This window comes from Conger conger, chromosome 8, assembly GCF_963514075.1.
Source record: "Conger conger chromosome 8, fConCon1.1, whole genome shotgun sequence".
NCBI classification, from domain to species: Eukaryota; Metazoa; Chordata; class Actinopteri; order Anguilliformes; family Congridae; genus Conger; species Conger conger.
Window position 1 is genome coordinate 19,888,355 of NC_083767.1, and position 72,089 is coordinate 19,960,443.

The window sequence follows — 72,089 nt, forward strand, 5'->3', positions numbered from 1 at the left end:
ACTTTATTAGTTACTTATTTAGACTTATTAGTTTTCTCTAGCTGTAGCCTACCCACTTAGAGGTTTGACACGTTGTGTGTTCAGAGATCTCATCTGTATACCACAGTTGTAATGTGTGGTTATTTGCGTTACTGCCACCTCCCTGTCAGCTTTGACCAGTCTGGCCCTTCTCCTCTGACCTCACTCATAATGTGTTTTTGCCCACAGAACTGCTGCTCACTGGATAGTTTTTGTTTTCCACACCATTCTCTGCAAACTCTAGAGAATTCTGTACATGAACATCCCAGGAGATCAGCAGTTTCTGATACTCAAACCACCCTGTCTGGCACCAACAATCATGCAACAGTCGAAATCACTGAGATCACATTTTTCCCCCATTCTGATGTTTAATGTAAATATTCACTGAAGCTCCTGATCTTTATCTGCGTGATTTTATGCATTGCACTGCTGCCACATAATTGGCTGATTAGATAATTGCATTAATAAATAGTCATAAATAAAGTGCTCAGTGAGTATATATACACAGCTCCAGAATATTTGGTACCCTTATGTTAAAATATGGGAAAATTACATTCTTTTTTTTTTCTGAAAACCATAGGTGCCATAATTATCGGCACCCCTAACAATTATTGTAAATACAATTAAAAAAAGTGAAATTGCCAAAACGATTTTACTTAATTTAGGGAATCCATTTTCACTTCACCAGTTTCACTACAGAATAAAAATTTTAGTTTGCAAAATTATTTTGTCCTCTATCAGTATGGGACAAGCCTAATAACTGTCCATTCAGAAGAGACAGACGGTAATTTACCATCAAAAGTATGTTAATGGGGACAAAAAAAATACATAAATGGTTAAACATACTAATTAGCACTGTAAGGGCAATAATACAAAGGTGTAAAACATATGGAATAATAGCTAAATTTGCTTGAAAAAGGATACAAATGCATTTTGTTCTCATAGATGGTGAGGAAGATGGTGAGGGAGTAAATAACCAAATGATCACAGTTTAAGAATTGCAGAGATTGGTTGCATCCAAGTCTCGAAAAGAACCATAAAATGGCACCTCCATACAAACAAACTATTTGGAATGGTGGCACAAAGACAGTCCTTACTGAGCACAATAAGCAAAGCATCTGAAGTTGGCCAACACCTCATTAGATTTATGACTGGAAGAAAGTGCTGTGGTCATACGAGACCGAAAGTGAGCGTTTCGGCTATACACACCATCAAGATGTTTGGCGGCAAAAAAGGAATCCATGCAGATGTAACCCAAGGTTCAAATAGAATAATAAATAGTCATATTGAATTAAATAACAATAAATAAATAAATAGATACTTAATTCATGGTAATAAATAATCTTTCTTAAAACACACCAAAATCTTATGCTATTGGGTTCATGCACATTTTCAGTGAGGTTAGGAAAAGGTTTGACAATCCCTTTTAATTGAACTCCCCCCCAGCTGCAGCTAGCGTAGCTCAGAGCAGAACGAGACTAGCAACGGACGAGAGAAGAAGCAGAGAAATATTGGTGGGTACAACCAGAATATTCATATTGATAATTCATAGCTAACAAAGCGAATTGAGGGTCTATCCCAACAAAATCGAAGTTGGCAATTGTTGAAACAGACCACCAGTTTTTTTCCCCCGGGAGAGTTTCCAAGGAGGTTGAATTCTTGGATTCTTTGTCGACGTGTGTGCCCGTGGAAGACAGCGCACATGCACAGGACACCAGATGGCGAGCCTCACCCAAGGAACTCTTACCTACAAGGATTGAAAAGACATCTCAGCCTGCATACGGTTTGACCTACCAAAATAGGCTTCGGCTTCATCACTGTTGCGGTAGGATTGTGGATTTTCCTCACTCTCAGAGTGGGACAAATTGAACTGAGATACTGAACTGAACTTGAACTAAAAGGAATATCCTTCTTGAGTGTGACATTGCATTTAGTTTGGGGAGTTAAATTACCAATGTTGTACTGTATTGATGTTTCAGTTGAATGATGAATCTTGATTGTATTTCTTCTGTGGAGGTAATACTTCAAAGAGCCAATTGACCTAAAAAAGGGTATTTAAAGGATACTCACCTGTTCACCTGAAACCAAGAAAAGAAGGGAAAATAGCTCAAATAAATGGGTCCAACCTGTTAAATTTAGGCTAATAACCAAAGTAAATATAGACCCGTCTTAAGGAACTATCTAGTTGAATTTGAGAACAAAACGTAAAATAACCTTTTTGGAAAGGGATAAACAAGGAGGGTTACAGGGTCACTTACCTGCTTTTTCGTAAATATTTTGTGTATGTGTATTGTGTTATGTCTACTATTTTATTGACTCAACTACTCCTTCAAGCCTTGAACTAATTTAAAGTGAAGTTAAATAACAGATTAACAGAAAATGTGTTAATGCTTTGATTTGGAATTAAATGTTTCCACTACATTTGAAATATGGAACTAATGGCTATTCAAAAACACACTGCTATTTATTTGAACACAACTGTACTGTCATATAGGGAGGTGGTTCATTGATGTTTTGGAGAAATTTTGCTGCCAGTGGCCCAAGGCCACTATTTCAGATCAATGGGACAATGAATGCGTTTGTCTCTGCTATGAAGCTTATACTTGGTCATAGATTGTCCAGCATGTTCTACAATGACCATCTCAGTTTCCAGGATTAAATCCTATTAAAAAAAACCTGTCAACTGAACTGAAGAGGGGGGTCCATAAGCACAAACCCAAGGATATCAATTACTCAGAAAAGTAAAATGTGTTCTCTAACATTAACCTTGAAATAAATTGGTTTCTACCAGTGTCACCACACCAATCATAGTATCAATCCGGAGTATCAGTACTATGACGCAATTTATAATCTGTTCAACCCAAAAGCCAAGTTCTAAAGAAGAGATAATGATTGGCCAAAGCTGAAAAAGACAGGAAATTCACAGAAGCACCAATAACATTACCTTGACCAATGCACTGACAAGGCTTCCAACACACAATACCTGCTATGGTTACTTTAACGATGGTGGTCTACTTGAAACAACATGTACCACTGGGCAGGCAGCTGAGGATTCAATAAAATATTGTCTTTGAACCAACAACCAAATAGATTATTTTCAGAGGAACGCAGGATTTAAAGAGTGGATTCATTTCCAGAAATCAATTAGGTAATTTGTTGCTAAATGTACCAATTATGTGTCTTCTTACTTTCTAGTAATGAATGCTTTCTGAAATAAACTAAAAGAGGTAATAACTGCCAAATGGAGTTGCACTTCAGTCGCACATACACATACACATACATAGACTCCACACTCAACTTGGACTCGTCCAAAAATGACTTGACTCAGACTCGTCAATAAGGACTTGTGAACAGTAAGAGTCTGCCAAATGACATCATGAAAATGATAAAGTGAATAATATCACAGCCAATGATTATTTTTCAATTGTTGTGTTGGTAGGGTTGCTACCCGTCCTGGATTCTCCGGGACTGTCCCAGATTTTTGTTGTCTGTCCTGGAAAAATAATGAAACGAAATGTCCCGGAATCTAAGTATTTTCGAGTGTTGCATACATTAGTATTGCTTAATAAAATGTAGACAGCGTATCCAGTGTTCGTTCCTAAATGTAATGTAACAAATGATGCAGAGACGTTATTAACCTTCACAAATTATATTTTCTTTATTTTTGTAATGAAAGAGGAATTGGCACCAAGCACAACGTAGTTCTGTACCCTTGAGAGTGATTGACAGTCCGGCTTGCTCAGTTTTCCAGCTTCGTATGTGTCCAGGATTTTTACAGGACTGAGGTGGCAACCCTATATGTTGGCCAAATGACGCATGTCAGACTCAGTATGATAGATAGATAGATAGATAGATAGATACTTTATTCATCCCGAGGGAAATTTTAGGCATCCAGTAGCTTATACATACACACATATACACACATATGTCACACACATAAAGATAAAGATCAAAAATAAGGTGCTATGGTAAAAGTAAGGTGCTATGCTAAAAATAAGGTGCTATGTCAAATGTCCGTGTCACCGTTAATCAGCAAAACAAAAGCGCCGTTTTGTTGACTGCCAAGTTGTAGCGATGTTGGCTTGCATTTCAAATGGTTGATCTTGAACAGCTATGCAAGCTTGAGAAGTTAAAACAACCCCCCCCCCTTGTCAAAGTAGTTCACACAAGCAGCTGTGTTTTCAGTAAAACGGCCATGTAATGGGATTTTGATCTAGAGCCTGAAAAAAACCTTTAGTATGGTCTTTAAGATCGATATTCAAGCAGGACTGCGAGTGATTTTGAATATCTTGTTAGGTGACGTTATCTACTAGTTGCGTGGCCATTGTTTGCTATTCCAGTGCCATACAAATATGAACTGTATTTTTGAGAGAGCTTGTTAAAAGACATTAAAATTTACCGTAGAACCTGAGTTTGGCATGTACTGTGGTTGCATGCGGTTTTGAAATGATTTATAATGTAACTATAGCATTCCTTAGGATTCAAGGTTTTCCTATAGCATAATGTAGATGTAGTCCCAAAATCATAGCTCCTGATTTCTTGCATAGACAATATCTAGCCTCATTTGATTTTTTTAAATGATTAAAGTAAATGAATAACAGTTACCTTTCATTTAAAAATGAAAAATTACGAGTATATTAATAAACCAATAATGCAACATTTCAAATTTCAACAGTTTGTAACTTCGTATTATTCTTGAGTCACAGATGTGGATTAAGCCAATCCTAACTTTCATTGGAGATTATCCGTACATTGGAAGAACCTATGCACTTGTAAATCGCTTTGGGTTAAAAGCGTCTGCCAAATGACTAAAATATAAAATGTAAATACAAAGCTGCATTTAGTCCAGGATTAATCTATGTCCATGTTACAGGCCCATATTTTGTTATTGACCATCATCTTATATTACAGCCCATGATAATGCTTACATTATGTCACATGAGTCACACAGTTCTTAAAAAATAGAATGGTTATTTATTTGATTTTACTTATTGATATATCAATTACCTACCACACCAGACCTTGTGTGGTAGGCAGCCATCTTGAGAAAGGCTTTGCCAAAACGTTGGCTCAGGCCTGGTAGTTCATTGATATATTAATAAATAAATTAAATAACCACTATCTTTTTGTGTGCCCCTGATAATACTGCTTCTTCAGTTGTCACACACTCATATACAAAACGTCTTCTACACTTCTGGTTTCTATATCTTCAATTAGCATAGGAATCATGATGAATTTCTATAGCCATTCTGTTGTTTAGGTTGTAGCATTCTGGAGCCTTGAGACTTGAGACTTGACTTGTACTCTAACTCAGAGACTTGACACTTGATTTGGACTCTAGCTCAGAGACTTGACGCTTGACTTGGACTCTAGCTCAGAGAGTAGACACTTGACTCGGACTTGCATTTGATGACTTGTGAACATCTCTGAAACATGTGTATATCTGAACGATTGTAATGTAACCATATCTACATAAATAGTGGTTGCCCTGATCGATGATATCCTGTGTCTTCAGAAATCTATGTTTTACAATATTCAATGCTCTGAATAAACTCTGATAATTTTGCCATAATAACTTTAACTATTAATGACTAATATAATTTGTATTTGACCATTTAAAATTTGTATTTGACTGTGAGTAGACTGTTACCTATAAAATACATAATGGTCCTTACACGTGAACGTCACAGCAGCAAGAGCTTCAATGAAGTAGCCAATAAGCCTTGAACTCCTTGAACCACATTCTTTTTCTGAAATGGTTGAAGTTACGGTAATTGTCCGGAAGCATTGCAATGGCTCAACTTTCAGCTTGCATAGCTGCCAACTCTCACGCTTTTGGCGTGAGACACATGCATTTGCCTGTTTTCACACGCACATGCAAATGCGTGTGTCTCACGCCGAAAGCGTGAGAGTTGGCAGCTATGAGCTTGTGGCATTGCAAGTAAATCCTTTAACGTTTGTTTTAAACTTACTAGTTAGCCAGGTCACTAAGCTAGCGCAAAAAGAAAAGAGATGAAAGAGATGCATGTGCTTTACTTTCTATAAATTGCTACCCAGGACTATGTAAATATTATGACTACAACACATGCTAGATGCTGAATGCTGATTGGCTTACAAACACATTTCCACAGAGTCAGTCTGTGTGTCTGTGTGTGGGTGTGTGTGTGGCAGCAATTATTTCCACAGGGTCAGTCACAGTTGCTGTAGCTTCTCAAATCAGCACCTTTTAATACGACAAATTTAACCTCAAAACGCAAACATGCATTTTATTTTATTTTTTTACTGCATATATAATGGGGGTGGCATGGATGGTGCAGTGGGTAGCACTGCTGCCTCACAGCAAGGAGGTCCTGGGTTCGAATCCCAGTCGGCCGGGGCCTCTCTGTGTGGAGTTTGCATGTTCTCTTTGTGTTCGCGTGGGTTTCCTCTGGGTACTCCGGTTTCCTCCCACAGTCCAAAGACATGCAGGTCAGGCTGATTGGAGTCTAAATTGCCTGTGGGTATGAGTGTGTGAATGAATGGTGTGTGTGCCCTGCGATGGACTGGCAACCTGTCCAGGGTGCATTCCTGCCTTTTGCTCAATGTATGCTGGGATAGGCTCCAGCCCCCCTGCGACCCTGTTCAGGATAAGCGGGTTAGGATAATGAATGAATGAATGAATGAATGCATATATAATGCAGAATACTGCATTAGTGTAATGTTTCTGGGTGACGTCATCATGCTCACTCCCATATAGGCTACTATAAAAACCCAACCCACAAAATCTGGCACTGTCCGGATCCAGAAAGCAGAGATAGCAGGGAACTTGAATTCCCCCAATCGGCAATGCAAAAATATTTTTGTGTCATTATTATCACACATATCATCCTACCCAGATAGCGAAATTTGTTTTTGTGGGTCATATCTGACAAACAAATTTGGCAATTTAAAACAGGGAAGTGGGCTTATGCATTTGGTTGTAGCTTACATAAGACCAGCAGGACTGTTAACAAGCACAGCAGCTACAATTATTTCAGTAGCCTTGGTAAACATGCGTGGATGAATTTATTCAACCGACCATTTCCAAATGACATATTTATTACCCGTACATTTGTTACAGATGTTACAGTGGGAAATAATTGTTTTTCAATGCGAACACTCGTGATAACTGACATATGAAGCGCCATATAGGATAGGCTACGTTTCACGAATCAGAAATGTTTCTGAATTAGCGTATGTGAGATGCAACTGACAATAGCCAAGAACGTAATCTGTTACCTATTAGACGGTGTTCAGATCGGATTCCTGGATTACAGTAGGCTAATTAGTTATGTTTGTTTAGATTTTTAGTTTGATCCAATGTTGCTGGTTACATATTATTTAGTGTCTCAAGGCGAACCGTAATGTCAGGTTCCTGTTTTTACAGGCTACTGTATCCAACTTTTTTGAAACTTAAAAATATAACTTTTTTTTATATTCCAAGACTGAATTTAATGACATGAAACTGTGATGACACGGACCCTAATATGCATGTGCGTGGTTTCATTCTGTGGTGTTGAGTTGCAAAGCTACAACACCACCCACTGGCCTGGCATGCATACTACAGCATTTCAAATATTTTTGCATAACCGTGTAAAGGGGGATCTTTATCAAAATGTCGTTGTATGAACGCAGATTTATTTGGAAAAGCAAGGTAAAAAAATTTCAGTTTTTGAGAAACTGTTGTCGTCTAAACAGGGCCTAAGACTGAACAAACTTAGTCACTGCTTCGCTTAGACTTAACTGAGACTGTGAATCTGTGTGTTTCTATTTGTTTTTATAAATTGAATGCATTCTGTTAGTTGAATACTTCCATGAACCAGTTTGCACGTATGTATGCAGTGCAACAACACTTGTAGCCTCTCTCGATCCTCACAGCTAACTCTGACACTCCCACTCAGCATTCTTAACCAACTTAACCAGTAGGTGTGAATAACCCACTAATTGTTACTTGTATCACTTTGGTTGAAGCTATGCTTCACTCTTTCATGCGTGATAGCTACCTTTACCCTTTCCGTCCTTCGTTCAGACAAAGGACACGTGTGCTTACATGCGTGCATGTACATGCCGGCACAACACGTCTCACCTAGCCTTTCCCCTTTAGTTCAACCCTTTAGTTCAACCTTTTTATTGTCTGTGTTTGTACATTGCTTTAATAAGCTTATTTTATTAAACTGAGTTTAATACATAGTTTAGATGATATTAGTTCATCTATATTTAATAAACCACCCCACTAAAAATATTGTACTTAACTGTACTATGACTTTAACTTAACTTTTAATGCAGTAATAAGTGTTAATTGAAATTAAATGGAATGAGAAAAGAATATTGTGAACATGAGAAAGATTAACCCCAGAGATTAATAGAAAGTAGAAAATTAGTAGAAAGATTAATACTGCCTGGAACCACTGCTGCAATAATTGTTGCTCCTATAATATTAACCTTTGATCAGCTTTTTAAAAGCTTTAATTGCACAAAATCTTAATTGTACAATATGAATTTAATGAATTTATTAATTAATTTAACACACACACGCACATACGCACACAACATTTTAGGTTATAAATATTCTGAAATAACACTAAATGTGACCATCTGCTAAAAACACTTTTTAGGCTTATTTAGGCTTATATTATCATTAGATATAACATAGGTATACCATCAGGAAGGTGAGATAAAATTAAAACATATTTACTCTGGCACACCATAAAATATATTCTACATATTGTTGAAGTCCAATATATTTAGGTGTAACTAAATATTTCATCATGTAACCCACATTACTAAAAATTACATAATGCTCCACAACAGACTGTGAAGGTAACATTCTGCCGCAAAACGATAAAATGTTGAAATGATTTACACAGTTAATGTCCCTCCTGTGGATAATTCTGGTACTTTATGGAGCACCATAACAAATGAAATATTATTCATAATATTTTAGTGTCAGGAGCAGTTGAAGTTTGTTTCTTCCATCCATAACTCTTGACAGGCCAGAAAAATCAATCAGACCTTGAACGAATGAAGGAAGGCTCTTTATTGCTGATGCCAAATTTCAATTCTCAAGTCTTTTGTACAGTACCACTGATATATTTAGAAAATGCTGATGTGCTCACCTGCATTGATGCCCATCCTCCAGCTGTCTGTGCCCCTATTTATTATGCAATTTTTAAGAGAGCAAATGTTTCTAAGAATTTTTATATTACCATATAAAACAGAATGTGGGGACCAAATAAATACAGTAGTTATTGGATAATGCTTAACTGATTTTGTATGTATTGTGACACATCTGTTGTACTTAACACATAACGTGTGCGTGTGTGTGTTTGCTCAAGAAGGGAGCAAATTATTTTTCAGAGTACTGTATATACACTCAGTATACCCCACTTTATTGTGTATGCCTGTACACCAGCTGATTAATGCAAATATCAGCCTAACGTGGCAGCAAATCAATGCAGAAATGCATGCAGATGTGGTCAAGAGGTTCATCTGTCTTTGAGACCATATGTCAGAATAGGGAGAAAATTTGATCTAAGTGAATTTGTTGGTGTCAGACAGGGTGGTTTGAATATCTCTATTATTAGGTTTTAATAAAGTACCAAATAAAGTGTATACAATGAGTGTATAAGCCCTATGGGCAATTTTGGGGAAATATGAATGAATAAATCAATAAATAAATAAGGTACTGTTCAACGCAATGTTTGTACTGAACATGGTATGGAAAGGTATGTTTTGTTCGATGGTTAGGAGGTTCTGTTGTTGTTCAAATCAAACATCAGAATGGGGGAGAAATGTGATCTAACTGACTTTGACTGCGTTGCCAGACAGGCTGATTTGAGTATCTCAGAAACTGCTGATCTCTTTCTGCTTTCACACCCAACAGTCTCACAGAGCATGGTAAGAAAAAACAAAAAATACCCAGTGAGTGGCAGTTCTGTGGGCGAAAACTCCATGTTGAGAGAGGTCTGAGGAGAATGGCCAGACTGGTTCGAGCTGACATGAAGTAATTCAAATATCATTAAAACTTGGTACGAGTCACATACCTGAACCATTTCAGCATGCAGTGACATGGTAATGATGATTCAGTGTGACATTGTGGTGGGGAAGCTGTTGCTAACCAGAGACCATGAACTGGGCCAGTTTTTTAGGTATTCTGTAAAACTGAGAACTGCTCGATGTTACCCCCTTGGCCAAGCTGCGTCACATATTTTTCTTGAAGATACAGGCTGCCACTGACTATATTTAAGAATTATGTCTACAAGTATCGCCTCTATTGTTAGAAGCAGAAGGAAACACTTTAGAAGAATACAATAACTAAGCTCATGTATCTCTTAGAATATTCATGTTTGGTCTACTTAGAAACAGACTAAAATCATGAATCCTTCGATAAAAAATATCCTGCTTCCAACAACATAAGGGAATTTTAATAAGTAGATTTCCAGTAGATTTCCGACGGCAAGGCTTCCCCCCTTTTTGCAAGCACATAAAATGTGGCTCTTCCTTTAACTTGTATGGTTTACTCACACTGACGTCCAGGGAGTCAAAATAGTGGATGTTTGGAGGTTGATCTGCTGCTGACGGTGTGCACAGTGGATTCTGTCTCAGAGCTGCTCTGGTGATTTTCACATTTTCCCATCAGTGATTTCAGGAAGATACAGCTACTTTCTGGTCTTTGGACTTGGAGTTTTGGGGGACTGTTTTTGGAAACACATGCTAGGGTTTGGCAATTCCTTTCCTTCTTTTCTCTTGTGACTGTTACTTGCCTATGTTTGGCCTTTCTTTAAGGTAATTGACCCGCATCTTTAGACTTAGATTTTTATGTTCTAACTCAATAAAATCCAAATTTCCTTGTGAGTTGTGCATTTTGATATACATTGATCCAAAGGTTTGCTCTGCCTATCAATTAATTCTGCGATTTATTTGATAAATTATATATTTTGATAATATTTAACAAATTAAATTGAATGAATGTATTATACATGTTGAATAAATGAAGGGTTTTAACGGTTGATGCATTTGTGTTCGGTATTCAGAGTGCAGAATGGTAAACGAGGGTGTTGATAGTTAAAATTGCTGGATTTGGAAATGGACCATATTTCACCATAGACTTCACTTCCCTGACACATTATACCATTGATTTTAACCAGTGCATCTGGACCTCTGGAATTAAAACAGCTCCAAAACAACACTGATCTACCATCAGATACAGCACCTGTATATCTGGTGTAGAAACAGAGATGCATGAAACGAGAGGCAAATATGGTGGTCGGTGATGTTCATGCCTTTATCCTTGTCAGAGGCAGATGCACAAAGTACTAAACCAGAGGTGCAACTATCATGAAACCTGGATTATAGTGAATTTTTTAAAATTAATTAATCTATGATTTTGGTTGGTTCCATTAAAACATTAATGAAGTATTTTTCACATTGCCATTTTAAGTTAAAAAAAAAAAATGTATATATATATATATATACAGTCAGGTCCATAAATATTGGGACATCGACACAATTCTCCTCTTTTTGGCTCTATACACCATAAAGCTGAAAGTCTGCAGTTAAAGCACATCTTGTTCATTTCATTTCAAATCCATTGTGGTGGTGTATAGAGCCAAAAAGATGAGAATTGTGTCGATGTCCCAATATTTATGGACCTGACTGTATATATATATATTTAAAAAAAAGCATCCCTTTTACAAGCATGGTTTATGAATAACTGAGCCACTCTGCTTCCCATAGTCTAGCACAAGCTAAAATTACAGTTCCACTTTGCCTTTAAGAACTGTTTGACTTAATAACTAAGGCCTGGACACATTTTCCTGAACTTTGACTCAGAATTGAATGTTTGTATTCTTCACAACCATTCAAATAAATAACAAATTGTATAACCACTGAAATAAAGGACCATGGACAAGGTTTGGTAGAATTCACATCAAAATGATGGCCTACGTCCTTAATGCAAAAACCTCAGACTGGAGGATTGAGACATTAAGCGACAGCAGTACACGAACGAGGTGGCTGTGTTTCCTGAAGCTCATACTTGCGGCATTAAATCACGTCTTTGATAGAGCAAAATTTTACACCCCCAGCCCAATATTGATTTTCCTCTCCTCTGGTATGACATAGATCAGTTAAGAAATATCCTGGGCAGTGACACCTCCAGTTGGCTAGCCCATCGCTCATCCGAATTAGCTGCCAGCCGGCTGCTATGCGCACATCCCCATTACAGAATGGCAATCTCACGTCCACCACTTCACATCAGAGCTAAATACCTCTGTGGACGTGATCCAAGGGGAATTATGAAACCAAAAAATCCCAGAGAAACGAGATTTGTATCGATGCCCTGTCGCGCAGAAGGGATGAGAGTGGCCTGCAGATGGTGTCAAATGCCGTTGCAGAAAGACGCATGTGCCGGGTTTACCTAACTTTATTTGCCCCGTAATGTGTTTATCCTCAGGTGTGGAGCCATTGAGATGGTCTGCTTCACCAATTTGCAAGTTATATGGTTGTCATTTTCTTTGTTCAGTAATGGCCCATTCTCAGTCCTCCTGCATTGGAAGTGAGAATCCCTCCTGTGCAATGTTCTTTGCTCAAGAGTATGCAGGTGTCCATATATTCAGCAAGATAAATTCAAGACCAAAGATCATCTCATTCTGGTCTGGTTGCATATGTATACGTGACCTTGCTGGCTAATGGTCCTCCAAACCAGGACACATAAGGAGACTATTATGCAATTAACATTTGTGTTTTTACAGCAGCCCTCATTTCATAAAGTGACATGCGTATTAGATCAGTGCTTGAAATGCTGTTTACATGGATCATAGTACTCGCAGTATTTTACATCTTGCGCAGCCTTCTTGGTAACCTGGCGCTTGTTTCACGAAAGTTGCGACATGCAAGCTGAGATCTGCGACAGATTTCTCCTGCACTTTTTGGAGTGTTTCATGGAGAAAGCGCAATTGCAAACCTCAAACGCATGTCGCAAGCGTACCCACGTAGGCAATCAGTAAATCGTTCTATCGTTCTCATCCGCCTGCTTCCTTTTGGTTTTCTATCAAACTTTTGTATTTGTGCACAGCATTAGCGCGCGTCAGCAAAGTGAGCTGACCATGGGTGTTAGAGGTCGATATTTGAAAGGGTGGAAAATTAAGCCTACAGTCAGATTTTAAAAATATCTAGCTAAGTTGTAAAATATTTATTTATTTTTTAATGGTTTGTATTATTGAAACTATCCCAAATCACAGTCGCTTTTAATGTAACTGTGTGTGCTCCTTGTTTGTTTAACCATAGCATCTCAGCTACAACTTTTGTGATACCAATTTTTACAGAGTGGTAGCCTACCCATTTCTACATACAAACGTGTGTACGTTCTCAGTCTGTGCATTGATGGGAATTTGCCAAAAGGACTTTTAGGAGAGAAATCTCACTTGACTACTGTGTTGGGCTCGGATAACTGAATTAAGTTTACACTTTGCTTTACGGATGCATCTGGATTGAAGGGGCTTACTACCTGAGAACCCGAAGAAAACGGGTACTTTTTCTGAACAAAATCCCAGAGGGTAGTGGCTATTTAAAATCCACTTTCTTTGTAATTTTCAGAAGTAAATGGTTTCAAAATAATTCATGTATAGCCTACCTTAGATCTTAGAATAAATTGTATTCTTTCTGGAGCCTGTCTCTGCAGCCTGTCTGCACTATCAGAGGAAATCGCATATTTGCGTTGGGGAAAATTGGTTTTGCGAGAGGTATATAGTCGTCGCAGGTTTATTAAGTGACAAATTTTTGTGAAACGTATTGCGATCTGCGAGTAAAAAGCTTTCATGAAGCAAGCCCCTGGGCCCACTGAATTGCTTCTTACTGCTGCAGTTTACCTAAGGCAACTGTCTCAATATCAAGTATACCTGAGGTAGGTATAGTTTATTTGGCAAATCATTAACAAACTATTCTTTCGAAATGTTGCCTGACAAGCGAGTGATGCGTTTGTTTTCATGGTGATGAGCTGAGTAAGGACTCCAAAACAAAGAATAATAATTAAATGCAGAAGATGGAGGATGAACAAGTTAGTAAGTTCCTCTGGAAGTGTTTCTGAGGATCTTTACCATTGTTTTTATTAATTCTTTCTACTAATTCTATATTATGGTACCATAGGTTCATCTTTTTTGCTTATCGTAGGCCATTAGCATTATATTAGCAATCAAAATTATTGAGTTGGCCTTGAAGCAAAAGGTAGCCAGCTAATGGCCAGCTGGATAAACAGGTAATGTGTCAACTTTAAACTATGCACAGTAGCTCTAAATGGGGGTGCCTGCCGAGTAAAAAACTGTCATAAAATGGGGGTGAGGACAGTAAGGAATCCAAATGACCCAATTCACAGCATGGCACATTTGTTTAGCAATGTAGGTTATTATTTCACTGTTTAACTTCCTGTGTGGCATGCTTAATTAGACATTAATGACTGCACATATATTAATCGCTCCTTAAATAAACATGACATTACTCGAGTTCCCCATTTTGCCACCTGCCCCTTGGCAATAAAGACCATAGATTTTTCTTCTCCCAGCCACCCACCACCGCCCCCCCCGCCCCTGAATGGAACATCACTGTGTTATGCCAGACACAGAGGGAGAGAGTGGAGAGAGAGAGAAATATATTTAAAAGACAAAAAAAAATGACAAAATGGGACCGCACACGTGCTAAAGTGCACACGACTACTAATCAAAATGGCAGTGTTCAGCAACTGTAATGAACATTGAGTCTCGAAACCTCCCGCTGCCAGATATGAAACGGTCCTCCTTGGCTAGGCACTCAATCTTCATGCTCTCTCATGCATGCCTATGTTTTCTTTAAAGCCTTAAATGGAGTTTCTGGACCGCGGCTGTGGAAAGTAATGCAGTAAAAACCATTTAAGCAACATAAATGCTTTTTCATATACTATAACAGTAAGAGAAAAGATATGTGTTCACAACATGCCATGGACTTCTTTAGTGTACTAAAACCAGGGCAAAAAAACCCTGCCACTAAAAAAAAATTTGACCACCTAAGAAACCAATAATTTCACAATTACACAGGCAGTAAGAGCTCTGCTGAGCTGAAAAGCCTTGATAAATCTATTGCAAATGGTTATTAAATAATGTCCTATTTATTGAGAATTTAAGAATTAAAAATTACAACTACATTTCTGTAGACATGTTATAGTAATTTTTCATCTCTCAAACATCCTACTTTCCAAATGATACAAGTTCTAGGGAGATAATGACATCAGACTCACTAAAGTATTCATGCAAATCAAGTAAACCATGCCCAAATGATGAGCACTTAGTGATGGTACAAATCAAAGGCGACTGAGGCAGTGAACACAATCTCACTGACAAATAGAGTGTAAAGTTTTCTGAACAGGATATGGAGGCTGTGGTGATGGGGTCAATGCTGACTTCCCAATACTATATTTTAGAAATGTAAATGTGAAACTCAAGTGAAACTTGCATGTGAAGTGAGGTAAATGTGTCTGGATGCAATGGAGTTCATGCCAAAAAAAAAAAAAAAGAAGAAAATCTAATAAATGTGAATTATTTCATGGAGGAACAGATATCAACTCAACCTGTTAAACTCAGATATCGGCAATAAGTGGGGAGACACAAGGATAATGTAATATGACTTGGAAGAAATTGTCCAACAACATTATTGGTACCAAACATTATATAGTATGGTACTGAATTGCACTCTGAAGGTAGGCTAATTAAATTAAATTACACATTTTAAATTTCTTGGGGTAACTTAATTGTCTTAAATTCATAGAATTGGTCCATTCTGAATGAACTAATTTTATTAAAGTAATTAAAGTAAATTTGGTGTCCATACAGTGAAATGGCCTATTTGGCCAATAATGGGAAACAAATTTCAGGCGTCCAGTTTTAAATAGACTGTACCTAAATAGGTCCACGTTTTAGGTCACCTTTTTTTTTGTGAAACAACCATGGCCTCTATCAAGCCCCATTTGCATAAAATGTGCCAATTAGTTTGTCCCAGGCACATTGTCCCATTACAAACAAGGAAGAGACAAATGTATTACAAGAAATGAAGACATATGCTCAAAACAACCCTACATACAAAAGGAGGGGCTTGTATCAGGAAAGGAGATCAACTTAGTTAAACCAAGTCCAAGATAGACAGCTCAACAAATCCTAACCATGGCAAGCACAGATAATGGTTATCAGGACATTGGTCATAAACATGTTCTGTCAACACAGGATTTGCCACTCATTTGCACATACTCATTAGCAACAGGCTAAGATGCAGCGGACTTGTGGTTGCAGTTTGTTGCAGTTGCACACCTAGGACCGGGGTTCGATTCCTGGTTGTGCCAAAAGCCAAGTTTGGCCGGCTCTCGTGGAGCAGCATAATTGGCTCGCTGCTCCAGAGGGAGGGATTTGGCAGGGTTAGCGGATCGCCGTGCAAAACAGCAGCCTCGGAATCACGGTCACAAGCATGAGACGAGACGGCTTGAAGAAGGCAAGGGATTGGGTCTGGGCGGTGTATTCCCCAGCTAACACTAATTGGATTAGATGGGATAGAATTGGCTATTAAAGTGGGCGAATAAGGGAAAAATCAAATAACTACATTTAATTTTCTTTCATTTAAGTTCACCTTGTCCCGTGAGAATTTGGTTGGCCTGCAAACATGCTAAATCAGATCGCCAATATATGACCATTTCCTTTTTTATCTTTAATCATGTGGATACGAGAAGATGTTATTTGAAATCTGGTTTCCGTTTGCATTTACATTATGACAGGGTTGTGATACAGGCCACAGGTTACAGGGTGTTGTAGGACAGCACAGTGAACAGGGCAGTGCAGGGCCTGCAGAGACTACTAACCTCAGCGAAAAAATAAAGTGAACTTCATCCCAAACAAGAAAAAAAAAAAATAATAAAATTCTACTCTGACCTTAGCTAGCAAAAAAAATAAACATCGCTTATCCTCCTGCAACTTGCAATACATAAAGAAATAAGTCCATTAAGGCACCATGCTTACAAACAAAGAGCAGAAATCAACAGGTCATGTTTTTAATGCCGAGGAGATGGAATATTGTATCTTCTTGAAGGAGTCGTTATCATGCAGATTTACCAATTAGTATCTACAATTGTAGGAATAGGACAGCCCCCGAACTGAAATACACTGAAACCTATTAATTAGACTTAATGGTTTTTTGTTGCTGTAGCCGATCAACTTAAGAGGTTAGACGTGTTCAGTGATCCTCTTCTGCATTCCACTGTTGTAATGCATTACATTATTGGCATTTGGCAGACGCTCTTATCCAGAGTGACGTACAACAAAGTGCATACCCATAACCAGGGGCAAGTGCGCTGAAAGACCCTAGAGGGAAGTACAATTTCAATTGCTACCCGTACAATAAAGATAAGGACAAGGGCCTATTTTTTTATTTTTATTTTTATTTTATTTTTTTAAATCAACAAATAAACAAACAAACAACAAAGCAAAAGTGACCAAACTTAACTATCCAAATACTGCTTACCTAGCCAAATAAAAATACCAAAACACTACGCAAATCACAAAGACAACAATTAAGGTTCACAGGGAGGTAGGGAGGGATGGGGAGAGGTGCTGCTTGAAGAGGTGCGTCTTCAGTTTGCGCTTGAAGGTTCCTTGCACTGGGTGATGGCGTGAGTGTGGTATCCCCGAGGGAAATGGAGAGATCCAGGTGGGGAGAGGTATTAGCAGGGATGAATATCATTTCAGTCTTACCTGGGTTGAGCTTTAGATAGTGGTTGTCCATCCAGCTCTGGATGTCACTCAGGCAAGCAGAAATACGGGCAGAAACCTGTGTATCAGATAGTGGGAACGAGATGAAGAGTTGGGTATCATCCGCATAGCAGTGGTAGGATAGCCCATGTGCAGTGATCACAGGGCCAAGGGAACGAGTGTAAAGAGGAAAAAGAAGCGGGCCTAGGACTGAGCCCTGGGGAACTCCTGTGGCAAGGGGCCGAGGTGTCGATACTGTACCAGCCCAGGCAACATGGAAGGAGCGACCAAAGAGGTAGGACTCAATCCAGTCCAGGGCTGTGCCACAGATGCCCGTTGCTGACAGGGCGGACAGGAGGATGGAGTGATCCACAGTGTGGAAGGTAGCAGAGAGATCTAGAAGAATGAGGACAGAGGAGAGGGAGGCTGCTCGTGTGGCATGGATTGACTCACTGACGGAGAGGAGCGCGGGCTCTGTCGAGTGGCCCGATCTGAAGCCAGACTGATGGGAGTCTAGCAGGTTGTTGTTAGAAAAGAAAGAAGAAAGTTGAGTAGAAGCAGCTTGTTCTATGGTTTTAGAAAGAAAAGGAAGAAGAGATACCTGGCGGTAGTTCTGGATGATGGAGGGATCCAGGGTAGGCTTTTTTAGCAACGGAGTGATGTGGGCCCTCTTGAAGGATGCGGGAAAACAGCCAGAAGACAGGGAGGAGTTGACAAGGGAGGTGACAAATGGGAGAATGTCTGGTGTGATAGTCTGGAGAAGAGAAGAGGGGATAGGGTCAAGGGCACAGGTTGTAGGGCGGTGGGAGAGCAGGAGTTGAGAAACATCAGAGTCTGTAAGGGGGGAGAAAGTGGAAAAGGAAGGGATGGGCCTAGTGGGGGGGGAGTTTTCGTGGTTATTTTCGTTGCGGTCACCTTTCTGTCAGCTATCTGTCAGCTTTGACCAGTCTGGCCCTTCTCCACCGACCACTCTTTTCACACCATTCTCTGCAAACATTGTTGTGCATTTAATTTCCAGAATATCAACAGTTTGAGATGTTCAAACCACCCTGCCTGGCACCAACAATCATTCCATGGTCAAAGTCACTTTTAGTCACATTTATTTCTTCCCCATTCTGATATTTGGTCTGAGAAACAGCTGAACCTCCTGACCATGTCTGCTTGCATGCATTTAGTTCCTGCCACATGATTGGCTGAATAAATATTTGCATTAACAAGCTGGTGTACAGGTCTACCTAATATAGGGAGTGTACAGTGGGCTCCAGAATTATTGACACCCTTAATAAAAAATAAAAAAAAGGCTGCATATAATAAACAATATGGATAATGATCTATTTTTTTACGTTCAAACACATGAGAAATATATAATTTTATTTCAATACATTTACTTTAATGTTTCAATTTTTTTCTGAGAACCACGTGTCAAAATTATTGGCACCTGTAACAATTCATGTAAGTAAAATCAAACAAAGTTAAATTGGCAATACAATTTTACTTAATTTAGTTAAACTCAGTCTAAATTGTGTCATTCCATAAGTTCCCATTTCACTAGAGCATAAAAATGAGGTAAAAAGCATGCAAAATCCCTTTGTCAGCCATCAGCATGGGAAGATCCAGAGAACTGTCAATTCAGAAGAAGTTGAGTAAGGGATTTAAAAATAATAATCATACTGCTTAGCACTGTAAGGGCAATAAAAATGTGAACATAAAAAATAAAATAGCATAAAACATATGGGGTGGTTGGAAGGAAGATGGTGAGAGAGGCCATGAGGATAGGTTTAAGAATTAAGGTTGTGTCTTGATGTCACCAAATCTAGAATTTCTTTTTTTAAAATAATAAAATAGCACCTCCAGACGAATAAACTCTTTGGAAGGGTGGCATGAAGGCAGTCCTTACTGAGCACAATAAACAAAACCAAGCATCTTTAGTTTGCCAAACTCATTGGAATTATGACTGGAAGACAGTGCTGTGGTTAGATATACACACACAATTGACATGTTTGGCGGCAAAATGGAATGTATAAAGGAGAAGCACCTCATACTTACGCTCAATTATGGCGGTGGGTTCCAAGATATCTTGGCAGAAAATCTGGTTGCCTCTGCCAGGAAGCTGTGACTTTTGTCATTAGTAGATTGTCCAGGAGGACGACGACTCCAAACAGACATAAAAATGCACACAGAAATGGTTGAGGAAACACAACCATGTTCTGCAAAGGCCATCTCAGTCTCCAGATTTAAATCCCTTTAAAAATCTGTGGTCTGAACTGAAGAGGAGGGTATCCCAAGGATATCAATGATCCTTGAAAGTTCTGCATGGAGGAATGGTCAAAAATGGTCAAATGTGTTCTCTAACCGAATTATAGAATGGTCAGGCTTCAGAGCAATGAAACCACAGAATTCCAATCTAAGTCTTTCTTAACTTTAGGGCAGGGAACAACAGGCAAAGGTTGATGGCTGGCAAACAGGTGTGTAGCAGACAATATAATTAATAAACGATAATCCAGACAAGGGATCAGTAACGATGCAAACAGGTACAGCAAAGTAAATAACGTTGTCACGGTCACAGGCAGAAGTCCAAGAACAGAAGGAGAATCCAAAAGGCAGTGGAAAGCAAAATGGGTCAGTACACAGACAGATCAGCCAGAGAAACTGCTGGAGAGAATGGTGGGAACACATACAATCTGGCACTGAACAAACGAAACACACATATATAGCACAGATAACCAGGGGAAACGAGATCAGGTCTGCACAACAATCAGGAAATGAGAACAGGTGAAATGAATGAATGGGAATGAATGAAGAGAAAACAGACTACGGAAAGCACAGAGGGTAAGAATAGGCAAAACACAAGGGACCTATACAGACAAGCAGACAGATCACAGAAATACAGGAAAAGACTGACATCTGGCTGTCATCTTTGCCAGGGGTGTTTGCAAAAAGTATTAAACCAGGGGTGCCAATAATTGTGGAACATGTTTTTGGGCAAATATTTTGTTTATTTAACAAATGGAAGCCAAGTGAATAAAATAATAATATGCATGCCCTGATATGAGTAACAGAGAATAGGGTGCATGCACTTTGTGCACCTGCCTATGTAGGCACACAACTATCTTAATATCGTATCCTTAAAATCGCATTGAAGCTGTAGCATAACTTAAGACCAGGTTTTGTTTGGTCAAAATGCATCCAATTTCAGCTGCATTAAAATAGCAATATGCTGACAACTGGCATGACCACATCTCATTTTAAGACAACTGCCTCACTGAAATGAGCAAAGACACTTGCATTTGGGTTACTACTGCCTTGCATCGGGTCCAAGATAAATCTTTCATATATTATAAAAACTGAAAATGGCTAAAATAGCTTCCCATACTGCACTGAAAAAATATATACCAAGGACAAAGTTGAACTGCAAACAGCTACCCATGACAGAAATGTGACTTGCACATGGGAAGTGGAATCACACTGTGTGATTATTATTACAGCATCTTGCTGGATAAACTGATTAGCTCTTAAGGACCAGAGGAAATTAATGGTGATGTTGCACAGTCAAAGTAACAGGACTTGTACCCGGAAGGTTGAAAGGTCAATTCCCAAGAGAGCTATTGTATTGCTATGATGAAAGCTCTTAACAGCATCTGCCAAATTAAGTGAAACTGCCAATGGCATTCACACCATTAGAGAGAGATAGAGAATCCGCTCTCTAGTGTTTTTGAAAATGAGAAAAAAGAAAAAAAACTCAGTACTTTAGTTGAGCACCAACTTTAGGCAGCTCTTGATTCTGTGAAGCAGAATCTGAGAAACTATGCACTACGTGAATGTACGTTTGCAGCTGTGTCGCCTTTCATTTTCACAGCATGTGAATGGGATGCATATTAAATAATGTATTATCTCTATATTAGCCTGCATAAAGAACAGATGAACTGTGGAGAAGAGTGGGTAAACAGAGGAATTTTAATGGCTAAAGTCAAATTTAAATCTGATTTATTTTCTGCTACTGAAACATCATAAACATATCAATTTAATTCTAAAGCACTGAAGCAAGGATATAAAGCTGTTATTATGCTTCAGTCCAGAATCAAGCTCTTGTATACTCAAAGCTAATACAGAATCTTTGTTTATGTTTTTATTGACTAGTCTCAGAAAATTTTGAATTGTTAATTGTGCCTCTTGAGTTACTGTAATTCTATGTGCAGCATAACAAGGAAAACTATTTTCCGATACCAGCATCTACTGTTAGAGCCATTAAATCTGCTACAATGTTTGGAAGAGCAAATGTAGTAGTAACCCAAGGCATCCTGGATAACATGATTTGAGTCCCACGACTGTGGACTGTGATCAATGTCGCCTAACAACAGCCCAGAATTGATGCTTAGGCTATGGGGCCCAGTTTGAGTTCAGAATTGTTATTTCACTAGCTGGACCACTCTTGTGTGTTTACATGATACCCACTATGAAGCTGTTTACAATTTTGTATTTTCATAAAAAACATTTTGGCAGACAGGTAGACCCTAGTGACCTAGATCCTTTTTTCCCAGTGAAACAGGTCTAATCAGCAAATCTGGATGTTCCCTCCTTCCATAAGCTTTGCCCAAGGTCAGAGCAGACAAATACTGGATGAATCCAGAATACAGGAAGCAACCATAGGCAAGCCAGGACCAGTATTTAAGAGAGGCATTTATTTAAGTAATCATAAGTACTCTGCATTAAAAGTACTCTGATCATAAACACCCTCAATGTGATTGTAACACACTTGATCGTATTCAGTAGCATGTTGCTCCTGAAAGAATAAAACTAAGATACATGGAGGTATTTCTAGGTTAAAAAAGCGAGCTATTTCTAGAACACACGTACCAAGCCAGTAATGAAGGTTTCCCGCAAAGATAATACTGGTAAAGCTATAAATTGCAGACACAAAATGGAGTTGGGTGGACTGATCAATTAGGTCAGCGATCAATTGCATCAGCTGATCAAGGACTGCTTTGTGAGAGTTGGCAGTGACTGACTTGAAGATGGAGATGCTTCCACAGAAAGTGAAATTGTTGCTGCCTGTCTTTCCCAAGCTATAACTTGAAATATACAGAAGCCTGTGAATACATTTTTAATGGCGTAGAACTGTGCCCTAAATAGAAGGGGCCTTTGGCCAGTAGTTATTGAAATAACCCCTGGTTTAAATGCTAAATAAATGCAACATTTTTATTTTCATTGTTTACTGTTTATAAATTATAAAAAAGGAAAAGGACCCTGAGCAAAACCCTTTGGGATTATTCTTTGTTACTTTTTAAAAAGACCCAGGTGATTTACTCGTTTGGGCTTCAATGATTGAGGCGAGTATAATTCCAGGGCCGAACGTTTTATTCTTAAGTAAATCCATGCATTCTAAAGTATCCCAACTGCAGTGGCTGTTCTGTCTTGTGTTAACAACCATGGGTTCCTAGGCACAATTGTCCAAGAATTTCAAAACGAAGATGCTTCATTTCCACCTAGAAGGAGAAAGCTACAAAAACTCTCAATGTTTCAAACTTCCTATTTCCACTATCAGAAGCATTATTATAAAATGGAAGATACATGGAAAAGTTGAAATCAAGGCAAGGTCTGGAAGACCAAGAAAAATGGCCCAAGACCTGGTGAGAAATGTTCAGAAGAACCCATCGCAAAAGAGCTGCAAAAAAACAAACACAAGTTTAGCTGTTCACAGGACAACAATACAACATACTTTAAACAACAAAGAGCTACATGGCAGAGTTGCTAGAAAGAACAACCTCAACACAAAATTAAGGATTTGAAGTATGCAAAAGAAAATACTGAAAAGCCTGAAGCCTTTTTGAGGCGTTCTGCCAGGAAGAATGGGGGAAAAATCCAAAATCTAGCTGGCTAGAGGAAACGTTAGTTAACCGAGGAGGAGTTACAAAGTACGGACAGACAGTGTTCCCATAGTTTTACACAGGGCCTTTTTCCTTTTTTTATTATTTTGAAACCGTACATTTTTAAAATAAAAAGTAATCTTGCTTTAAAATGTGAAGAAATGTGTCATGTTTAACATTGTACCATTTAGAGGTCAGGTTCACATCTGTTCACTTAGATATGTATTAATTGTGAAAGGATGTTTGACCAGGGGTGCCCACATTTTTGCACACTATTGTATATACATATAGTATTGTCTTTATTTAATATCAGTGACCATCAGCATCCTCTTAATGTATAAAAGCAAGAGGATGGGGAGGTTGTAAGACCTAAGTTCTATAGTTATTTAGAGCTAATGACTAAGCCCACAGATTGAATGACCTGAAAGGTACTCTACTTGTCAAAATCCTTGAAGAATATAACTGAAAAGCTCTCCAAAGACTTGTTTTGGCAGACATACTCATTTCCGCTGCCTGGCTCTGAAATGGCTCCTAACAGACGGTATGGAGCTTTTCTATTTCGGAAGCATTTAAAACAAAAGTATAGAAGCCCTACTGCATTAAAAATCAAGGTGTGCATCTTTGTTGTTTCAAACTTTACTATGTTCACACCATACATATCCACTTAAATGCTTAATGCTAAAATGATTGCTTTTCTTCAAAGTCATATTTACAGAAAAGGTAGAATATCCAAACAAATTTGTAATGTAAATGTGTGTATTATTTCTCTCAATATGACATTCAAAGGTTCTGCTGTTCCCTAGAGTGAATATTCAAACTTATTTTATCATCACCTGCCACTCACTTTGTTGCAATTTTATGTATTATTTGGTGTCTAGATGCATTTCCAATTTATTAGGCTAGTGATCTATGCTAATGCCATTGATTACAAATTCATTAGTTAAAGATTAGCTACATGATCCAAATGGTCCCTATTGTCTACACTACACTACATTTACATTTACATTTTAGTCATTTGGCAGATGCTTTTAATCCAAAGAGATTTACAAGTGCATAAGTCAAAGCATCACATCCATAACTAGGAAAATACATATGAAGTGCTGTTCTAAACATATAGTCATCATAAGTGCAATATTTTTCTTTTCTTTTTTTGGGGGGGGTTAGACAAGAGGGACAGGGATATCAGAAAGGGGGGTGGGGGAAATCAGGAGGGAGGACTAAGGTAGAGTTTGAAAGTCTGTGTCGAAATAGGGGGAGGGATTCTGCTGTCCTGACAGAGGTAGGCAAGTCATTCCACCACTGAGGAACCAGAACGGAAAACAGGCGTGAACGTGCAGCTTGACCGCCAGGTGCTCGTAGAGAGGAAACCATAAGGCAACCAGAGCTGGCAGACCGGAGTGGTCTAGCTGGGGAGTAGGGAGTGATCAAGGATTGTATGTAAGGTGGGGCAGTCCCTTTAACAGCCTGAAATGCCAACACTAGGGCCTTGAATCGGATGCGTGTGGCAATAGGAAGCCAGTGGAGGCCAATGAGAAGCAGGGTGACACAAGCCGACCTGGGCTGACTGGTGATCAGGCGGGCTGCAGCATTCTGGACCAGCTGGAGGGGCTTGATGGCACACGCTGGGAGACCGGCTAGGAGGGAGTTGCAGTAATCCAGGCGGGATTCATCATCATCAACATCATCTATTGTTGGACATTTAAAGTAAGCAAATAAATTCACAGATACATACAGCACATATTTTACCGCCCTATATCCCAAGACATGCAACAATGTAACTCCCAAAAACTATTTCCCATATATTGAATCAGCCTGAAACCAGCTGGAGATAGAGATGCCAGGGGAGCTCATTTGCGACCGATGGTGGATTTTGATTATGCTGTAACATTTGTTATGAATAGTTGACAGAAAAGTATATACACTGATAAAGATAGAGGTTTATTGTGTATTGTTATGAGTGTTCATACTACACATATTTCAAGCTTATACATAATTCATAGGTTATACGTCTTAGATTTGGTATGTTTGACCCAGAATTGTATGCATACTTTATTGAATAATGTTCTGGCTCTCAAAATAGTATGCCTTTTTGAACCCAGGAAAGATATGATCAACACCTTCAATTTAAACTGTGTGTGTCCCATGTGAGTATTTATGTGTGCACATGAGTGTGTGTGTGTGTGTGTGTGCCAACCACATGCAAGTAAATAATTAGGTTAACATTGCATATTGCTAGGTTGCAGAAAGAGTCCTGCTGTTGCCGAAAAAATCTGGGCCTCCTCCGGTGAAATAAGCAGACGAAAACGTCTTTTGTGTTAAAAATTTTAAAATGGCCAGGTAAAGTGAAAAGTCTGCTGGGGCTGAAAGCACTTTTCTTCTTGGCTGTGGTGGGTGAGAAATCTGGAAAGATACTCTGGATATTCCCGGATTGCAAATGAAAAAGTCCACTTTTCCTCCTGGCCTCCATAAGATTCCTGTCCCTGTACCGGAGGAGTCAGAAGATGAACGCACACAGTTTCTTTCAGTTCTTAGAATCATGAGATGGATATGGTGTGCTCTCTCAATATCCAAACCAGCTTGGAGAACCAGATTGAGAGAGACATTCTTATGAAGCCTGTTGGATCACCTTGTTCGGCACCCTCTTCCAGGCCAATGAAGCACAAAGTCTGGCACCTGCGGCTGTCTTGGAGGTCCACAACCTAGCATTACATAATTTCAAGTCTGGAGGTATGCTCAATTTGTGACTTTTTTCGTTCTTGCAGCTCCCCAGAGACAACATCATAACTTCTGTATAGTTTGCATCTGGGTAAAGAAATCAGCCATGAGTGCCACAATTTCTGTTTTGAATATGTGTTTGAGACAGCAAGCAATCTTTGCCGCCATATTTATTGTATCCATGTCAAGAGTCCTTCAAATTTTTTTTAAAGGAGATTTCTTAAATGTCATTTCTTAGGTGTAGGCATCTTCAACATAAAAATTGGGTGGAAAATTATTTGAATAGAGAAAGTTATACATTGAGCTCCAGAATGCTTGTTACCGTTAAAAACAATAGAGAAAGACTTGCGGTTGCAGTTTGCTGCAGTTGCACACCGGGGACCGGGGTTCGATTCTCGGTCCTGCCAAAAAGGCAAGTTTGGCCGGCTCACGTGGAGCAGCAATAATTGGCTCACTGCTCCAGAGGGAGGGACTTGGCAGGGTTAGTAGACCGCCGCACAAAACAAGTACCTCGAGCGCCTTGGAATCACGGTCACGACTTGGGAGGCGAGACGGCTTGAAGAAGGCGTGTCGCTCTCCCGTCGGCTGCCGAGGGACGGGGTGTGGGCGGTGTATCTAATACTAGCTCTAATTGAATCAGACGGGGTCCAATTGGCTACCAAATTGGGAGAAAAAGGGAAAAAAATAGAGAAAAAAGGCTGCATTTTCACTACCATTCAAATGTCAATGAGCGGTATTTTTATATGTTTTAGTTTCACCATATATTAATTACAGCACGTAATATGTAGTTATGTTCGAGACAAATTATTTCATTATTTCAAATAAAAGAGTGATGTTTTGTATTTGGTTGCATATCCTTTGCCTGCCATGATGTCCTGATGTCTGTGAACCATCAACATCATTAGAGTCTGGATATCTTATTTTCAGGTTATCCTACAAGCAATATTATAACTCTTTGCATTTGAATGGATCTCAATGGGAATTGGAGGGTGGGACTAGATTCAGGTGTAAATTATGCTGATACAGAATAGAATTTGTTGGATAAATGAGCCTCAATCCATCATGCTGCTGCCAGATATGCAGTAGATACTTCAAGAATTGTTTCACCTGATAAATGTTCTTGTTGAACTGAATGGAAAGCATATTCAGAAGAAACAATTGTTGTAGTATATACCTCATCTAGCTAGCTATATTCTTGCAAACCCTGAGCTATATTGGGATTATTGCTATAGGGATATAACTTTGTGTCAAAACTGCTCTTTTAGTTTAAGCTAGCTAGTTGGCTCAGGCTGCCTATTTATATGGTGTAATTGCCTATAGCCTATATAAAATCTAATTGCATTCTAGGTGGCATGTCATGATAAAACAGCTAATAGATAAATTCACTCACTTGGCTAGCTGAATTAACTAATCTAACGTAGACTCACTATGTTCTGAACAGAACACAGGGAAGTGGCCGCTTCCCCAGAAGTAAATTGGCGATACCAGACACAAAAACACTTGGATTCATGTGAATTACTCAGAAGACCATGTCAGCTCACAATGTTCCAAAAAGTACCTGAAGCCTATTCCAGTTTTGCACTCTTATGCAGGCAAATCTCTTTTTTTACACATAGATTCACGTGTAAACCACTGTATTTAAAAAGGTGCTGTATTTCTACTTGGTGAAACCAAAATATACTGTGTATAGTACCTGTTAAGTAAAATGAGAGTGCACTTCAACCACCATCAAATTTATTTGATTACAAATCTAAAAATTGTGGAGTGCCAAGAAAAAAAAAAGTATTTCTCCCAAACATGGTGGAGCTCACTGTATGTACACATGCATGTGTCTATCATGCTTCTATCCTGTGTGTGTGCCTCTTCTGTGTTGAGTTACCCCTCCTATGTGTATATATTCAATCTTCTCTTGGGTGAGTCTTTCATGGGTTTTTTAGCCATTATATGTGTCTAATGGGGGTATTTCTCTTTCTTTTTTTTGTATGTGTGTGTTTTTCTGTCTCGGATGTCAGTGTCTCCACTGAGCTTGTGTGTACATCTGTGCAGATTTTTGTTTGTCTCTCATGAGTATTTCTGTCTTGCATGATGGTTTCTTTGGTGTGTGTCTGTCTCTTACCTCTTAGCGCGTGTGCACTTTTATCAGCCGCGCGTATGTGTTTGAGAATCTCGTGTGCATTTCTCCAGTCTGTGTGCATTTCAGCAGAGGCTGTCCCATGTGTTTCTGGCTGTGTGCATGCATTAGTATCAGGTCTGGGTCAAATATGTAATTGTTTTGGATTCAAATACTTTTCTGTGCTTGATTGATCTTGCCTGGTGAAATTGAAGAGGATGGGATATGGATGAGAAGGTAGGATGGTGGGACAAGGGCTAAACTGTGATAGCTAGACGACTGGGTCATAGCATCTCCAAAATGACAGGTCTTGTGGGGTGTTGCCGGCATCCAATGGTTAGTACCTACCAAAGCGATACTGAGACACGTTTTAAATTGTCTTTTAAAAACTTATTTTCAGAACCTAGCTGCTCACACTAATAGTATTTTAAATGTATTGTAATAATCAATATTATGTCCATGTGTGGTTATGTGGCATCATATCAGTACCCTCAAGCTAATTTTGAAACAGCTAGCTCGCTGACCAATTCAGACCAGCTCCATAATCAATGGTTTTACTTTCTGTGTGTGTGGGCAGTGCTATAAAGCCACGATCCAATTCAAACAAGGTATGAAAAAGAGCAGCCCCACCACAAAGATCTGGCAGTAGCCGGGCTCTCTAAACCTCTGTTGTGGAAAATGATATGGACATGCAGATTTGAGGACATTTTCCATCCCGGAAAACTGCGATTCCTCATCCTATAAGACATGTTTTCTGATTAAAAGAAATGTTTGCCTCAAGCCTGTCCCCTATACTGGCACTATTATTAGATGGAATGTTTACCAAGCGTGGCTCTAAAAGACATTAACAGAAAAAACAGAAATAAAAAATTACATTTCATTTGCTGTCACTCACATGTATTGAAATGTTACATTACAACTGAAGAAAAATCTGTGATTTTTGTGTCAAAAATAAGTTACCTGTTTTTCACTACAATTTCATTTGTTGTTGATTCTTATTGCTAAACTAAATGCACATTAGAACTTGATTTTGACCTGTTTGTTGCCAGGACAACCAAAATACACAGACACAAGGATATGCCGAGAGCCAATCAGCCAATCTCCTGGTGACATGCCAGTTCTGAAGGCCTTTCATAATACACCAGCAGAATGTTACCAGTGCATTTCAACACCGCACAATGTCATCTAGGCCTCATCAGAGTCAATCTTAAATCCCAATCTTTTGATGAGAAAGAAGGCCACTCTTTCTCCATGGTGCTTCATTCTACCATCCACCAACTACCAGCATCCCCCAAGGGAGAAGAAGCAGGTGAAGTGGTAGCTCCACATCAGTATTGCTCCTTAAAATGTCCCAGTCTGTAATTTCCATCCGATTTGCTGGAGAGGAATGTTGGCCGTGCTTCTGTGGCAAATTACTAAGCAGGACTGTAGCTGTGCATTTGTGGATATGCTGTCTGAAAAGATGACCCCTTCGCAGAAAGGCTCTGAGAGGCATCTTTAGATGCGCTGCTGCTGCTAGTAGGGCAGGTTGTTCACGGGGGCGGAGGTGCTCGCTGTTGCAGTTTAATGAACAGCACTCGTAGCCGCCATCCCGCAGCCCTGACTGGGCTGTGGCTCTCGTATCTCCTGCACACTTGTTCTGTATCGCTCCAGTCAATACCCATCTAAATGAATTATAACGGAAATGCACAAGCCCGTTGCCAGTCACCCTGGATAATGTGCTCTGCTGAGCAAATAATGCAATGGTTCCGAGGGCTTTGGATTTCAGGTTGTATCGCATATAGCAAGGTAAGTGCTGCAGTATCTGTCCTTTTGTTCAGTCTGGGAGGTTGGGGATGGGTTCAGTCTGTAAAACACGGCTGCACCTTAAGTGTCGGTCTCCATTCCTGACATGAATTAAATAAAATTCTAATAGCCCAATGCTGGCTGGTATGAATAGAATCTTACTTGACAACAATGTATAAACATGTCGATTGAGTAGCAGTCTTGGTTACCAAATAAAAGTACAAAAAAATTTAATTTAAAAGGTCATATCTGCTTGGAGCCCATTAACTTGGAAGCTTAGTAGCTCAAACCCACTCAGAACACAGGTATAACCTTCTAATTCTCAGCTCACTCCTCAATGGGGCCAAGTTTGCAATGCTGCAAAAATAACTTGCAGAACCTTTCATCTGCAGTGTACATAATGCAGGGAAGGCTTTTATCCCTTTGCCTGTATTTAATAGCAATGAATGTTACATTGTCCTTGGCTGCTCATTTACTGTATATAAGAACTAAAACAGTGCAGAAATCAAGACTTCCTGGAGATTTCAATGAATCAGAGTTATAAATGGCAGATGGCAGTGTGCAGTTCGGGCAAGGTTGTCACACTGATAAACAAGTTCAAAAGAAAGGTCGGTTCAACCCACCAAGTCTTTGCAGTCTGTCAATGATTGCTTTAAAGACAGCATAGGCCACACTAGTAATTCAACCAGATGCGCAAATAAAATAACCCACACCAGATAGACTTAAAAGTTTCATGTTTTTTTAACCATAAAATGTACAGTGAAGTCTTGGACAGTGGTACAATTTCTGTTCTTTTGGCTCTGTACTCCAGTACAGAGCCAAAGAAATTTGGATTTAAAATGAAACAATGAATACAAGGTTAAACTGCAGACTGTGCCCTTTAATTTGATGGTATTTCCATCTGTAATTCCATAATTCCGTCAAGGAATTACATCCATTTTTTATAAATAGTCCCCTCATTTTCGGGGACCAATAGTAATTGGACAGTTGGCTTCTCCGCTGTTTGATTTGTCAGGCACATTCAATCACTTCCTTCATGCAGGTATAGGAAAGCTTTCAGTATCTAGTCTTGACACTAGGCTTTTGATTGCCCCTTGTTTACATAGGCTGGATCATTTTTGATTCGTATTGAATTCCAATGGAATTTGATGGGTTGTATTGAAAAAAGTGTGTTTTTCTCAAAATATCTGAGTAATTTGATCATAAAATTGTATATAGTGCTTTTCTTGACACTCACAGTGCTTACAGTGATGAGCGGAAAACTCGCCTCAACCACCTCAAATGTGTAGCACCCGTGTCCGTGTTGCATCCATGCTTTAGCCACAGTTTTACCACATCATGATCAGCAACTCACAGCAATTTACAAACGTTGTGTGTGTCTGTTACAATGTCTGCTTGAATCGGAATACATAATTTGTATTTGAAAACATGCAAATAATATTGCATGCTAGCACAGCTTCTGTGGTTACATGGTGAGGAATGAAGGTGGCTGGTGTTCAGGCAATCCACTGATGTTTACCCATTTCCACACTAATGGGGAAGTAGATAACAAGTAGATTACACCTGTTATTATTATTATTATAACATTAGTATGATTACAGTATAATATTATGGTTATATTGACAATAAATGACAGAAAAGAAAACTCCCACTGTGTGGCCACTGGAAATATTTTTTTATGTATGCGGGAAAGGGTTAAGTAAAACATCACAAGTAAGCTTACATGAAAAAAAAAAGCTGTATGTTATTTTATTTTCCAGTGTGAGTTAAATGTTCTTTTTTAAAGCCATTCCACAATAGGGGGGCCCCAGTGAGAGGCTTTTCCCAGAAGGGCTCCCATCCAATACTAACCACACCCACACCCACTTAGCTTCAGCCTTTCAGCAGGAGCCGGATGCATGATGGTATGGCTGCTGGCATAAAAATAGCCTATATTTTGTTCAAATGCCTTCTTCATGATGTCCCAGATGTTATTTTCATCACAATGTACCAACTGTATTTCTTTCAGGAGACACATTTTCTGAATATCCCGAATACTGATACCTCAACCAGCTGTTTTTTTCCCCCTATAAGCATAAATTACCACATATCTCCACTTCTCCTTTTGCAAAACTGCTTCTCGTGCTTTCCACATGCAGCAATAATTTCCCTGGTGGCCTGCCACGTCAGACCCTTGACTCTCAGTGGCTTCTCACAAACTTCAATCCAGGCTTCGTGCCTGCATCCACCAATCATCTTCCCTGGTTTGCCTGTGCTGGTCTCATCCTGCTGAGCGGGCCAGCCTCGAGCCAACCCGATTCTTCAAAGCGACGCTTGGGCTCCCGGCCGACACATTTCCGTTCACCAGCTCATGTGGGTGGCTCGTCCCGTTGGACCCAGTGTTGGCGAGCCGCTCCTCCCTCCGCGGACGACCGGACTGTGGCTCAGCTCCCGACGACCCATCTGGACCGCAGAATCCCATTTGTGAGGGCTGATTTGGTTCATCTGTACCCTGTTCTCTCCACGGCGTGTTTACTAAGTGGCCAACTGTTCGTTTCCTCTGGCCTGGCAACTTTTGATAATGGCAGTGATGCGACTCGAACTCCTGACAGACGACATGCGCCGATCCGTGGCGTGGCCTTCTCCGAAGCCCGCTTATGCGTATGACTCTTGTGGGTGATGCACCCGCCATTCTTCCTGTTTGTCGGTGTTCCTTCACTGTCACTTCTTCTACAGGTTGTGTATACCAAGCACCAATTGCTCTGGCCCTGGTCTCTTACCCACTGTTTTTATTTTCTTTGTTTTTTCTTTGCCCCTCTCCCAGATATCCGACTGTATACAACTGGTTTCCGATTGACTTGTTATTGATGGCCAAATTGGCGATCAACATTTTACATGGCCATTTTAAAAGACACCATAATAGGAAAATATCTGTCCACAGATATGTCCACAGCAATTAATGTATAGGCATTACAGTTTGGCATAATTTGATTTCAAGTATTTGTTGTGTATTTTAAGTTTGAAAAAAACTGAATTACATTGTGCTTTATATTTGAAGAAAAATTCCAGTGTTAATTGATTTTAAATGTAGTTGTAGTCATGCTCATGACAAAATGTTCATTGAAATTACAAGCCCAATGAAAATATGCATTGTGGAATCTGCTGTTGCTTTGCAGTACATCATACATAAAATATTTTTGAAAGTATCTGAGTTCTGTAAAGGCAGAAATGGTGTTTTACTCCGCATTCTGCCCCTAGACTTCTCATGGCAAATTTATAACATGCAATGATCACATCAGTACATGCATGCCTATTTGAATTTCATGTCAAGGACGTAGAAAAAAAAACCTATAAAACTTCCTGGGTTAGGTGGTCAATATAAAATGCAGTATTGATTAGTCATGTCTCAGATTCCCCAGTTTTCATGATCCTCATTTATGACCGATTGACCTATTCCAAAACCGACCCTCAGCCGGTCATGGGAAGTATATTACAAGCAGGAAATCTGAGAAGTAGCTTGACCCATGTTCCTATAAATCTTGATCCCGGGCTACTTTGAATTCAACAACTCGACTCAAAACAGATGGCATAAATTTTTGACTGGCCATAACCTCGAAAACTGTCAAATTTTGATGAGTAACTGAAGTCCTGTAATTTCATGTGTCAAGGCATTTTTTAATGTGCCCGAGCAATGGAAAAAAAGTGGCAGCACCTAATTCCAATTTCAACCATGGTGATAAGGGCAGTTTGGAGTGTGAGTTATCGGAGTGTCATTCAAATGAAGCATTCGGATGGGATCGAAAGTTCATGCCGCACTGCATTTCGTTCTTGTCACCAGAGCAAGAGATTATGTTCTCTGCATTTTTCCTGAAATACAGTATATACAGGGTGGAGTGATCTGTAATATTGTCAGAATAATTGAGGACACTTCTACAGGACATCAGGGTAGTTTGGAAAAAAATCTATTCAAGATTAGTTAAGGCAATGTTTGATACAGAATTGGAAGCGAATAATCTAACTCTTAAAACTTAAAACAGTTGTTCACCTGACTTTTATGAATTTTTTTAAGTATCTTAAACGTTTCAAAATAATATAATATTATTAATATGATAATAAGTCATGATCATGTAACAATCCATTGTGTTGGACTTTTTTGTAGATTGACGTGGCTTTGCAACAACAATTCATCACATTGCCACATCTTCCCACAAGGTGCACACACGCACACACTTTGGCACATTCACTTAAATCCCGCATTGTGAAAATCACCCCATTTTCAGCATGACTGAATGCTCAGTGTTGTTAATTTGGGTGCTCATTTCACATTTGGATATCTTGACACATCTACAAACCCTCTGACAGCATACTGATAAATAGGGTACATGTGAAGATTAAACACAGACATTTCCCATTGCATTTTAGCAATGAACTTCTGTTTTAAGACAAAAACAGAACAAATGGAAGATCAGCACATGCCTTTCCTCAATGTTACCTCCACCTTGTGAGGTAGAATATAGCTTTGCAGGTGACAGAGTAAGCTAAATCATTGATTTTTCTCAATGACAGCCCTGTAAATGTTCTGTTAAAGTATATGGTGTGGATTGCCATTCTATTCATCAAACACCAGTTAGCCTGAGCATTTAACTTTACCGAAGTAGATGATAAATACCAGAAAGCCAGCACTCATTTCATTATCCACCTTTGTTTTTTCAGTTTTAGTCTTGGTAACACATTTACTGTAAAGCCCACACTTTCACACTAAAAGTAATCTCTCTTTACTTTCAAACACCCACAAGTTTTTGTTCCATTTTCCACTTCTTTACCTGGTTGTCATGTTCCTCTTTATTTGGAGGATACTGCGTGCACTCTTTGCAGGTGAATACACTGCTTGGGTTCTTGAAGGGAATTCTGGGAATTCAGTCATCCATTTGATTTTTTTAACCATAAGCCATGATCCGAGCAGAATATACACCCAAACATATTTTACCGTATATTAACCCCTTAAGTATCACCCATTTTGTTAACACAAGCTTAAGAATGGCACGGAAGATGTTTTTCTCATTGAAAAGATTTTCTGTTTTTGACTGGATACAGAGAATTGTGGTGATGCCTGGCACTTGTAGAAACACAGTGGAGCCACAGCTAGAACAATGGACAAATCACCTTTAAAATTTGATGACAATATCACCAAAAATGAGCATTCTGCATTCAAGCTATGTCTAGACAGTTTTCCAAAAAGGACATTTGGAGACGCCAAAAGGACACATGGAAACTAAATTATATTATATGCTCTTCCCCCTGCCTGTCACCCTCCCCTCACCTCTCCTTGTGCTCTCCTCAGATAGCAACAGGTCAAGAAGATTGTAAAAAACAAGTACAATGATCACAATAATAACAGCTTGTATACTAATATATTCATTAAGGTCCACTGATTGACGTTTTTATCAAATATCCAAGTCAAACACATTCCACAATGCCACATGCTATATATTATTCAAAAGCAGGCTGGCTCCTTATTTATAAGCACACTGAAAAATAATACAATATTTTAAGAATGTATTTAGATGATAACTGATATAAATTGGGGTCACGACAATAAAAATGCAGTTGTGGAGCCAAAGGTGTTTTCACTGTCTTCCTCAGAAATATTCACTCGAGAATACTCGAGAGGGTAGAGAATCCTCCAGATAAATTCTAAGTAAACAATGGACATTCAATCGACATTTCTCCGACATGTTTTTTTAATTGCATTATTATGCATTTGGTTTGCTGGACCCTTGCCGTGAAAAGGACACTAAGGTTACCTTATTTTGTGTACTATGGATTTCCAAAATGCAGAGGAGGCGAGGTCCCCCCACGCTTGTTTTGCCACCCACAAGTTATAAAATAAGGAACTGTGTTCGCTCAAGCAACAGCATCTGAAATAGGTTAGAACCACTTTCAAACGGTATAACCTTTGTATCATAGTGATTGAAAATTGCGCCATTAAAAACAGTATGAATGCCAAAAAACCCACACTGGCCCAACTTGTTTAACATTTCAAGTCTTCTTTCTTGAATTAGTCTAAACCTGATATGTCATTTGCCATATGGTTTTATTTACTTTAGTTTGCCAGGTTTTTTAAAATCTCATTTGACTGTTGTATTGCTGATATTATGGAAAGATCACCACTTGCTTGAAAACCCCTGTACGTCACACACCGTAGAACAGACCTTTTATCTGTATTTTGCAAAGACAAGACACAATAAGGAATACTGAAAGTAAAATGAAAGCCCCTTGTGCTTCAACAATCAAGAGGTGTTTTCTCTATCTTTTTTTTTACCTTTTGTAAGCTATCTCTATATTTCACAACCCTCGGCAGCATTAAGGACTTCAGGGAATGGCTTTAAATGTCAATAAGCATTCTCCGCCACTCTATCACCACCTTGCAGTCATTCAGTGTCTTTGAAAACATTGCATCCCAGGAACTCCATGTCAGTGTCGGCAGATGCTCAATATGATTTGATTTTCTGAATAAATTGACCTTATATTTCAGATAATTTAAGTCATGTGGGAGGATTACATACAGGGTCTGCAATGTTTTGGAGATACAATTCTGCAAGTCCCAGGGTGGGCAAAACCACATTCCTTCTGGAAGAACCCTCAAGTGATTATTTGCCACTTTTATGAGAGCATGCATGTGATGGGCAACATGAAAAATATAAAGTATAAATATACATTTACTATTTGAAATAGCACCTGTAATGTTTGAATTACGTAGATATTGGTATACATTTTTGTTTTTTAACCCTAGAATGCACAACATGTTGAATACCACTAGAATGTACAACATGGGGCCAAATGGACCCGTATTAATTTCCAATGGTATTTGATGTATGGCTGAGTGGCTCTTTGCTATATCTCTAAAACAAATTATTTTCATTAAATATCATTGAATATCTTGTTTTATCATTAAAAGTACTCTTCCCCATTTGTTACTAGATGCGAGTATGCATGCTCATGCTTGAGTGTGATTGTGAGAGTGTGTGTGTGTGTGCGTGTGTGCGTCTTCAACATCAGGAGGTTACAAGCAACCACCAAATTGACCTCAGAGGATATCATCGAACTACAGTATGCCAATGATTAGGCCTTGGCAGCCCACATACGAGAGGCCCTACAAAACACCCTCTTAGCAGCTGTAACTGCACACAGGAGAATGGCACTGCCCATCAACACCTAAAAAACAGATAGTGGGAGGCTTCCCCACCACCCAACAGCCTTCACAGTAGAAGGCCAACCACTATTCACCATTCCTACTTTCAAGTACTTGGAAAGCATAATATCTGACAACTGCATAATGGAATGCCAAAACCACCTTAAACAAGCCTCAGCATCTTTTGGTCATCTAAGGAGAAGGGTTTTCCTGAACAGAAACCTTAACCTCCACACCAAAATACTTATTCACTGACCAGTCTGCCTCACAACCTTACTGTATGGACGTGAGGCATGCACCATCGGCAGCCACCTTCTCAGAAGCCTGGAGGCCTTCCATGTAAGAATAATGAATACCTTGAATATCAAATGAGTGGATTAATTAATTAAAAAGAGGTAACAAAGAGACGCTCAGCTATGCATCAAACTCCATCGGAAATGAATGTGTTCTACGGGTAATCATACAAAAACACTTAGTAAAGTAAAAACTTAAAAATTAAAATAATGGTATCTGATCATAAAAAAACGAATAAATTGAGGATATCCAAGCACTTTGAATGATACAATTATTTTATTTAAAAAATACAGCAAAAAGAAACTCGCCAGGTCCATTTGGACCCATGTTGTATATTCTAGCATTAAAAAACCCAAGTCAGTTATGGATGATTATATTATTTTGCTCTGAATTTCAGATGCAAAATATTGCACTGATTCACACTTGGTTCGGGAGCCTTCTAGAATCTAGAAATTCAGAGAATCTAGTAATCTAGAAATTCATACCATACTATTTTCACATTTTCAGATTCCGTTTAATTGTCACTAGAAGTGCTGTTTACTTGGTTGGGATGAAAATTTACAGCACTGAGGGAATCCTAGTTTTCAAATTTCACTCTGTACACCTGATTTGCAGCAACATACTGTAGCATAGCTTAAAATAAGCATAAGAATTTTGGGCTGTGAAATGTATATACAATGCATAAACTGGTAGGCAGTATCAGAATCTTTTTGATGGACATTCTGAAAATGAATAAATAGTAAAATAGTAATTAATAAACAGGTTAAACAGCAGACTTTAAATATGAAAATAATTTGTTCATGTTTGTATTGAGTGTTTTTGTATCGTTTGCCATTTTACCCTTTCTTATAAGCAAAGGTAATTTAAACAGATGCGTGTGTTTTATTCAAAGCAAAGGTATTTTTAGAGCGCCCTTTGTCTTCTGTTATGCTAATAACAGATTTGCAATTGAATATATTGTATTTACACACAAATGCTATGCTCTAGCCGGAATGTGTAACTCCACAGAACTAATGGGCTAATCACCTCTGCAGCCAGCAGGTGTGTACTGAAGTGCTGCTGGGTTGTCAAGATAACTGTATTGAAGGAAGCCAAGAATATTCTTTACATTACCATGTTGTAGACAATGAGCACTATAGACCTGAAATTAATTTACATATACAGTGGTGTGAAAAAGTGTTTGCCCCCTTCCTGATTTCTTATTTTTTTGCATGTTTGTCACACTTAAATGTTTCAGATCATCAACCAAATTTAAATATTAGTCAAAGACAACACAAGTAAACACAAAATGCAGTTTTTAAATGAAGGTTTTTATTATTATGGGAGAAAAAAAATCCAAACCTACATGGCCCTGTGTGAAAAAAAAAGTGATTGCCCCCCCTGTTAAAACATAACTTAACTGTGGTTTATCAAACCTGAGTTCAATTTCTCTAGCCACACCCAGGCCTGATTACTGCCACACCTGTTCTCAATCAAGAAATCACTTAAATAGGACCTGCCTGACAAAGTGAAGTAGACCAAATGATCCTCAAAAGCTAGACATCATGCTGAGATCTCAAGAAATTCAGGAACAAATGAGAAAGATCTCAATTACTTTCTATCAGTCTGGAAAAGGTTATAAAGCCATTTCTAAAGCTTTGGGACTCCAGCAAACCACAGTGAGAGCCATTATCCACAAATGGCAAGAACATGGAACAGTGGTGAACCTTCCCAGGAGTGGCCAGCCGACCAAAATTACCCCAAAAGCGCAGCGACGACTCATCGAAGAGGTCACAAAAGACCCTACAACAACATCCAAAGAACTGCAGGCCTCACTTGCCTCAGTTAAGTGTTCATGACTCCACCATAAGAAAGAGACTGGGCAAAAATGGCCTGCCTGGCAGAGTTCCAAGACGAAAACCACTGCTGAGCAAAAAGAACATTAAGGCTCGTCTCAATTTTGCCAGAAAACATCTTGATGATCCCCAAGACTTTTGGGAAAATACTCTGTGGTCTGACGAGACAGTTGAACTTTTTGGAAGGTGTGTGTCCCATTACATCTGGCGTTAAAGTAACACCGCATTTCAGAAAAAGAACATCATACCAACAGTAAAATATGGTGGTGGTAGTGTGATGGTCTGGGGCTGTTTTGCTGCTTCAGGACCTGGAAGACTTGTTGTGATAAATGGAACCATGAATTCTGCTGTCTACCAAAAAATCCTGAAGGTGAATATCCAACCATCTGTTCGTGACCTCAAGCTGAAACGAACTTGGGTTCTGCAGCAGGACAATGATCCAAAACACACCAGCAAGTCCACCTCTGAATGGCTGAAGAAAAACAAAATGAAGACTTTGGAGTGGCCTAGTCAAAGTCCTGACCTGAATCCTATTGAGATGCTGTGGCATGACCTTAAAAAGGCGGTTCATGCTCGAAAACCCTCCAATGTGGCTGAATTACAACAATTCTGCAAAGATGAGTGGGCTGAAATTCCTCCACAGCGCTGTAAGAGACTCATTGCAAGTTATCACAAATGCTTGATTGCAGTTGTTGCTGCTAAGGGTGGCCCAACCAGTTATTAGGTTTAGGGGGCAATCACTTTTTCACACAGGGCCATGTAGGTTTGGATTTTTTTCTCCCTTAATAATAAAAACCTTCATTTAAAAACTGCATTTTTGTTTACTTGTGTTGTCTTTGACTAATATTTAAATTTGTTTGATGATCTGAAACATTTAAGTGTGACAAACATTCAAAAAAATAAGAAATCAGGAAGGGGGCCAACACTTTTTCACACCACTGTACATCTCAGCCCACATCCAGGGCTGGCTCAAGGTTTTTGGTGGTCCTAAACAAAATGATTAATGTTGCCCCTAAAAGTTATCACCGCAACCACAAAATTAAACCAAAGGTTGTTGATGAACACACATTTGTGAATAAACATTTATACAGAGCTGATATGCGGAACAATAAAAGATATATGGAGCAAAATGTAAGCAGTGTACCCTGGTGTCCCTTAGCGTCTCCAAATCTATCCAAAATAGCTAAATTGTTGCTGTGAATAATAAAATAAGAATATGCTTTGTGTCACAAATCAATTGTTTTGAGTAATGAACCTCACTTTAATATCTTTTTCAAGAGGAAATTACTATCAGTATTGATTCTAAGATATTTCGGCAGCTGTCTTGAGACAAATAAGGGACCTTATTGTCAAAACAACCCCAAACAACAACTGGATACTAGTTGGCTGGGAGTAAAATTAAAACTTCCCTTTTTTCACTATGGGAAAAAATAAAAATAAAAGTTATGGTGCATTATGGTGAAAAGGGTATGCTATTTCTTTCCATGATGGGCCAAAGTGATTAAATACACCAGCCTATCAATGCATTTTTTCTAGTATTTGTAACTAGCAGCATTTGCACAGAGCCTGCGCATCGTGATGTGGGTCTGCACAGAGCATGTGTTACTGTTAAGAGATGGAAAGTCCAGGGGTCAGAAAGTAAAAGTCCTGCCATGTATTTCATCCACCCATGGACTCAGCCAGCCGACTTCACTAGTGACCTGCATATTTAACCATTCGTTATTTCACTCATTCATAATATAAGTTCAATACAATTTGAAAAATTTCACGTTGAGCCTTCAAACTGTAGAAGGAAAGTTTAGATTCCCATGCCAATACATACTTATCCAAGCCATGTATCTATCCAGACCACAGTATGATAGATAAATGGCGTGATTGTCTGTAGCACAATGATGGCTTGTTCCTTTAAACTAAAAAATATCACCACAAGCCAGTCATCTGTACATTTATCAGATGAGTTAATGGGTGGGTTGAAAAGCAGTAAAAAATCCAGAAGGTAATGTCATTGAAAAGAACATGATGTACAGCAGGAAAAGGCAGGATACTGTACGTTTTATTGTGAATAGGTGAAATTAATGCTCTTTTAATGAGCCACAATCACCCATCTGCTTTCCTATGGTCTCTCTCTCTCTCTCTCTCTCTCTCTCTCTCTCTCTCTCTCTCTCTCTCTCTCTCACACACACACACAGACGTAGGATGTACTATGTGTCCACCCTCTTACCTGTACGTAAAAAATACAGTTTAAAGGAGAGCAGACAGGTCACCCCCTTTTCTTCATTCAGGCAGGGAGGGTAACGGATAGAGAATTTACCACAGCTGGAGGTGTCGCATTGTGCACCAAACCCCCTGTCTATGGCAGCATATAAATGCCAAAAATCATGAGAAAACAAGATGTCAAGAGCTGTGAGCACAAGACGGTACTTTTACTTCTAAAGCACAAAGTGCTTTTATAGCTCTGCATGCAATATTATGCTATTTTAGGAGAAATCCAGCTTTGACCACCACATAATCTGAAGCAAAACTATTCTACAAGCACTAGCATGACAGTGATGGGTGGAGCCAGCCTAGACCACAGCGGTTATACGTCACTGAAGAATCCTTATGAATGTTTTTTTGGGGAAAAAAACAAAACAAAACAAAACCTATAAAAATACTTAACTTAAGTTACAATGTTGTCAACTGTACAGCCAACGTAATGAGAAAAAAACTAAAACAGATTTGCATTTGTACATTTGCCATGTCTATTTAAAGGTCCCAAGAGAAGCTACAGGCTAGAGAGGATGAGGAGAAAGGACCTATGGGATCCTGTATCCCCACACACTTACTGTATGTCTGTGGAAAATATTCTTCATACACACTATGGATAATTATTCAACAGTAATGGTGGCCCAAAATTCAAGATCTCACTGTCCTGCTTGGCTCAATGAATGCACGTAATCTGCCCTCATTAAATGTATCTGAAATATCTTGGCAGATAGCTACATGATCACTGGCACACAACTTCAAATATAAACACAGCCAGCTATTCCTGCCACAGTTAGCCTAACTGTGGTTCAAGTACCGATTAGCTTAATGTTAACAATAATGAGATTATAGGAAAACTAGCACATTCCTAAGTGTGATCTGTTTTACACACCTGTAGGCATGTAGGCTAAACCGCTCCCTCTCCTCTTGTAGATAGCACCCTAACCACACCAGTCCACCACAAGGATATAACTAATTTGTACTCTCAGTGCCACATTGACATGTCAAGGTTAAGTTCATGTTTGTTTCACTAGCTAGCATTCTGGGTTCGGATGTAACATAATTGGTAGACATTTTACTTAGCTTTTTGTGTTACAAAACATATCTTTCCTTTCTTAAAAGGATGTATAGATGGAGTTTTTCTTGTGTCACAAGCAGAGTAAAGTAACATGAGTAGAATCAAACTTTGAGAGCATAGGGAGCAGTTGAGGTTGGAGAATAGTAGAATGGATGCAGTTGCAGATACAATATTGCACTTGAAGATGGGCTTTCCTCATGCGAGAGTGCTGTAAAAAGACAAACAATAATAATCTCACCTTGACAGAATTAAGCTAATTGTCTTCACTACTGTGCCCTCTCTGCCATATTCAGCTAATGAAAATGTTCACACATCTCAAGGTGCTTTCCTGGGCAGATTACTCTTCCCCTGTCCTCATTGACACAGTTTTCTCGGTTCCCGGAACATTCTGGAATGTACTGCTAAATGTTCCCAAAAATTGGTTTGTCCATTATCTGTGAAACTCTTAGAATTTCATTTTTAAGTAACAAAGGACAATTGGCAGAACATCTTTATTTTCTGGCAATTATTATGCTTTATATTTCAGTTAAAATATTGTATTTCAGTATGTACATGATTGGTCTAAAGAATCAAGATTAATGTGCAAGGTTTGATGCTCACCACAGCTTTAGTCTGGCTTTGTTGTCAAGACAGCATTTCTACCAAATATACATTTGGAACACACTGAAAAAAAAGACACCTGTCTGCCATGATGACTACATCAAAGTTTGCTATGCCATATGCGTGTCAGGAATGCGTTTTCCATGACTTTGACTTAACTTGTTTGAAACATCCAAAGTCTGGTGAATGGTCTCATCATAATGTTATCTCATAACAGAATGGGAATCTAACTGGAACACACACAACTGCAACGTTCTTGAAATGTTTTGTTTTATCTGGACTGGCAGCAGACTAAAGGCAACTGTGCACTGCATACTAATGGTAGTTTAAATGTTCTGCGGAAGAGCACCGTTCTCAAGCATATGCACTTGATTGGTTTAAAGAATCAATTTGACATTCACCTTACCTCTAGTCTGCCTTTGTAATCAATACAATATCTGTACCAAATATAAATGAACAAAATCATTGTCCAAAATGTCTTTTAATAATATTCAACTCTATTAGCTTCGCGTAAGGGATTCACGGTAACCCCAGTCTTTTTTGGACCCGATAAACTCTTGGGGGAAAAAGAATGTAGAATTCATAATTATAATTTATTTTCCATAGTTATTACCACCACCACCAAATTCATCTTACTTAATTTAGTTATTCTATATCACAATACAAACACAAGTTCAAGATAAATAAATGTAAATTACAATTAAATGCTGCTGTGCAGACTGCTCCCCCAGGACGAGGCCCCGAAAAGTAGACGATAAAGGGGTCGACGGCACTCTGTCGCACCCTCCTCCGGTGTTCGACACGCTGGCACGGCTCTGGAGATTTCCGCTACGCTTCATTTCTTGCACCAGGTGATGTTTCATTTCTCAACAAGACAAGTGTAGGCCCCGCCGATGTGTTAATGGATTTTCAGCGGGGTTCCATCAGACTGCAATAATTAACACCAAACGCAAAACATTCCAATGCACCAGCAACAGATTAGGGGGGTTAGTCATGTTCATGACTTTCCTTTCCCACTTAACAGCACATTCTTGCTAATTATTATCGTTATAAATAGGGTGGGGTTGGGTAGAAAAAGTGCGAGGGTATTCTTTTTGCTTTAGAGGATTGGCTTAACATTGAAGACCAGTCCTTGTACATCACACGATTTTGTTAATATTTTCAAAGAAAGCTATACAAGTAAACGCATGCTGAAGCAATCAATTTCACCGCACTAAAATGTTTTTTTCAGAATAGCAGTTATTTGCACTCAAGTCCTGGAAAGAAATAAGATTGATATAAGTTAATAATATTTGCTATCCTCACAGCCTGTGCTCATTAACACTCTTCAGAAATGAAAGGAGTCTGATCGGTTCTCCTGAAAGGGTGCGAGATAGAATGCTCTCTACAGAAATATTCACCACGCATAGCTCTGAGCAGATAATGGTTAGTCTTTATTTATTTGTGCGTTTATTTTCACAGCAGAATTGTTCTTGTGTAGCAGATAGTAATGCCTCACTACTCCATTTCATAGACCCAGAGACCAAAACATACGTTGCTACAATGCAACAAAGTGGGTTATATCAAAATGATGTTGGAATAAATTACTAATTTCAAAATGGAGTGGGATGAATCAGCGATGAGAGGATATGTTATACCGTGCTTTGTAATGCACAGTGAAACAGCGAAAAACTTTCCCAGGGTCGATCTTGAAATTAGTTTTGCCCTTCTCTTGAAATTGTTATATTAAGTCTCTGCTTCATTTAGCCATGCAGTTTTAGTGACAGCTGTAAAAAGACTGATAGAGAAACTGCTGGCATCACTTTCCAAAGCCCTCAGTTGCCCTGCTTTTAGCCTTAAGTGCATGCAAGTGTGTTATCTATCTCAAAAGCCTTCATTGAGAAATGTTTGTGGTGATGCGTTTGATTATTCGCATTCCTCTTCTGTCAAAGTGCTGGTCACATATGGTCAAACAGGTGCCAGAAATTGTGTCCAGTGTAAATTTTCACGGTACATGCCTAGCATTGCTTTCCTTTTATTTTCAAACAATATCCACAGGCTTATTGGCTCTTTCTTGAACTGTGACATGCAGTGCATAATTATGCATGTTCCATGGGCAACCAGTCGATATATCTAAATGATTAATTGTACCGTCCAAGTAACACTATCAATATATATTAACAATTACACCTCCTGTGGCCTACACTCCTTTAAATATGCATTTCAACCCACCAGTGATTGACACGTGGAGCAACACAAGAAAAAGACTAGAAACCTATGGTGCTGCTCTGGACACAATCAGTTGGAAATACTGATTTCATATGTAAAAATAGTTTTTAAAATAGTATCATGAGTTTTTAATATAGTGTCAAAATGTACATTATTATGAAGCACTTGTTCCTTTGCATACAGATAGGCACCCAGTAAGCTAAATTGACATGAATCTGAACTCTCCTAATTAGTATTGTGCTGATTTTGCGGGCAGTAGACACTGAGGCTAGATTCAGGGGGTGGGGAAGGTGGATGGATTTGGGAGCGATGGGAAACAAAATCTCCTCAGTGCCAGCTCTTTTCAATTTTGCAGAACAGGCGATGGCCGTCTAATGTGCTCTCTCATAAGAGCACTCGGGATGTCTAATGAATCAAACTACAGCCAGCCAGCTTGGTCCTCACCATACACTCTAACAAAGACTATGTGCATATGTCACATTGCACCCTGAATTGATACTTCTGATGCCCACAACCCCCACCCTCAATCTCCAACCCCCCCAATGCTTCCCTTTAGGGAAAATGACCCCAAAATTTAAGTCAATAGCTTCACAGTTTGACACATTGGGCCTTTGAAGAATTGTATGATGGAGGGATGAAGCTTCTCACAAATATATGGGATATGTGTGTGGTGTGTGTGTGTGTGTGTGTGTGTGTCTCTGTGTGTAATTTGGATAAAATATAAAACGTAGGCTACAGCTGTCCTTAACTGGGGCAGCCAGTCACATAATGACCTTCAGTTCTGCTAGGTGGCTGTGATTATGTGTTTGGATTCAGAGCTTATTTAAAATCTCATTTACTAACATTGATTTTAGCCTAAACAGATCTGGGCTGAGACCACAGGAATAGAGAGAAAACGCAAAAAAAAAAAAAAAAAAAAAAGGCAAATATGAAACTTTTGACAGGGCGACTGATTAAAATACTTTTGTCGTGTTCGATATTCCTGAACCAACAGTTCATAATGAATAATAAATATAGGCACTTTCACCTTTTTTTTGTCTGTTTCACCAGTTTTGTTGATTTTCAATGTCATAAGCCCCGATTCCATTGTGTTCCAGTGAAGGACTTCCCTGTTGTGAGAAGCCTTCTTTTAAGATTAATATGAAAGCATTTACAGTCCATTGTGCTGATCAGTGAGGGTGGATGGAAACAAAAGGTATTGTTTCTACATGCTGTGTTTCAGATTATTAGCTCACTCTCTCCCTGGAAATGTTTAGCCAATGAGCTCCAGCGTGAATGAGTGAGAAAAGAAGCATTCGCATTAGCATTGGTGTTATTTGGAGAAGGTTTTGTTTTTGTGTCTGCTGCTGGTGTCCCTCCCATGGCCACGGCAGTCTGCGTATTTAGTGATAACTGCCTCAGTAACTCAGACTGACGTTGCCACCACAGAAACAAAAGCAAAACCTACTCCAAACAGGAAATTGTTTTCAAGCTTCACTTTATTCATTTGAGTCTACTAAAAATGGGTATGTTTTCAAGTCAGTAGTAAAATTTCCGCCATGCCAGCACTTGCATTTGTATTGCAAAAATTACCGACTATATCTACTTGCAAATTGGGCTATGGCTTGATTTCAGAAATCTGGGCAGGTACATTGAATCTGTTTTAAATTTACACAAAGTTTTGATTTGTTTAATCAAACAACAACAATTGTGCAGGCTGCAAAACTGTTGACTACTGAAGTACAAGGCCCAGATCACACAATACTCATTTCAACAAATTGTTCAATGCGAAATGCAAAGGCATTGGAAATAATAAAGGAAAACACACCCACATTCACCTTTACAAAGGCTACAGTATTTCTGAAGTCCAGTAACCATAAGCCTTGGCTGTACAGTGCATTTCCTTCAATAAAATATAGAGGAATTTCCAGTCTCTGTATGGACACTGAATGGGCTTCGAGTTTATATTACTTTTTTTTATTTGGCAGACACTTTTATGTGCCATAGGTCGTTGGAGCAACTAAAAAATACAAGTGAGATAAAATATAATTCTCATAAAGTAGCAGCTATTCATAGCCATCAAGTCTAGTTCACACAGTAAAGCACTTGGCTAAGGGAGTGAAACTTTGGCTAAGTCTCAAGCTAGAAGTGAGGGGCGATTACAAGAGATATGATAAAGATTGACAACATCAAGATGAAGATACTAAGTGAGTTTTGAGACGATCATGGGCCTGGAGTCACAAATTAACATGTTTTAAGAAGTTTGACAACCGATTCAGCTATCATCAGAATAAACTAGCTAAACTGTACTTGTGAAGAAAAAAAAAACTTTTTTTTGTAAATCAAAGCCAAAGACAAATGCTGATTAAATCCAAGCCAGGGTCATTGTTCCATTTGTGTTGCAGTAGGGAGTTTGGAAGTGAAGGAGAAAATGCTTTGGACCCATAATTTCTTACGGATCCACAAGCAGGGTTTTACTGATGCAATTCCAGATTGGAAAGAACAGCTCGAGTACTGCAGGCCTGTGGAGCAGGGAACACAGGTTGGACCCTGTAATGCATTTACAGTAACCGGCAGAGCTGTTAATCTCTCAGCCTTACCTGGCTAAATCAATGCAAAAACGTAAAGGCTAAAAGGACAACCGTTTGTATCAGAAAACCCCCACGGTGCTTACAAGATCATAGCGCGGTGATTCTCCAGACACATATTAATGTTGGGAACGAATGGGAGAGCATTGCCGTTACAAACGTTCCTTATTATTTCACAATACAGAGTTTTTGTTTATATTTTTCCTCTTCCATTTTGAGCAGATTGCCACCGCCATCGACCGAGGGTCTCAAGAGCAATTTTCAACCGATGGCTGCAACAAACAAAGCCTCTTCCTGTCTTCAAGTGCAAGTCCCTTTCAACAACAGACTTTTTGGGGGAAAAAAGTGAGGCCTGCCTTTTTTAAGCCTGTGTATGTTTTGAAGTAGGTCCCTTAAGCCGGTAATTGCCGTGTGAAGATATCACACGAATGGTTAGATATGTTCAACCTCTGCCGTACACGGGAGACTGAGATAATCTCTTGGTTCAGGAAAGGAAAATCACTGGATAAGGACATTAGGATGTTCCATGCGGTTTCATTGTGGTCTCAGGCTGACTGAGAAAAGCTGTGCTAAGAGCAGGTGATAAAGCGTTGAACGTGGCAAGTGTGTTTGGATGGGTTTTTTTCTTTCAGCGTGACTCAAGTATTTGTTTCTCCTCTCCTGATCTATCTCCTTCCATATTTTTTGCTGCCCCTCAAACCACCACATTTAAATGATATTTATGATCCATGCTGTAAAAAATGCCTGTAGCAGAATATAATTCATTTTCTTTACAAATTGGAGAACCAGACAACTGCTGATTTATACTTCACAGTACATATGATTTAGCGCTGGAACTCGACGGGACTGTGCATGTGTTTAAGTGATTTTGGAAACTAAAGTCTAGGAGTCTGAATATGCTGCATAAAACAATTACAGTATATAAAAACTAGAAAGCTGTATATCCATATATTGAGCAGATTATGTAAAGCAATTGTCAGTGATGATGGATGCTTTCTACAAAGCAGATTCAAGCCAGTTCAAGATCAAAGCATGAGTTTAAGAGTTTCAAACAGGGCAAATGCTCAGGTTCATGCTGACAAAAACAGGCTTTTGAAGAAACCTTCATCTTTGACTTGTGTCAATATATTGATGGCACAGTTTGGTTTGAGGGTACTGAGACTCAATAACACATTATGCATTTGGTACATTTGCATTATACATTTAGCCTAAGTGGACATCCTCATTCAGAATGATTTACGGAGTTGGAGACACAGTTTTATGTCATCAATTTGTACAACCTGATATTTACTGAAGCACTTTTGACTGACCCGATTCCTGGAGGCTAAAATGGTTGTCGTAATACTAAACAACTGCTTCTGGCTATTTTAGCACTTTGTGGTCTCACCTTCAAGAGCAGCATACCATGATACCGGTGAAGCTAAGATCACATCTCGTAAATGAGTAGGCCATCAGTGGTCATTAAGACTTAATTAAGGCCAGTGATGGCTGCTCATTGATCACACCGCCCATGCTTTCTGTCCAGCTGTGGTACGTGGCAGTCAGACAGTCCGAAGCACTGCATACCATTACTATGAATGGTCTTATACAAAGAGGCATGTGAAATGGTGCCTGAACTGGTGAAAAACATACCACAGACCAGTTAGTGCATATGGCAAATCACTAACGCACTAATGGAAGTTAACTATTCTTACCAAGGACCAAAGTACACATCCGAAATGCACACAGATTGCATCCATTACCAACAATAATTTTGCTTTGAGACATTTATAGATCTGGAAAATTAAGCCAAGAAAAAATCTCTCCCAACTTGCATTCCGCTGCCAGCCAGATAACCACTTTTAATTCCCTTCCATGCTCTGGTTCATTTAATTATTATTCATTACTGTGCATTATGGCTTATTACATCTTATTTACATTACTGTACAATTAGGCACCAAACTCCTGCCCAAAACAAGAAACAGAAATCCAAGAAGCCAATCCATTCCTCTGTTCCCATTAAATCACTGAGCCATTCGTCATATTTAAATTGTCAGTGAAAACTTCCATAATATTAACTTTGGCATGCATGTGTAAAATCAACAAATTGCTTCATGATGTAATTTAAATGTGCTAATTGTTGTTCAAATGAACATTACTCATTTTATTTTGGTGGAAATTATGCTTGAATATGAATACATAAGTAGGGATGATGGTGTGATTTAAATGCACCCATCTTGATGGCATTCATTAAAGATTATTATTATTATTATTATTATTATTATTATTATATTAGTATTATATTATATAACATAAATATTTGAATAATCAGCGTTATCGCAGTTATAGGCTCTCTATAAGAAGGCAGGTTACTAAGTTATTTAAAAGTTGAATGGGTGGTGTTCAGTAAACTGACAGTAAATCGTAGCAAAAAGCATGCTAAACCGAAGGAAAATAGAGCTAGGGCTAGAGATGTTGCCAGAGATAGCACTGTGTACAGGAGGTGACTAGGAATTCTAACAGAATTATTGGTGAATTATTATGTCAGAGGTCAGGTTTCTCCACCACCATGGAGTAAGTGAGGTCAAGGACCTAAAGAAAACTAAGAGACCAAATAAATGCAAGCCATTAAAAACGTATTGAAACCTTTTGTAGCGGGAAAACACACTGTATGTCTAAAAACAAACAGGATTAGGACTATATGATTTTTACATTAATATTAATACCATTAACTAGTAGTAACTTCAACTCTGGTGCCAGTGCTCCAAGGGATCAACACGTCCAGCCACTCCCAGATATCTTCCCGGAGAGGCCGTCGGATGTATTTTTGATTTTGTCATCATAAAAGCGCATGTTACGGTCCGTGCCTGCGAGGGCGTCCTCAGAGGTGTTAAATATTCATAGAAAATTGGATTTTTATTTACACCTTCCAGTTTTGGCTCCAGCCTCCTCATACGGCGGCGGTTTTAATTCGAGCGGCGTGGCTTCCAAACCGACCCCTCCCCTGTGATTGAGCGCGCGTTAACGAGCCTCGGGCCGGCGTCGTTACTGAAACGGGCGCGCCCTGGCCGTCGGCGACAGGTGTTCAGTGGGAGCCGAAAGCGAGTTTCTCCTCGAGCTTCTCGGGCTCGCCTCCCACGTGAACCCGCCCCACCCTCCGGGATCCCGTAAAAAACAGCAGGACGCCGTGAATCAGGAGCCCTGCTCGTCGGCAGCAGGAGCCGTAAAATGGCGCCCACCTCCGGGGACGATTTATCGCCGTGTTTCCGCGGGGACGCGCTTAGACGTTTTCTTTTTTTCACAAACTATTTTTCGACTACATTACTCTCATAAAGGGCCTGTTGACCCAAATCCCATCCTTCCTCACAGCTGCCATTTTGACGGTGCTGGTCTGAATGCATAAATAACGAGAGCAAAAATGACAACGGCTCAAAGATGGGGTTTTTAACGGAAAAAATGATTTTGGAACATTCTTCGGGAAATGACGGTCTCTTAGCACGGGCCCTTTCCGGCCTGTTCTAGGGTTGACTGAGGCGGTATGGTGGGGCAGGAAGATGGGAGATGGGAAATACTCTTGGGCTGGGCTTATATCACCGGAATTGTGAGGACCCATTGAGCATGTAATTTTCCCCCAGCTATGAGGTGGCAATTTGGCCACCAGGAGGTGGCGGGGTGACCTTGAATTGAGTGAAAGGCCTATAAATTCCAAAGGGGCTCCTGTCAAGCCCCCTGCCCCACAAGCTCAGTATTACAATGATGGATAGCCGCCTGGCTCATGCTGATCTTAAATCACCATGATATGAATCATCCCGAGTTCGCACCTTAAACCGCTCACCTGTTAATCAAAGCGGACCGAGAAAAAACCCCCAAAAAAAACCTGACTCTGTTGAGGAGGGATCAGAGTAATGGATTGAGGATTTATGTCACATGACCTGCATCCCTGGTATATACAGTGAGGTCCATAAGTATTTGTACAGTGGTACAATTTATTTTATTTTGGCTCTGTACTGACTTTGAGGCTGTTTACATCCATATCGGGTGATCCCTTTTATGTACACAGTGCGCCCATTTTAGGGGGCAAAACGTCATTGGACAGTTGGCTTCTCGGCTGTTTCTGATTAACCACGGCATGAAATACTTTCATGACAAATCTTACTCAGTCACTTACAGGTCACTAGGCTAATAGGCTAACATACATAAACCTTGAAGTAGAAAGTTTATTTTTAAATCTAAAGTATTTCCTGGAATATGACGACTATTTATTCCAACATTTCCATCGTAAAATAGTATACTTGGTAGGTTAATTTCATTATTACAAACAGCAAATTGCTATTATGTGTATCAGGGAGACGTAATAGTTCAAATAAAAGAAATTATTTAAATGAAAATATTTTACAATGCAGGCCTTTTATTCTAATTAAGTTTGAATGTTCCACCCTTCGGATACACCTTGAAATCTTGGCTAGAATGCTGTGCACAAAAGCACAAGTACGATATAAAACCAAAAGTAGGCAGGTGGATGAGAATGATTGCCTACATGAACGTGCTTGGAACCTGCATTCGCGGCTAGCAATTGCAATTTCTATGTGAAACACTCCAAAAAGAGCAGGAGAAATCTATTGCATCTTGCAGATCTCAGCTCTCAAGTCACAACTTTTGTGAAACGAGCCCCTGATCTACAGAGACTTGTTTCTGATCGGATCCAGTCTTCAACTGTAGAAGTCTTCCTTTGTTCATCAGGCCTTTGCAATTACTAAGCACGTGAGGGGCTCATTTTTATTAGTGATGTTCTAAGCAGTTGATTTTGGTAAGCATAATGTCTGGCCTATTTCTCAATCTTATAGTGATTTCCTTGAATTTATTGGCATGACTCTTGTCCTAGTTGACAAATGGCAATAACAGACTTTCAAAGCCAATCAAATGCCTAAAATCAAGACTAGACATTGAAATCTTATTTCTGCACTAAGGAAGCCATTCAGCACACCCAACTAATCAGAAACACCCGTGAAGCCATTTGTCGCCAGCATTATGGTGCCCTGAAATGGGGGGACTATGTATAAAACATAGTGATGTAATTTGTGTTAAAACCAAAATGTATAATAATACCCTTTAATAAAAGCAGAGAATCTGCACTTTAATTGCATGTGAATTGTTTGATGACACATCCAAAATTGTGGAATACAGAGCCAAGTACAAATGTATGAAAATTACCTTTGGAGAGAGAGAGGATGATAAAATAGAATATTTAATATTTAAAAAAACAAAGAAACCTGTAGTACTAATACTACTAATATTGCATTCTGCTACTACTACTACTACTACTACTACTACTACTACTACTACTACTACTACTACTACTACTACTACTACTACTACTACTACTACTACTACTACTACTACTACTACTACTACTACTACTACTACTACTACTACTTATACCAGTCCTTCTGTTTGATGGCATTGTTTTTTTAATGTTAGCATCAAGCACATAAATGATAATCATCAGAGGTCATGCCTTCAGTGTTTAGCACACAGCTGCAGATTAAGTCAGATTTCCAAAGTACAGCGTTCACGTTTGGGGAGGTCCTGATTGCAATATGGAGTTCCACCTCAGCTGATCCCCTGGAAGTTTTCTGCTTCTCTCGAAATCCACTGCTAATGTTTCCCTGCTGGTGTGTGCCCGAGTGGAGTTCAGAGAGATTTAATGATGTAGGCACAGTGCATTCCGACAATGGTGTTCACTGGTGTTAATGTTTGACCTGGGCTATTTTTCCCCTCTGAAACACACCTGAAAGGAATGACTGAAACACATAGCCTATATGAACAAGATATATAGGCTTCCTATATATAGGCTATAGGATATATAGGCTTTCTATATATTTTGTGTTTGATGCAATTTTAAAAGAAAAATATGCTTGTTAAACTTTCTTCTAAATGTACTGTTATGCAATGAAATTTTTCATTGTTGAGGCTTTCTCGAGAACTAAAATGATGACCTGCTGATAGTGATTAAGGAAATTATTTTTAATCTGAAACGCATGCAAGTCGTTGTTCATGCTGTTAAGCAAAGGTAAATTGAATTAGGCCTATCAGTATTTTCATGATTTCAGTCTCTTAATGACAATGTTGTCCTTACAAAAATGACATTATAAGATTGCCTTTCCTCAGAATTGAATCTAAATGCATGTAACATACAGCCAATTTAATGGAAAAATAGCAATTTTGGAGACATGGCAAATAACATTACATACAGCACATATTTTTTGTTTTCAATACAACACAATATATTTTATATGTAAAGCTATTGGCCAGTTGCAGATATGTGGCAAAATATGTCGATGAAAGCCAACAGTGCTAGTTCTTTCAAAAGCCCTGTCATATGAGGAAACTAACCTGTCTGTATTACTTTTTTGTAAGTGGACAATAGCTTTTAAGGTAGGTTGTTTTGGTAAGCCCAATTGGGTCGCATTCAGTTATGAGTGCCATGGATTCATCTGCCAACACTCTAGTGACAGCTGACATTGTATTGTAATGAAAACATATCTGAATGGGATCAATAGAGAACAGGACCACTAATTTAAAAAAGATATAATACAATTACTAGATTCACAGATTGCGCTGATGTGACAGTTATCTACAAGGCGACACAGTGGGCAGTGAAAAACAGGTAACGGCAGAGACCATAGAGAACATTTCCACATTTTTCAACAAGAAGCTAAGTAACCCAGCCAAAAGATAACTGAAGCTCACACCTGCATATGGATGATCCAGTATTAACTCCATTTTAAAACAAAGAACAGGCCCGGACCTGTTATTGTGTGTGTGTGTCTGTGTGGGTGTGCGTGTCTGTGTGTGTGTGCATCAGTGGGGGTGGCAGTCTGAGACAGACTCCAATCCAATCAATACATTAGGCTCCACTGGCAACAGCCTGCCAGGAAAACAACCAGATCAAAACACACAACAAGAACGCACCTAAATGGCTCTCAGCGGTCAGTGAGTTTTCTTATCAGCAGCTATATTGGGTAGAAATCTCTTATCTCTTTCTATGAGACTGCGTAATCCAGCACTGTTTATGCAGTTTATTCATACAACATTTATGACAGTATTAGTTCTCCATACATAAACAAATGCACAGAGACTGAGAGAAAGAGAGAGAGAGTAAGAGAGCGAGAGAGAGAGAGAGAGAGAGAGAGAGAGAGAGAGAGAGAGAGAGAGAGAGAGAGAGAGAGAGAGAGAAAGAGAGACAGAGAGAGAGAGAGAGAGAGACACATAGCTCAGGTCATCAGAACCTTCTGGAAGTACCTATAATATTATTCATCCTTAATGAAAAACATGCATTAAAGAAAAGTGAATCATCCCATGAAATAACAAAGGCCCCCTTTTTCAGGGTGCATGTTTGATTATACAGACAAGTGGATCCATCTGCAAATGCTTTTGAAGAGTTTCTGGATCCTTTTGTAGGAGCCTTTCATTGTTTCATCAGGGCAATTTTCCATTTGGCCTATCAGTAGACTGGTATGTGCAGTTCAGTGGTAACTACTGCTTTACGGTAGAGGGGATTCAAAAGCTTTATTCCAAAATTGTTGTGTGAAGATCAGAGAAATTCAGTGCAGTTTTTTAGCTAATGGGTGTACGGGCTTCTAGCCATGAACAGACCCGCCTAATCCAGCAGTTTGAATAGGATTAATCCTGCAAACATTCTCCTGGGCAGAATTAAACTGTCAAATGAAACTTCCTGCAGCAAGGCACACGTGCTAAAACCATATCTGTTTAGACTCCTGTCATCCTGTACCACCCTTTCGTCCAGCAAAGAAAGTCCCCTCCATGGTTTCTAAGAGTGGCAGGTTTCAGAGGCCATAATATAAAATTGATGCAATGCCAGTGAAGTGTACAGTTTCCATCATCTGAGTTGCAATTTGCACAATGAAACCAAAATCCCTTTGTTCATGAACGCTGTTATCAAGGTTGTAAATACTTTGTTTCAGTAGTGTGTTGTCATGGAGATGGTATGGCACAAGCAAAATACACACGTTGTTTTTCAACAAACCAGTTTCATCCAAGGTTTAGATACATTTTCATTTAATGGCATTTCATTGATCTATACCTGTTACAAGGGACTGCTTGGCAAAGCTGGATTGGAATGATCCAAATGTATCTCTTCTTGCACAAATCTATGTAAATTAGCTGTCTATTAATGTTTTTTTTTTTTCAGTTTAAGTATTTAGCTGAATATTTTAATGTAATTTCATTGCAGTTGTAACCCAAGATGTAGTATACCTTCAAGAAGCAAATATTCTTGGTTTCACACAAAGAGTTTTACTGCCATCTACTGGCAGCATGTGGTAAAATATGGTAATTTCCCCATATCCATCCATTACGATCCCAGGAGAAATTTAATGAAATTTAAAGAAGATGATGCAGATAAGCAGTGTGTGTTTGTGTGTGCATGCATGTTGGCGTACATGTAAGTGTGTGCATGCATGGATGTCTTTGTGTGCAGCAATATTAATATTAAAGCAGGATCCGTGCAACAAGGATAATTGAAAATCTTACCAGCAGTAACAGCATTTGTGATCAAAGATTGTCAAAAGGTTGACGAAGGCTGTGGCAAAAAGATGTTCTGTTCTACTCCTTTCTATAAAAAGCAAAGTGTCTCCCCTGCCTCTTAAGAACAGAGGCCTTGAGGAAATGTTACATCCGGAATGTGTTCAGGCAGGACTATCCAGTCACATTTAAAAATAGCACTTGCTTTACTTTACCACATACAATGCATGTACTGGGCCATGGGGTAACAGATTTTTACAAACAAATGACAAACCAATAAATAAATAAATAAATAAATGAACAAGAATAAAGCTATTAGGGATACATCAAAGTGATACGGTTCAAGATCAAACAGGAGAAAACTGGAAACTACAGAAATGACAAAAAAAACAATGCATTTGACTTGTTAACCCCGCAGACATCACAAAACGCTGAAAGGGAACTGGCTCAGAAGCTCAAGTGAGCAGAAACAAGAGAGATCCAAGGGCTAAGTAGGGTAAAAACAGTAAAACAAAATGTCCATTGAATATGCTCAAGGTTTTACATGCAAAAGCTAAAGACTGTGTCAGGAACTATGTACCAGTGGGCATGAAATAATTTGGCACTACTGTATCATAAATCCAGAAAACATATTCAAAGAGAATGAATGTAAAACATTTACATATGCTAAATATACTCACCCCCCCCCTTTCCTCGCACACACTCACATACACACACGCATACACCCTTGGAACCCTTGGCACACAAGTACCCTGTTTCCATGCAAATACTCTTATTCATATTAAGCCAATGCAATTAAAGGCATTGAGCATGTAGGACACAAGACTCACAGGAAAGCAACAATGTCTATATTTTAGCGCTAGAGGCTTTTCTTTTTGAAGATTGTTTTGCAGTTGAACTTCAAAGAAAACCTCAAACGAAGAGCGGGGATTACACTGCATGAAAAGGGGATTAAACGTTTCTTCATCATTAGACGTGGACAATATTTATTTTTTAGCATTATATTCCACGAAATTATTCTCGTTTTTGTGCATATGAAGCGACAGGAACATTGCGCATGAGGGCAGAGGTTGCACACTATAGTGATTCCGTACTTATTCACCTGGTAATTACTTGCTCTTCCTGCTCGACCTTGAGTGAGGATAATCGCTACGCTTCCCCAAAGAAAGGAATAATAGGTAAAGGGTTCTACGCATGACCAGCTCACATACTTGTGTGTTGTGGTTATTGTATGGTGGCTTCAAACCGCATTCTCTTCACTGTATTTGTAAGACATTTTCTTTCTTTCATTTCCTGTTACCCTTTGTTTCCTTTCATCTGCTCCTATGACTGACTTTGTATTGAGTTTGTCTACATTCTTCAATTGCTTCTAGCTCTCCTGCTAGCACAAAATACACATATACACACACACGCACACACACACACACACACAAAACCCACACAGTGGTCATTGGGTAAATGAGGAAGAAACAAGGGAGGTCAAAAATGCATTGACAATCATACAGTAGGTAAGAGGGAAAACTTGGTTGCTGAATTGCAGGTATTTACAATTCTAACAAGCATTTATCAATTCTGAGTTAACTTTTTAAAATTGTTCATACAACTCTGCACCAACACACTGCTTGGTGCAACAGTTAATTTCATGTCCAAAATGCACCACAACAACAAAACAAAATCATTCCACAAAACACCAGCACTCGTTTTCTTCCAACAAGAAAACGATGTCAATAGCGCAATGATCTAAAAAAACACAAACAACCAGTGCCATTACAGTAGACGCATTTTCTCTCAGCCTTTGAAGTAGTAAGTAATGTTGTACTCTCTAGTTTCTTAATTTTTGTAATTTTTTACAGTATTATGTTGTTCTTTGATTCATAGTTTAGCAATGCTTTTTACAGACTTTCTGTGACAAAGCAGAATGGCACATCTTTATTTTCTGGAATGTACCACAGAAAAGGGGCTCAGGTGGTAAGAGCAGTCGTCTGGCAGTTGGAAATTCGCCGGTTCAATCCCACCCTGGGTGTGTCAAAAGTGTGTGTCAAAGTGTCCTTGAAAAAGACACCTAACCCCCAATTGCTCCTGACGAGCTGGTTGGTGCCTTGCATGACCAATCACCGTGAGTGTGTGTGTATGTGAATGGGTGAATGAGATGCATCAATTATACCGCGCTTTGGATAAAGGTGCTATATAAATGCCAACCATTTCCCTTGTATGTGCAACATTATAAAACAATACATGGACATGCTGCAGTAAAGATTTTATTGGCATACAGCCATTACAAATGAAAACCAAAATTGTATTGCAGTAAAATGTATGTTTACAGTGGAAAAATACTGGAAGTCACAAGTACAGTTATGCTGGTTTTTCGGTCTACTTAATTTGGCCAACAGCACACCATGTTCGTCAACATCACACCGTACTGGGGTGATTTTCCCGATAGCAACGTGTATGCACAACATACAATTTCAAGACAGTTCTTGAAAATCTCACGTGTGTTTCCCAAAAGAGTCACAGGTATTTTCTGATATTTTTTTTACTGAGCCACTTTTAATTGGGTGAATACTAATGACTTTTCAAAGAGAAGTGATGTAAGAGGGAGACAAGTGAGAATAAAATAATGACCTTGGATTTCATTTGGAGGGTTTCTTCTGATGTTTCATATATCCTACCAGAATCTGACTTCATGAAAAACATCCAAATCAGTTCTAGGGGTAAGCAAACACTGTGAAAAGCCCAGTTTATTGCCAAGATTGATTCATTGCCCCTGCCACTGTCCCCGCCTCTTCCCCTATCTCCAGTGACACGTAATTATTTGTTTTGTTCTCAGTCAAGAAAGACTTCCAAATGATCATAACGAGAAACATACCGTGAGTAGGCTAGTGTAACCTGTAAACTACTGTAGGCTAAACAACGTGGTTGTGCAAGACATTACAGAAACAAGAATAGTGCAATCATTCTGCAGAAATCACTCATCTTGTATTCAGCATTTGTTTATTATGCATAGACTGATTTGTGCAGAAATCTTGGTGAATACGGTATTTCAGTTTTGTCATTGCAAAACTGGCGATTGTAGGATTTGTTGGTTAGGATTCATTTGCAAAAAGTAAATTGTGTACTCTGACACCTGATGACATTTCTGAGAATACATGCGCTGCCTATGTCTTCAGGTGTGTTGAAATACAGAATGAAAATGTAATTAAGAAGTGTGTGCAAATAAATTGTACTTTCTTAAACATAACTGAAACTGGATAATACACCAATGTAGGCTACTGAGGCAGTTCCTTTCGAATCAACAAATAATAAACTTTCAGAAGTAGAACATAAGATCACTCTCCCAGAACTGCTAATGTGGCGGGCTAGTGGAAATATTTTTTAGATTCTTTAGGTTTTCTAGGCTAAATGATTTGTCCTCATCCATGACCTACAAAGGAATTTAACATGGTACATGCAATATTGGCAATTTCACAACTCGTCCCAGGATATTGTGGAAAAATGTGAAACTACTGGAGTAACGATGTGTTTTGGGAAACATAAACATGTTTTACATTACATTAATGGCATTTGGCAGATGCCCTTATCCAGAGCGACGTACAGTTGATTAGACTAAGCAGGAGACAACCTCCCCTGGAGCAATGCAGGGTTAAGGGCCTTGCTCAAGGGCCCAATGGCTGTATCTTATTGTGGCTACACCGGGGATCGGACCAACAACCTTCCGGGGTCCCAGTCATGTACCTTAACCATTACGCTACAGGCCATCCAAAGATCTGTGTTCACTGAATGTTTTTTTTTGTCAAAGCAATGAAAGAAACATTCACAGTTTGGTCCGAGTGCTGTTGTGCTCACTGTGTGAAGAGTTTTGGTACATTTGGCATTGAAAAACACTTTGCAATTGTAAAAACTGTAACCAGGACATTTTTTGGAAATACAACCATGACACTTGGGTTAACACTGGAGTTAAATGACAATGATCTTATCTGGTTTTTTTACATTGCTAATTATCTATTGCCAATATCCTCCGAAGTATGTACAAGTAACAGGCCATTGTTTGTAGCTGCCATGTTTTGGCTAAGGCTATTGTTCTTCTGAAATTGAAGGCCGCTCGCTTGTTTACCACTCCACTGGTGACTCAAACATACCACAAGGTCTTGTAACAATGTCCTTAGGCGTGTCCTGTTCGCACGTGCAGCCCCGTGGTAAACAGTCACACAAAAACAAGGTAAACAGCCATTAATTACAGCAGTTTGTGTCACTGTGACTTGATCAAATATAACCTTGGGCTTACTGCTTACTGTTGTAATTACAAACAGCAATGCGGAGGCAGATGTTCTAAGAATAGCAAGGTCTGAACCGTTTCCTATACCAGCTCAGTAAAAGGTTAACGAGCTTTCAAACAGAAGTATTTTTTTATACTATGGCCGACTGTATGAACAAATGAACGTGTTATTAAACATACACTCTGTGATCACTATTAGGTAGACCTGTACACAGCTTGTTAATGCAAATAATCAGCCAATCATGTGGCAGAAACTAAATGTACTAAAGCATGCAGACATGGTCAAGAGGTTCAGCTCAGCTCTTTTACAGACCAAATGTCAGAGAGAGGAAGAAATGTCCCTTTTACTGTGGAATTTGGCCACCGTGGAATGATTGTCAGGAAGGTGACAGTAATGCAAATAACCATGCTAAAAAATAAGTTGAATAAATAACTAATAAAGTGCTCACTGAGTGTATATCGATGTTATTCAATGTATCCATACTAAAAAAAGTTACATCATTTATGGTGTGAGTTGGGCTGATGCTAAAAAGTAGTTCCAGCTACAACTGGGGGCCTGAATGTATGTTCCTGCACTGTGCTGTAAATAGAAGGCAATCTTTGGCCTCGGTAGTCACAATTTCCCAAGAATTTGTAGCTTCCCTAAACACTGTCACGCTTATTTCAGTTAACATTATTTGGATTAAATGCTTAAATTATGTGTATAGGCCTTTTGAAAATCACTGTCAGTGTAGTTGTTTCCTAAATATGGGGCGAAACTTTGTAAGGGAAACAATTCAAGTGTTTGGTTGAATCTCCAGCCTGTGTTATCCCAGGAGTTAACGGGAGCTGAAACTCCACCCTTGAACGCAGAGACTGGTTTATGGACGGCCTCCTACCCAGGCAATCACATGACACTCCCACGAAAATACGGTAACGTTAGCATACAAATATCACGTAACCTAAATTGGCTAGCCTGACCGATAAGACGGACAGCCCTGACTTCGCCAAGTTAGTGGACGTGCTATTCGATTTTCCCGAAAAAATTACCTTACAGTTTTTAACTGGAATTTACATTGAATGTGTTTGCCCTTAGAAGTTTTGCCGCATATTTATGAAACGGCTACACTGACGGTGATTTTGAAATGGCCTACACACATATTTTAAGCATTTAATCCGAATAATCTCAACTGAAACAAGCGTGACAGTGGTCATTTAAAGTCCCCCTTTTTCCTTCCCAAAATAGCTGACCTTAATTGTGTGATAAAATTTTTTTTCATTTATTTAGCTAGCATTCATGTTTTTTAATATTTTCAAATTGAATTTATCTTGGCTCCTTTAAGTCAATACCACATTTAAGTTATGGTCAGTGATTTAAATTGTGCTTCTTATTTCATAATCACTCATAATTTTCTTCCTTGTCAACAGGGCTGTCCATCTACATGAATTTCAAATACATTTGCTTTGCAATGTACTTTTACACAGGGGTCATTTATGGCATTTGGAATATGAAATTACACACAAAAAACATTCCTCTCACAAAGTACATTTGGACGGGTACTTTGTTGAGTGCGTGCAACCAAATTTCTGTTTTCTTTTATGCGCTCCATGGAAATTAATTTGCTTTGTGTGGTACATGAAGTAAAACTTGATGTGGTGAAGGCGAGTGTTTCTTTTTTTCTGAATAGCTTTGGGGGGAAAGTTTTATTGTTTCAATATACTTGTTTGTATGATCATTTACTATAAAATATGACCAGTTTCCCCAAAATATGTTTCAGCTGCAGGCACAGAAAACTGCATCTCCTGCAACAAGTATTTATGACCATGGCAATGTTTACAGCTTAGAACCACTCTGAGTTGGCCATTCCAAAACCTCAAGTCTTTTATTTTTCAGCCATTCAGTCACAGATTTACTCATGTACTTAGGATCATTGTTCTGTTGCACAATTCACTTTTGGCTGTGCTTTAGCTGTGGGACAGATGGTCTCACATTTTCCCTCTAGAATATGCTGGTAAAGACAGAATTCATAGTGGACTGAATGATTGCGAGGCATCCAGGTCCTGTGGCTTCTAAACGGACCCCAATTCATCACCTCTCCACCACCATGCTTGACAGTTGGCATGAGGTCCTTCTGGTTATAAGCCAAACATGCCATTAAAGTCTTTGGTCTTGTCGGTCCAGAGGACCGTGTTCTAGAAGTCTTGCGGTTCAATCAGGTGCCATTTTGTGAACCTAAGCCATGCTGCAGTGTTATTTTTTGGAGAAGGGTGATTTTCTCCTAGCTACCCTTCCATGAAAGCCATATCTGTTCAGTCAATGGTGGAGTCACACAGTCTAACATTACTGTGTTGTTGACAGAAACCTGTTGTTCCCTGGTTGTAGTGTCAGGGTTATTTGTAACAACTCTGATCTTGGGGTGAATTTGCTGGGACTCCCACTCCTGGACAGACTGGCAACTGTCTTGAATGCTCTCCATTTGTAAACAATGTTCCCTTGGCATGCTGCGTCAACACAAACCTGGATGCCCCAAAACCAGGCTGTCAAAATGTATTTACTTTTATTTAGGTGGTAGCACTTTCTGGTGATAAACTAAATGTGTGCACTTGATTAAAAGAGCCTGTTCTTTTCCTTATTAATTGATATGGATGCACAAGGGATGATTAGGCTTTTCACACAGCAGAGTTGGCTTATTTTTGGCTGAATAAATACTGACAAAGTCAAATTTGTGTGTGTGTGTGTTATGAATCACATGAGGTTAGATTTGTTGAGTTTTGCCTGTTATGTAGGGCTACATGAAGGTTAATCATATCCACGTATGTGAAACCATAAAATTGAAAGAGTGTACATTCTTTTCACATCACTCTACATATCTACAAACACAATGAGGTCTTTGTCCCAGGATGCTGACACAGGGACTTAGTCAGCCTTCCCCATGCAAAGGGATATTTTTGTTCTGTTATTCTTTCTCTATTCAAACAGCCCTTGTCAGTTCATGGACATCAGTCTGACATATCCAATGATCTTTTATCACCTCAATCAATGCTTTCCCTCTCATTCATTAACTCAGTGAATGTTTAACTGATGCCCCATGGCAGTATCACATTACATTACTAATTACCGATGTGTACCGATTGAATCACAACAATGTTAACATGCTAGATCATCATAACTGTAAATAATGGCTTGGTAATTACAATAGAATAGGGATGATGCATAAAATAGTAACACAATCAACAGCCTATAGATGGGTATAAGTTATTTTGGTTTGAGTGACTGCAAACTGCAAATGTGGGCACCCCTGGTTTCAATGTCTGTTGCAATGAATCTGTATGTAAGCAAACCTGAACTCTAAATGGTATAACTGAGTTAAACACGAAACCTTTCTGCACATTTTAAATCAAGATTGCTTTTTATTCTAGTTTTTCACTGATTATAAATGACACTTATTATACTAAAAGGAAAAAGGGCCACCGTCAGACACATTAATGGAAAGTGGAAGATAAATGGAACAGTTGAAGTCAAGGCAAGGTCTGGAAGACCAAGAAATATTTCAGATAGAATGGTGAGAAATGTTCAGTAGAACCCAGACAGACTTGTCACACAGAACAATCATAAAACAACATTTTTGGCCACCACCAAAGAAGGTATGTTTGGAGAAAAAAGGGTGAAGCCTTAGTAGAGAACACCTTGCCTATTGTGAAGAATGGAGGTGGACCCATTATGCTTTGGGATTGTGCGGCTGAGGAAATATTGTGCAAGTGGAAGAAAGAATGGATTCCACCAAATAAAGAAATTCTAGAGGCTAATGTTCAAAAGTCCAGACATTAAAGTTAAAGAGAGTTGGCTAGGTATTCCAGCAAGACAATCATCCAAAGCATACCTTGAAACCATGAATTACCTCCAGGAAAGACAGATGAATGTTTTGGAATGCCCACCACAGTCCCCTGACTTGAATATTATTGAAAATCTGTGGAGAGATCTCAAACATGCCGTACATGCAAGGAAGCTGAGGAACATTTCTGAGCTAGAGGTGTTCTGCCAGGAAGAATTGGGAAAAATTCCAAAAGTGAGAATTGAAAAACTCTTATCTGGCCACAGGAAGTGTTTACAAGCTGTTATAGTTGCCTGAGGAGGAGTAACAAAGTACTAACTGACAGGGCTCCCAAACCTTTGTACAGGGCCTTTTTTATTATTTTGAAACTGAAAAAATGCACAGGTACCCATCCCCAATCTCCACCGGCCTACCAGTTCCAATACCTCCACCAACCATCCACATCCACCCCCCAGGCCCATGCAAGTGGTCCATGTGTTACGCCCATGATAGGCACAGGTACCCATCCCCAACCCCCACCCCACACCCTCTCCACAGGCCTAGATACCTCCCACCCCAAATCCACCCAACAGGTCCACAGTCTTGCCAAGTGAAACATTGCCAATGTTGCAACTGTGCAGTTGGGATTTCAGCTGGAGCACATGGGCAATCACCATACAAAGAAAAGAGAATTCAGCTGAGAACACTACCCAGGATCCCCTTTTAGTTACAGATTGCTGATATGATTTGTCTGGACGCTGAGCTACTGTGGTTGGTGGGCAAAGTTGATGGGCTGAGTGAGGTGAGCGGACTGAACAAAATGAATAAATCACAGACAGTCCCTTTGAACTGAACTGAGAGAACTGGCTCAGGGAAAGAGCTGGAACGCCCATCTCTATCCCCGAAGCCTCACTTTCCGATCACTGCCCTGTCTGTTCCCCTCCAATCTTCCCAAAGACTATTTCCTAAAAAAGATGGAAAGTATCTAGACTGAGGACAGCGACAATAAAAACATATACAGTGGATGACAGAAATAGCCTGTGGGGCATGGTGACATATGTCTTTTTTCTCCAGATGTCAGCAAGGTGACAGAAGACAGGGAGAACTAGTTTGAACTTCCATTGTTTGTCTTGTTTCTCATATATGTTGTCTGCTGGGGAACCGCATTAGAATCTGACAAAAAAAAAAGAAAAGAAATCAATGGCAATTCAATTGCAGTCCTAGCTGGACTTTTAGTAACTCCTCTGAGCCTGGCAGGCCTGTCCCTTGCTTAATTTGCTCTTTTAGGGTAAGTAGAATGTATCTTGTTGTTTTAGTCAAATGAAACCCCAGTCGTACCACTCTGCCCTTGAGTCACTACAGCTCGACTGGAAACTAGAAAAAAAAACAAAAAAACACTGCAGTTGAAGTATATGCACTCCCCTCATGCTTTCGCCCACACACAGGAGCGAATGTGACACTACAGCCTGCACAGTACTACACAAGAGCTATTACTACTTGAGGTATACTGTATCTCGCACTGATGACTGTTGGTAGGTAGCCTACATGGAGGACAGGCACATCACTGGGAGAAACTCAGTATGTAGCAGTAGCCTAAACCATATGATAAAATAATATGCTGAATTATACTTCAGTGTAGTAAAAGTATGGAACCCCAGCTTTAAAAACAAATGTTTTTAACTTGCCATATCACTGGTAGGACACAAAATATTGTGTCTGGTGGCCGCTGCTGGTTCCCGGTCATTGCTGCAAAAATTACACAGTTGAGACACAAGCATAGAGCCCACCCTCTTCACATATCAGATGTATTATCATGGAGCACATTAAGAATTCCCGACAGCTACCAATGTCATAGCATGTATTCTAAAAAATGATCTACACAACTGGGAATTGGCTCTGTTATCAAAACAAATTGATTACTGAGACTACTACTCAGTATATGAAGCGCATTGTAATTGCGTCAAATTGTAAATGGACATAGTTTAAGGCAAGGATTTAATTCATCTCACACTGCCGTTCCCATTCCCCTGGTGGGTATTACTAACCTTTGCAATTATAGCTTAGCACTTCATTATTTATTTTATCCCCCCTCTGACTTGTCCCCTCCGTACGTGTTTATATTATGTTTATAAGTCCTCCAAAGAATGCCTTATTACACAGATTGCTACAGCAAATATGTATATACACAATATATATAGCATATACAGTGGGCTATCTTTTGCACATTTGGTTGATATGTGATGATACTGTAAACTAAAAAGCATTATTTTCCAACATGTGTAAATTAGAGCACTTTAGTAATTATTCAGTATATTCAAAAAAAAGTCTTGCATTCAACAAAAAATATATATTTCCCCAAAAAACAGTTCTCACAATTATTGGCACCCTTGGTTTATAGTTATGACAGCCAGGAGTCTTCTCCTATCATTTGTGATAAGGTCAGAGAACACATTTGGAGGGATTTTTGACCATTCCTCCTTCCTACTTTTCAGAATCATTGATACCATTGGGTTTGTGCTTATGGACCCCATTGTTCAGTACAGACTACAGGTTTTTGATGGGATTTAATTATTGAGATGGGCATTGTAGAACATGTTGTTTTGACTTCACTTTGACTTTGACCAAAATGCTGGATCGGGTATAGGTGAGTAAGTGAGTCTCTGCACCGATCCGATACCATGTAATTTATCATGTGATGATAGCTAATTTACGCTACTCAGACAAACAACAACACTTGCGGTGCTAGGAGAGTGCAACGTTAGTCAGAGCTAGCAAAATGTCAGCAAATTGGTAATATTTTACACTAGAAAATCCCACCAGTAAAATGGCGATATGCACAGTAGCTTATGCAAGGCTTTAGTTTCGAGTGGTGGCAGTGTCGGCAATTTCAACAGCAATCTTATAAAGCATTTGAAGGCGCATCACACAAAATAGCACGATGAGTTCACCAAGGCAAAGGGAAACTGAGTTGTAAACTTTTACAAAAAATTGCTAACCGATAAACAATCTTTTTTTCTGAAGCTGAAAAGCTCAGTTTAAAATAAATGCGCGTTCATCACTGTATTATTGCAGTTTATATTCTAAACAATCAACAAGCTACAGTAGTTCTAGGAAGCAATCTGGCCATTTCAGGGGGTTTAAAATGCAAGCACCGCAGGGAATTGAATGTGACAGTATTATAGTTATCAAAGAATTTCTGTAGCTGTTGGTTGATGTATAGCTTATTGTAATGTTATGTTGTTTCTTAAAGTTCACAGAAGATTCGTAATTACCTGCAAATTGATCATTGCTTTCCACTATGCGCTATCTACATACAAATAAATAAAGCAAAACATTATCATAAGGCTATGTATCTCACCACCACGTTTGTCCCACGCCATACAGAACGCATTGGCTAAGTTTACCGTTACATCAAAATGGAAATGTACAGAGACCTCTATTGGCATAAAAGTAAAATCATTAGCAGTCGCCTATGATAAAATAGACCCGGTGGTATTCTATAGTATTAGGCAAATATTGCCTGAATTATATTCATAATTTTAACCCGATGCATTTTAAAAATGGACACAATCGACCAGCATGCCTGGATGTAAACTACATGGATTTAACTACAGATTTCTGCAACTGTGAGGTTACACTGCAATTAGGCTTTTATTTATGTTTTTAATTAATCAATTTCTTTTTTAACGCACAGGTATTGGATCGGTACCCAGAATCGACCAATATGCAAGTTCATGTGTCGGTATCGGGAGGAAAAAATGGTATCGGAACATCGCTAGTATTTATTACACTTATTTTTTAGACTTATTGGTCTTCTGCTGCTGCAGCCTATCCACTTAGAGGTTTGACACGTCATGTTTTCAGCGAAGCTCTTCTGCATACCACTGTTGTAATGCATGGTTATTTATGTTACTGTCAGCTTTTACCAGTCTGGCCCCTTCTCTCTGAACTTGCTCATTAACAACGTGTTTCTGCCCGCAGAACTGCTGCTCACTGGATGTTTTTTTTTCTACATCATTCTCTGCAAACTCTAGAGACTGTTGTGCGTGAAAACCCCCGGATATCAGCAGTTTCAGAGATACTCAAACCACCTTGTCTGGCATCGACAATCATTTCATGGTTCACATTTCTTCCCCATTCTGATATTTGGTCTGAAAAACAACTGAACCTCTTGACCACATCTGCATGCTTTTATGCATTTAGTCGCTGCCACATGATGGGCTGATTAAATATTTGCAATAACAAGCTGGTGTACAGGTCTACTGAATACAGTGATTGCTGAGTGTATTTGGCAGTAGGTATTAGGTGCTTTCCTTTTGCTGGCAAACATTTTGATGGTGTGTATGGCAAAAATGTTTGGTCTCATCTGACTACAGCATTCTTCCAGTCATAATTTCAATCACATTTGGCAAACTCCAGTTTTGAGTATTGTGCTCAGTAAGGGGATACCATTTACAACCAAGATACAACCAATCTCTGCAATTCTTAAACTGTTAGCCTTGTTTCTTCATTTGACATCTTTCACCATCTTCCTCACCGTCCGTTGGGACAACATGCTCTTGTGTCCTTTCCTTGCACGTTTCTAACCTTACCATATGTTTTACTGTTTTTTTATTATAGCACTGACAGTGAAAAGTGGTATGTTTAACCATTTAGGTACCCACCTTGACTTGTGACAGTCAATTACCATCTGTCTCTTCTGAATTGAGCGCTCTGGCTTTTCCCATGCTAATGGATGACAAAGGGATTTTGCATGCTTGTTCCATCATGTTTATACACTAGTGAAACAGGAAGTGATGGAATGACAATATATTTCCTTTAGACTGAGATTAACTTAAGTAAACTGTTATTGCCAATTTCACTTTGTTTGATTTTATGTACAATAATTGTTAGGAGTGTACTATTACCCATAGGGTTTTCAGAATAAATTAGATTAGACTAAAAACATTGAAACATGGGATACAATGTATTGAAGTAGATGATAAAGATAATACTATACAAAGAAAGAGTGAAATAGCCCAATTTAACTGACATTTGACTTTGACTTGACATTTTCAAAACGCACTTTCTAAATTTGGAATCTGTTGCCACTGGATGTAATGTGGGATACTGATATAAGCACTGAATATACCTGAACTTTACTTCCTGGGGGGTGGATATAATCATCAGGGGACTTCAGTGCCCTCCCAGACACCCCTCTGGCTCCGTCACTGATGTGACAGCCATCTGAAAAGCTTGTCTGTTGTTTGGTTAATTTTTTTAAATTTTGGTTTATTATTTTTGCTTGGATCCCATCAGGGTGAAAAGTGAATTTGCTCTCTCCCTCATAAAGATGATGGTGAAAACCAGAACTACCACATCAGCTATTCTGTCCCCCCAGGGGCCCGTATCACAAAGCAGGATTCATTCATTACTTAATTTCATGATCATATTTGGTATTTCACTGAGACTTTTACATTACATTTCCTAGTCATAGAAAGCTTCACAAAAGATGGATTCTGAATCTGAGGGGCACCATACAATGATACCATTTTAACCTGTCTGCTGTAGGCTGTAGTTAATATAGGTATTGTATACATTATGGTGGATTTACTGTTCCTCCACTCTGATTGCACGTAACTAAGAACGACACAAGCATTTCCCAGGCATTTCTCTTGGGAAAGTTACCTCTAACACCTCTGCGTTGTCTGTGAAATAATAGCAGGGAGCCAGAGAGAATGTACAACTCAAGTGAAATAAACAGATCGCATTTCGATCAGAGTAAAGACTCTGTGTTGACCACGTGTTATGATAATGATCAGTACTGTCATGATGAAAATTAAACTTTAGTTTTAATAAATGCACCTCAGACAGAAAATCACTTTTCATGTCATGGAAATGACAGTGCCACTGCCTTGGCTTTATAAATACTCTTTCACTGCAACTTGCCATGACTTTAAACACAACATTTCTTGAGTACGTATTTAGCAGTCCAGATAATTACATTAACGGAGTACAAAAGCAGATTTTAACATTTAAAACTATCCCAGCCCGACATTGAAAAGGTGTTTATTTTTTTATGTATATATGTACATATACAGTAGTACTGTGCAAAAGTCAGCCCATTCTTTATTTACTTTCCAGTGAAACAGCCATTAAGTTATTTATTTTTCAGTATCAGAAAATAATGCAGCAAACGTATATCTCTCGTTCCAATTAATCCCAAACACATTCAGTGATGTTGAGGTCTGGACTCATTATCTTGCAGTAGAATGAATTTGCTCCCAATCAAGGGTGTAGATTACGTTTTAACATTAGGGAGACACAACCATGTGACCACTCATTTCCTCCTCCAGAGGCAACTTAAGCAACTCTCTTGAAAAATTCACGCCAATACACCAATAGAAAGGTTCATTTACAAAAGAAAGGCAACTCATGTCAGATTCTGTGTTTTTCTGTTATCTGTTTTACGTCTAAGTCCCCAGCATTTTTGCCTTTTGTTTGGCTTCCGTAGTCTGTTTCCTGCTCCCTTCACCTTCATCCATTTGTTTCAGCTGTGTCCCAACATGTCCTTTTCAGTTTCTTGTTGCTAGTTTGAATTTCTGTTACTCTGTTCCCTACCCCGGTTCTAGCTTCTGCAACACCGTACCTGTGCCATGTTATTTTCTGTCTAGTTCTGCTCTGCTCTTGGATTTGATGATTTTGATCTCTGCCTGTTTCCTGATTACACTCTGTCTATCCCATATTTACCCGTCTGCTTGGATCATGACCATTGCCTGTTTGTGGATTACATTCTGGAACTGCCCTTGGCCATTAAAGCTTATTCACATCATCCCTGAGTCTGCTCTTGGTTCTCCCTGTTCTGAATCCTTCATTAATATTGGTACCAACGCTTTCTTATGAACTAATTTTCTGAAATAAATGCACTGAATGGCTGATTTGACTAGAGATTTAAGAAAGGAAAGGGTGGTCTCTGACTAGTATTGTTTTCAAACACCTGGACCTTATGGTCTTTCATAGTATTGAAAAAACAAATAGTGAACATTCTGTACAATGTGATCATTTCTTCGAAAAAATATGCATTTCATCAGTGCACAATTGTACTACACTCAGTGACCATTTTATTAGGTTCACCTGTACACCAGGTCTGTAGAAAAATGGGAGAATACAAGCTATGCCGATTCTGTTCTAAAATGTGTTGCCTTTCCATAAAATACAATAAAAAAGAATCAATAAGCAGAATCAATAATGGCATATAAA